This window comes from Meriones unguiculatus, chromosome 9 (assembly GCF_030254825.1).
Source record: "Meriones unguiculatus strain TT.TT164.6M chromosome 9, Bangor_MerUng_6.1, whole genome shotgun sequence".
In the NCBI taxonomy this organism is placed as follows: Eukaryota; Metazoa; Chordata; class Mammalia; order Rodentia; family Muridae; genus Meriones; species Meriones unguiculatus.
In genome coordinates, this window is record NC_083357.1 from 47,899,855 (window position 1) to 47,971,943 (window position 72,089).

Below are 72,089 nucleotides of genomic sequence, written 5' to 3' on the forward strand. Positions count from 1 at the left end.
AGGCTGGGCCCCAGACAGTTAAGTGGCTTTAACATAAACTTTGCCTGCAAGCAGGAGGGGCCATGCAAGATAAAAGCATCATTTGTCTTTTGCTCACTTGCTGTGTGGCTACCCATTGTCTGGTGAGGACCCCTGGCGGGTGGGAGATTTGGCTTGTCCCAGGCAGTCAATGAGCAGTTTTTCTTCTCTTTGGCACAGAGTGGGTATTTACTGGCCACACATTCCAGCACTTTGATGGCTCAGTGAGCTGGACTTGGCCTGTGCTGAGCTAAAGAGATGAAGACTTGGACAGATCTTTTTCTGTCCAGTGGTGTCAGTGACCTAGAGTAAGCAGCCTGTTGACTCCAGGGTCTTCAAGGGGAGGACAGATCATTGGAGTTCACCGATAGAGTAACAAAGGTTTGCTTTATGGTGCAGTGGCCTCTGCTAGCAAAGAATTTTTGTACTCCTAGCTATCACGGGGCTCCTGTCCTCCTTGTCCCTTTTACTGTGGCTGTCCTCAGCTCTGACAGGGTCTGAAGCTTTTATCTTCCAGTTTGGACATCACTTTGAAGCCTCTGTAAGGAATATGTTACAAGTTTAGTGACAGACAAACTCAAGTAGTTGAGCAAGGAGTGAGAGGATGGAGAAAGACATAGATAGACCTGCTAATGGGAAAGTGGAAAAAAATAATCTAATCATCCTTGAGTTAGAGAAAAACATCCTTTGTTCTCCATCTCCCTGAAAAAAGTCCCAGGTATGCAGGGTCACGGCCTGGAGCTTCATCAGGCTCCTCATCTGGGCTATGATTTGCAATAAAGCAAACCTTTCAAATCTTTCAACTTCAGTAGGTGATTTTGGTGCTCAGAGAAGGTGAGCTAGTGTTGCTGTCAGCCAGCAGAGAGGGTCCTGGCAACTTTCCTTTAGAGGAGGACACTGCTCCTAATCAACATTGAAATTTTATTTTACTTCTTTTATTATTAATTCATTCAATTTACGTCTCTGTCATAGGCCCCTCCCTCCTCTTCCCCCAGCCTCACCCTTCCTCCCTCATCCCTGCTCTCCTATTCCTCAGAAAAGGGAGCCCCCTCCCCAGACACCCCAGCTCATCTATTCAGTGAGGACTGAATTTATCTTCCTCCCCCGTGGCCTGGTAGGGAAGTTCCATCAGGGGGAAATGATCAAAAAGCAGGCTACATAGTCTATGTCAGAGATTTCCCCCACTCCCCTAACTAGTGGGCTGACATGAAGCCTAAGATGCCCATCAGACTCATCTTCTTGAGGGTCTCTGCATTGTAGTATGTCTATCCTGTACGATATGACTAAAATCTGCTTATAAGTGAGTATATGCCATGTGTGTCTTTCTGAGTCTGTGTTACCTCACTCAGGATGATCTTTTCTAGTTCCATCCATTTGCCTGCAAATTTCATGATTTCCTTGCTTTTAATAGCTTAGTAGTATTCCACAGTTTACTTATCCATTCTTCTGTTGAGAAACATCTAGTTTCTAGTTTCTGGCTATTACTTATAAATCTGCTATGAACATGGTTGAGCAAATGTCCTTGTTGCATGGTGGAGCATCTTTCGGGTGTATGCCCAGGAGCAGTATAGCTGGGTCTTGAGGTATGGCTATTCCCAGTTTTCTGAGAAAGCACCAGATTGATTTCCTTCAACTCTCTTTATCCAGAGACCAGAAAAATGGCCCAACAGTGCTTCTGTGAATTTTCTTTGTTTAGATTTAAATGCAGCCTCAGAGTGAAGGGCATTCAGTTCTAACTCTCTAAGCAACCTTACATCTTTCATAATGTTGGTAAAAAGGATATTGATATTGATAAACAATCTCTACAATAGAAATAAAATTAAAGTGAAGATATTTAAAAACCTTATCAAATGTGTGGCAACAGGTCAAAGTTTGAAAAGATGGCAGGCTGTCTGACATTTGACTGTGTCTTAAAACTTTTAAGTTGAAAACAAAATAAAATATTTTGCAGAAAAATTTAGTGTGCTGGGTTAGGAGCTTTATTTTTCTTACTTCCTTTATGCTCCTCCTATTCCTGTTCTTTTTGTGCCACAAATTGTAATTAAAATATAAAATGGTATGTGTGTGTGTGTGTGTGTGTGTGTGTATACTGGTATTGGAGGTTGGATCCAGGGCTCATGTTAGGCAAAATCTTGACTTCCCATCTCCATGCTCAGCCCTTCTGATTTCATTTAGAGATAGGATCTTCTTGAGTTGCTAAGGCTGACCTTGAATTTGTGACCCTCCTGCTTTAGAGGCCGGAGTAGTTGGGATTACACTTGTGCCAGCCAATTAGTAATTCTTCTCTATGGAAAATCACAGCCTGACTTGGTGGCATTAATGCTTTTCTCTGTCAGTGAGGGCCATGCATCTTACTTGTGGGCATGGTATATTGATTAAAAACAGCATAAAATGATGCAACTCAGGTATATTCACATTACAGCTTAACATTTGTGTTTTTTTATGGTGCTGAGGCAGAAACCCAGGGTATGCACATGCTGGGCTCATGTTCTATTCTGAGCTGCATCATCAGCCTGAAAATAATTTAGTAGGGAGTCATGTTTAGCAGTTTTTTCCAATACACTGTCAACTGTCCATCCCCGATGAGTAACAGGGCGTGAGTTTACTTGCCTAAACACACCCTCATGTTTCTTTCTGTTTTCATCACTCCTCTTCTGATCTATCATGTGTGGGTCACTGAAAACCACACCAAATGCTAACATTTCCATACACACACATTTATTTTGCTTGTGTGCATATAGAAATATACAGGTCTGTCTACTTGCTCCTTTAGATATGTCATAGGGAATGAAGAGATGGCTCAGTGGTTAAAGGCACTGGATGCTCTTGCGGAGGACTCGGGTTCGGTTCTTAGCACCCACATAGTAGTTCACAATCATCCATAACTCTAGTTTCAGAGGATTGAGTGCCCTCTTTTGACCTCTGCAGGCACAAACATGTGGTGTAGAGGATTTTTTTTTTTAATTTGGATAGCAGATTCGTGTTTGTAATCAGGTTGTCAGTATCTGCCAATCATCCTGTGTTGCCAGCACTGCTTAACAGTGTGAACGGCGCCACTGACCTCCTTATGGCTGCAGACAACAGTGGGTTGAGCTAATCGAAGCATTTGTGTGCATATGAAATTAGCACATTTCACCAAGCTGTAAGATAGAATTTTGATTAAAAAAAAACCCTATATATGGTTAATTTCAAAAGATACAGATCAGCTTTGGTAATGTATGGCTCATTGGTGTAGAGAGATTTATTCTAGCAACATGGCAAGGGATCACATCTAAAGATGCCGGTGCCTGTCCCCCACAACAAGAGAGAGAACAAAGAAAGCCAGAAACGTTCATGGTCCTGGCACTTTCCCATAGCAAGCAGTTTTGAAATGTAGCATCTCTCTTTTCTGTGTTAACCAACAGAAGCTTGCCAGGCTAGAATCCCCTGCTTTGGGTGTTCTGGGAGGGACTGGGAGCTATAAATCACCCACAATCCGGATCTTGGGGCTCTCTGCTGGATACCAGTGCCTTGGTGTCTGTCAGAGTCCAGCTCAAGCTGTGAATAAAGATCCTCATGTGTTTTGCAATGGACTTGACTCCCTGGTGGTCTTTTGGGGGGGGATGTCTTACAAATTGGGCATAACATTTGATGCATTTACTGGGAACCCAAAGATCACTGGGATCCCTTCTTCCCCCAAAGCTGGAGGATCAGAATCCTGGGTAAGTATTCTTATCTCGGTCCAGTTCTGCGTCTTTGTTCTACTATCCCGTGTCTCTGTTCTGTTATTCTGTGTCTTTTTGAGATCTCAAGGAAGCAGGCAGTGAGTGGCCAGGACTCTGGCTGACGGACGAGCCGGGAGGCTGTGGGCATGGGGATCTGGGACATGTCCCAGATCCCAGAAGGTGCAGAGGGCCCAATGTCACTGAAAGGGATGCTGGGCCCCAGGTCTGTTTGCTAGGCCTCTTGCCTGGCGGAATCTGTTGTTTGTGTTTTTCTGTCTGGCTCAAGATGAAGTATAACATGGGACAGACTGCTTCTAACTTGCTGGACTTAACTCTTGCCCATTTCTGGGAGGCTCTAGTCTGGCAATGCTCTGCCACTGCTCGGGTTTCTGGTCTGATAGAGCTCTGCCTGGAGTCAGGTTGATTAGGAGCAGAGCCCACAGAGAGGCATCTGTTCAGGCCAAGCAGCTCTTAAAGGGGCAACAGCAGCATCTCAGGTAAGAAAGCTACAAGCCTCTATGGTCATGAGAATTGGATTCAGCAGGTAGCAAGGTGTTCCTCCCTTGAAATTATAGCTAAAAAAAGTAAAAAAAAAAAAAAGTTTTGTCTGTCTGTTTTGAATATAAGTTTACTATGTTTTGTATGTCTTGATTATTGATTATTGGTTATGTTAAAAATCTATAAAATCACAAAAAGTTAACTTAAACTTGTAACTTAGGGTTAGAGACATTCTGAACAACAAATGGCATGAGCCCACTGAAAAACAAGTCTCCAAAGATAATATAAATTTGGGTAAGATTTTAAATAATTTCTGTTCTGTCTTAAAAAACAGGTTTATAAAAAATAAGGTTTGAAAGTCTGTTTATATGAGATATTAGAGCTGCACCTCTATGCGTTTGCATACAAGAACGTTTCTTGCTGGCAGCCAAACTTTATAACAGCAAAATAATACACTTGATATTGATTTTTAGAGACACCGAATTGTTTACACTGATAAAAACTATGAACAGATAAGAAAGAACTTGGAACAGTTTTTCAACCCTTTAGGAAAGACCTTGGTATTTATTTTATTATTTTTATCAAAGGAAACCAAGCCATACTGCTTAAGCCAATTAAGAAAACTGCAGTGTTTTTTTTTTTTTTTTTTTTTTTTTTACAGTATATTATGTCAGGTTGATAAAGACCCATGAAATAGCTTAGTAAAAAATAATGAGAAGGATTTTTTTGATGGAAGTTTTTATGTTGTCTGAGAAGCAAGAGACTGGGATAATAAAGAGAAGAAAAAGAAAGAAAAGCTTATCTAAAATAAAAATGTCTGGTTAAACCAGAGGAATGGAGCTAGGAAAAGCCTAACTTGAAGGTATATAGAATGTTATGGAAGGTCAGAGTATGTATAAAAAGCCAGAGGGCATATGAAGTGTATTTGCTTTGGTTTCTCATACCTGAAAATATGATTTGTAAAAGAACTGTAAAGTATGTTGAAATTTTGACCATATTAGGTTAATTCTGGTTGGTTTTCTTCATTTAAAAGGCTGGTGATTCTTCAATGCAAAATGCTTGCTTATGCTCTTTAAAGGGGGAAAGAGGACTGCAGGGCTAGGGTTATAATGACGATCAGTTCAAGTCATTGTTAACCACCGTATGAAATACATGCCTGGCTGCCAGTTCCTAAATAAATGAATTAATGCTGTTTCTTTCTGGCCGATAGGTTTGGTATGGCCAAAATAGTCCAAGAAGAGTTCTAAAATTGTTCTATACTGTTCTGTTATATAGTTGGTTCTAAAACTTACTTGACTACAATGTTAGAACTTGGTTACAGGAAACTATAGATGCTCCGTAGTGCTATACTGTAGGAAGCAGCAACATCACTAGCGACACCTATGGCTATGCTTTAAAATTGCCTGCCACAGCCTGTAACAACACATGGCTGGCCACCATGCTGGTTCAGGAATAAAGAGGAGGAAGCCACGGTTTTACCACCATCTTTGTTGAAGGCTGCCAGCTATGTTCAGTCCTCTCTTCATGCTAAGTAAAACTTTTGTCCTTTAAACTTTTGCTACTCAGTCTCAATAACATGATATGGTAGAATCAGCAAGATTTGCCAGCCCACCTATGAACTGTATGATTAAAAGTTTTGCTGTGATTGTTCAATGTTCCTGAATAAACTGCATTGAAAAAAAAAAAGTTTTGCTGTGATTTTAGTTCAGAAATATATTTAAAGTTATGCAAATGACTGCAAGATTGAGCTTTACCTAGTCTCTTGTTTATGTTTTCAAGGTTAAGCCTAGGATGGGTAACTATAAAGTTTGCCTATATAGATCTACTTGAAATAGATGTGGTTCTAAAAAACTTATCTAAGGAACATGTCAGAATTAATGATTATAACATTCTGTTTTACAGGATCAATTTAGACAAAGATTAACTCAGATATGCTGGCCCTCAAGCTTGTCGGAGATCTGATGAAAATGGCATCTAGTGTATGTAGGATTTATTATGACAGAGAGTCCCAAAACCCTGGCAGTAGCTCTCCAAGGTCTCCAAGAAGATTTGGGCACAACAGATGACTTCAGCTCTGGATTGTGGTATGCTAACCACTGGGCAAAACTGCCTCCAATGGCCCACCACTAGGGCCCAGCCTAGGCTGTGGACAAAGCTGTGGAAACCTGGAGAGTCATTGTTTCACAATGCTAAAGGCAAGGTGAGATCAGTCTCTTCTGTTCTTCTTTTTGACATAAATAAGTGTGCCTAATGGCCACACTGCCTCTGTTCATGATGATGTGAGAGCACAGGAGCCAGGGACAACTGCCTAGGTGGTGGACTGACTAGTCATTTCTGTCATTTTGATTGGTACATAGATTGATACATTTATTTAGCTTATAATTTATCCTTCTCAGGTCGCTGATCACATTGATGGCTAAGCTAAGCTAATGGTAGCTTTGTAGCTAAAGAGCAAACAATTAGATCCACTGTTAGTTCATTGGTAAATTCATTAGCTAATTAGAACTACTAGATACTAGATCTCTTATTTAGAAAGGCAAAGAGGCTTGCCTTGCTCACAGACTTCATGTTAGTGGTCTGTGTCTTACCATGAATAGCTAAATAGAAAGATATAAAATTTATATATGGTTTGAGGATAAGAAAATTTAAGTTATGAGGATCTAAAAAACTATTTGAGGATCTAGAAAAATGTTTCAAAGTTGATAAATAAAAATTATGAAGGAAAGCCTCTCTAAGAAAATAGGTGTTTTAAGGTTGATACATGCAAATTGCAAAATGTTTATGGGTCTGAGAAGATGTTTTAAAATGTATTAATGTATGTTGTAATAATATAAAAATAATTTAAAGCATATTAAAAATGGGAAATATTTCATATTTCTGTCTCCCCTCTATGCTATTGTTATGCTCATGTTGTTATAAGACTTCAGCAGTTCAGAGTTATGACATTGATCAGTAGAGTTCTGGTAAGCTTATAGAGCACTGACTGCTTATTATCCAGTCACAAGCTCAAGATTTTAATTTCCCTTTGGTTGTTTTCTGGAGATAGACTTAAAGATGCTTCTAATTATGCTAAAAACATCTGTCTAATATGAATATTTCTGACCCAAAAGCCATAGCTTTTACTAGCCCTTAATGGCATGAGTCTACTTCTGCTGTATTGTAGACACCTGTTACCTGATTTTTCTAAAGTATGGATCTCAATACAATGGTGATACTAGTATACTTCCTTTTGTAAACCAAAATTCATATGAGTTTCAGGAAATCAAAAAAAGTCAGAAGACCTGGCTCTGCCATAGCTCAAATGGACCCCAGATGAGGTTTTCCTTGGTCTTGGGATTTCTTACTTTCCCCATTTACTAGGCAAATTTTAACTTCTATCCTCTAGTCTGAATTTGTCTCAACAGATTTTTACCTGGCTGACAGACTCCATTCAGGGATCAGCTATGGATTACAATTTGAAATCTGGACTTGCTGAAAGCTGAAATAAAAATGTCTACCCGATTTGATGGTTCCTGTCTCATCAGCTGGATTGCTAATTAGATGGTGCCTCTGATGCCTAGCTTTTGACTGGCCTTTCAACCTTCTTGTTCCCCAATATTTCTACCCCAGTGTTAGCCTGAAGAAGTTGAAGAAGAAGAGAAACTCATTGGCCTTTATCCTTCCTAACAGGCTGAAATGCTAAGTCAAAAGGGACTTCCCAACATTAGCTATTATCTTGGGGACTTGCTTAGCTGAAGCATATCTGGTATGGAAGCATTGGCTGTATAAAGCCAGAATTATAACAACTTAAATGCAGATATTGATAAAGATATTCAATGCCTTGATAATTCATTCACCCATTTAGAAAAGAATGTTGATTCCCTGGCAGAAGTAATGTTGCAAAACAGAAGGGGCTTGGATCTCTTGTTTTTACAGCAGGGTGGGCTATGTGCAGCCCTCAAAGAAGACTGTTGTTTTATCACTGACCACTCTGGAATAATCAGAGTCTAGGTTTCAGGAAGCCCCATGATTGGGCCATCAAGGAACTTGTCAGATGGGGGAATAAGAGACCAAAGAATTAAAAACTAGGTTTTGTGATACTGAGCTAAAAAGTTTAAAACATATCAGGTCAGTTGACCTGGCTGCTTCCAGGCAGATCCAGCCAACTGCAGGGAAGAGCTGACCTTGCTGCTCATTAGAGATATTGTTGCCACAAAACCGGCCCAGATGGTCCCCAAGTCGTTCCAACTTGTACCTTTGCTCCTGAAAATAGCACAGATTACCCAAAGCAAGCACCCCTCCTCCTACACACAAGAGAGAACAAAGAAATCCAGAACCGTTTCATGGTCAGTTTTGAAATGTAGCACCCCCCTTTTCTGTATTAACCAACAGAAGCTTACTAGGCTAGAATGCCCTGCTTTGGGTGTGCTGGGAGGGACTGGGACCTATAAATCATCCACAATCCGGAGCTGGGGCTTTCTGCTGGATACCAATACCTTGGTGTCTGCAGGAGTCCAGCTTGAGCTGCGAATAAAGATCCTCATGTGGTTTGCAATGGACTTGACTTCCTGGTAGTCTTTTGGGGGTCTCATGAATTGGGTGTAACAGAAAGTTCAGGGCAGAGTATGCAAGACAGGATATGCTAGCCATGCCCTGTACCAGGTAGGGACTGAAGGATGCTGGGAGATCCTGGGGGCCAGGTCCACTTTGATGTTAAATGGGCCCATCAGCCAATTGTCCTGTGGCTGAATCACAATTCTAATAATAGCTGTTCTAGCAGGTGGGAACAATGAATCAGTTGCTTCAAGTTGCATTTTTGTAATTATTAGTATTCACATTTTTTCCCATGAACCTGTTGGCCTTTTTTAAATCTTTTGGGAAATGTCTACTCAGGCTTATTGTTTACTTTGTATTGGGTTACTTGTTTTTAGCCAGTGAGTTGTCTTGAATTTCTCATATTTACGTATTAACTGCTGAGCAAATACATAGCTTGAAATATGTCCTATTCTGTGGGTAGGTTTGTTTTGTTTTGTGTTAATTCTCTTGATATCTCTTCTCTTTGCTGCATAGTTTTTATCTTGGTGAAATCCCATTGTCTTTTTTTAAACATTCTTTGTTTTTCTTTTACTAAAAATAGATATTTTTTTAACACTCAATATATTTTGATTATGGTTTCTCTTCCCCTACTCTTCCCAGTTCCTGTCTTCCTCCCTTCTGTCCAGATCCATACCCTTTTTGTCTCTTTTTAGAAAACAAACAGGCATCTAAGGAATAATAAAATAAAAACAAATCAGAATATGACAAAACAATCAAACAAGAAAAAGAAACAAAGAAAACCACAAGCAATGCATATAGGCACAGAGAACCACACATGTGTACACACAATGAGCTCAGTTCTGAGTTGACTTGATGTACTGGGGTGGGTTGGTTGGGAGTAGGGGTTCTGAGAAGGGGGGGATAAGGGGAAGAAGGTGGGACCAGGAGGAGAGGAGGGAGGGGGCTATGATTGGTATGTACAGCGAATTTATAAATTAAAAATAAATAAATTAAAAAAAGAATTCCAGATCTGGAAGCCATAATATATACATGAAGGACCTATATGGTAAAAAATTAAAAAATAAAGAAGCCCTGAGTTAACATTATGAGACAAAAAGCCCCTCCAAATACGCTGTTGAGTTTGTTTTGTGTTTGCCAACTACTTCTGGGCATGGGACCAGAAGAGGTTTGTTTCTCAGTGAGATTTCCTTGGAGAAAACTAATTTTTAGTTTGCAAGTGGCTATCAATTGTAGATCGCTTCTGGGTTATGGATGGGGCATGTGTCTGCTTCTTTTAGCTCTAGGACCTCATTTAGTGCAGACACATGCAGGCCCTGTACATGCTGCCTGAGTCTCTGTGAGTTCATACATGTGGCAGCCTGTTGTGTCTAGAAGGCCTTGCTTGCTTCGTGTCCTCCTATGGCTCTTATATTCTATTTTTTTGTATTATTTTATTTTATTAATTGCACTTTATTCACTTTGTATCCCAGCTGTAGCCCCTCCCTTATTCCTTCCCAATCTTACCCTCCCTCCTCTTCTCCTATACCCCTTCCCCAGTCCAATGATAGGGGAGGTCTTCCTCCCTTTCCATCTGATTATAGTCTATCAGGTCTCATCAGGACTGGCTTCTTTGTCTTCCTCTGTGGCCTGGCAGGGCTGCTCCCCCCTCAGGTGGAGTTGATCCAAGAGCCAGCCCATGAGTTCATGTCAGAGATGGTCCCTGGCCCTATTATTGAGGAACCCTTTTGGACATTGAGCTGCCGTGGGCTACTTCTGTGCAGGGGTTCTAAGTTATCTCTATGCATGGTCCTTGTTTGAAGTATATGTCTCAGAAAAGACCCCTATGCCCAGATATTTTGGTTCTATTGCTCCCTTTGTGGAGCTCCTGTTCCCTCCAGGTCTTTCTATCTACCCCTTCTTTCATAAGATTCCCTGCACTCTGCCCAAAGTTTGGCCATGCGTCTAAGCATGTGTTTTGATACACTGCTAGGTGAAGTCTTTCAGAGGCCTTCTGTGATAGACTCCTGTTCTGTTCCCTTTTTTCTCCCTCTTCTGATGTCTATCTCATTTGCCTTTCTGAATGAAGATTGAGCATCTTACCCAGACTCCTCCTTCTTGCTTAGCTTCCTTAGGTGTACAGATTTTACCATGATTACCCTATATTATACATCTAATATCCACTTATAAGTGAGTATATACCATGTGTGTCTTTCTGCTTCTGGGATATCTCACTAAGAATGATCTTTTTCTAGATCCCACCATTTGCTTGTAAATTTCATGATTTCTTTGTTTTTAACTGCTGAGTAGTATTCCATTGTGTAAATGTACCACAATTTCTGTATCCATTCCTCTACTGAGGGGCATCTAGGTTGTTTTCAGCTTCTGGCTATAACAAATGAAGCTGCTACAAACATGGTTGAGCAAATGTCCTTGTTGTATACTTGAGCATCTTTTGGATATATGCCTAGGAGTGGCACAGCTGGGTCTTGAGGTAGCACTATTCCTATTTGAGAAAGCACCAGATTGATTTCCAAAGTGGTTGTACAAGCATACATTCCCACCAGCTATGGAGTAGGGTCCCTCTTTCTCCACATCCTCTCCAGCATGTGTTGTCACTTGAGTTTTTGATCTTAGCCATTCTGATGGGTGTAAGGTGAAATCTCAGGGTTGTTTTGATTTGCATTTCCCTGATGACTAAGGATGTTGAGCATTTCTTTAAGTGTTTCTCTACCATTAGATATTCCTCTATTGAGAATTGTTTGTTTAGCTCTGTTTCCATTTTTAATTGTGTTACTTGATCTGTTGCTGTTTAACTTCTCTGGTTCTTTATATATTCTGGATATTAGCCCTCTGTCATATATAGGGTTGGTGAAGATTCTTTCCCAATCTGTAAGCTGTCGTTTTGTTCTGATGGCAAGTGTCCTTTGCTTTACAGAAGCTTTTCCGTTTCATGAGGTCCCATTTATTAATTGTTGCTCTTAGAGCCTGTGCTGTTGGTGTTCTGTTCAGGAAGTTGTTTCCTGTGCCAATGAGTTCAGGATCTTCCCCACTTTTTCTTCTAAGAGCTTTGTTTAGTGTGTCCTTTTTTATATTGAGGTCTTTGATCCACTTGGATTTTAGTTTTCTGCAGGGTGATAAGTATGGATCTATTTGCATTTTCCTACCTGTGGACATCCAGTTAGTCCAGCACCATTTGTTGAAGATGCTGTCTTTTTTTTTTCACTGTATGGCTTTGGCATCTTTGTAAAAAATCAGGTGTCCATAGTGTGTGGGTTTATTTCAGGGTCTTCTATTTGATTCCATTGATCCACCAGTCAGTTTCTATGCTAATACCATGCAGTTTTTAGTATTGTTGTTCTATAGTACAGCTTGAGATCAGGGATGCAGATACCTCCAGAAGATCTTTTATTGTAGAGAATTGTTTTAGCAATTCTGGGTTCCTTGTTATTCCATATGAAGTTGAAAATTTTTATTTCAAGATCTGTAAAGAATTGTGTTGGTAACTTAATGGGAATTACATTGAATCTGTAGATTGCTTTTGGTAGGATGGCCATTTTTACTATGTTAATCTTGCCAAGCCATAAGCATGGGAGATCTTTCCATATTCTGATATCTTCTTCTTTTTCTTTCTTCAGACACTGAAAGTTTTTTTCATACAAGTCTTTGACTTGTTTGGTTAGAGTTACACCAAGGTACCTTATGTCCTTTGTGGCTATTGTGAAGGGTGTTGTTTCCCTAATTTCTTTCTCAGCCCTTTTGTCTTTTGTATACAGGAGGGCTACTAATTTTTTTGAGTTGATTTTCTATCCAGCCACTTGGTTAAAGGTATTTATCAGCTGTAGGAGTTCCCTGGTAGAATTTTTGGGGTCATTCATGTATACTATCATATCATCTGCAAATAGTGATACTTTGACTTCTTCCTTTCCAATTTGTATCCCCTTGATCTCCTTTAATTAATTGTCTTATTGCTCTAGCAAGGACTTCAAGTACTATGTTAAAGAGGTATGGAGAGAGTGGGCAGCCTTGCCTGGTCCCTGATTTCAGTGGGATTGCTTTAAGTTTCTCTCTGTTCAGTTTGATGTTAACTATAGGCTTTACTATATTTAGGTAAGTGCCTTGTATCCCTGATCTCTCCAAGACTTTAAACATAAAGGAATGTTGGAGTTTATCAAATGCTTTTTCAGCATCTAAGGAGATTATTGTGTGATCTTTTTCTTTCAGTTTGTTTATATGGTGGATTACCTTGATGGATTTCTGTATATTGAAACACCCCTGCATACCTGGGATGAAGCCTACTTGGTCATAGTGGATGATATCTTTAATGTATTCTTGGATTCAGTTTGCGAGTATTTTATTGAGTATTTTCATATCAATGTTCATAACGGAGATTGGCCTGAAATTCTCTTTCTTTTTTGGGTCTTTGTGAGGTTTAGGTATAAAAATGACTGTGGCTTCATAGAATCAGTTTGGTAATGTTTCTTCTGTTTCTATTTTGTGGAATAGTTTGAAGAGTATTGGTGTTAGCTTTTCTTTGAAAGTCTGGCAGAATTCTGTGCTGAAACCATGTGGTTCTGGGCCTTTTTTTTTTTTTTTGGGTGGGTAACTTGATGATCACTTCTATTTCCTTAGGGGATATAGGACTATTTAATTGATTTACCTGTTCTTGATTCAGCTATGGCAAGTTGAATTGATCAATTATCCATTTCATTTAGATTTTAAAATTTTATAGTATATATGCTTTTGAAGTCAAGACCTAATTATTATTTGGATTCCCTCTTTTCATTTCTGATTTTGTTGATTTGGATAGTGTCTTTCTGCCTTTTAGTTAGTTTGGCTAAAAGTTTGTCTATCTTGTTGCTTTTCTCAAAGATCCAGATCTTGGTTTCATTGATTCTTTGAATTGTTTTATTTGTTTCTAATTAATTGATTTCAGCCCTGAGTTTGATTATTTCCAGCCATCTACCCCTCTTTGGTGTAACTGCTTCTTTTTTTCTCTAGGGCTTTCAGGTGAGCCTTTAAGTTGCTTGTATGAGATGTTTCGAATTTCTTCTTGAAAGCACTTAGTGCTATGAATTTTCCTCTTAGCACTGCTTTCATTGTGTCCCATAAGTTTGGATATGTTGTACCTTCATTTCATTGAATTCTAGGAAGCCTTTGATTTCTTTGCTTATTTCTCCCTTGACCCAGTTGTCATTGAGTAGCGAGTTTTTCATTTTCCATGTATGTGTAGGCTTTTTGCTATTTCTGTTGTTGTTGAGGTTCAGCTTTAGTCCATGGTGGTCAGAATAGATACCAGGGATTATTTCAATCTTCTTGTATCTGTTGAGGCTTGCTTTGTGATCAAATAGAGGCTCTATTTTAGAGAAGGTTCTATGAGGTACTGAGAAGAAGGTAAATTTTTGTGTTTGGGTGAAAGGTTCTGTAGATATCTGCTAGGTCCATTTGATTCATGACCTCTGTCGGAGTCATTGTTTCTTTGCTTAAATTCTGTTTTGTTGACCTGTCCTTTGTTGAGAATGGGGTCTTGAAGTCTCCCACTACTAATGTGTGGGGATCTATGTATGTTTTCAATTTAATTAATGTTTCTTTTACAAATGTGGGTGCTCTTGTATTTGGGGTGTAGATGTTCAGAACTGTGATGTCTTCTTGGTGGAATTTTCCTTTGATGAGTATGAAATGACCTTCCCCATCTTTTATGATTAATTTTGGTTGAAAATCTATTTTATTAGATATTAGAATGACTACTCCTGCTTGCTTCTTGGGTCTGTTTGCTTGGAAAGCTGTCTTTCAGCCCTTTACTGTCAGGTAATGTCTATCTTTGTGACTTAGGTGTGTTTCTTGTATGCAATAGATTGTTGAATCTTGTTTACATATGCATTCTGTTAGTCTGAGTCTTTTTATTGGAGAGTTGAGTCCATTGATATTGAGGGAGATTAATGACCAGTGCCTGTTAGATCCTTTGATATTGATGTTGACTGTGGTAGTGTTTTTGTATGCGTGTCTACTTTTAATTTTGCTGTAATGAGGTTATTTATTTCCTGTGTTTTCCTGAAAGCAGTCAGCTTTCCTGGGTTGATTTTTTTCCTTCTATATCTTCTGTAATGCTGGATTTTGTGGATAGGTATTGTTTAAATTTGTTTTTGTCTTTGAATATCTTGTTTTCTCCATCTATGAGGACTGAGAGTTTTGCTGGGTATAGTAGCCAGGGCTGACATCTGTGTTCTCTTAGGGTCTTCATGAAATCAGTCCAGGCCCTCTGGCTTTCATAGTCTCTGTTGAGAAGTCAGGTGTGATTCTGATGTGTTTGCCATTATATGTTACTTGGCCTTTTTTCCTTGGAGCTTTTAGTATTTTTCTTTGTTCTGTATACTTACTGTTTTGATTACTATGTGGCTGGAGGATTTTCTTTTCTGGTCTAATTTGTTAAGTGTTCTGTAGGCCTCTTGTATTCTTCAAGGCCTCTCCTTTAAGTTAGGGAAGTTTTCTTCAATGATTTTGTTGAAAATATTTTCTGGGTCTTGGAAGAGGGAATCTTCTTTTTCCTCTATTTTTATTATTCTTAGGTTTTATCTTTTCATGTTGTCTTGGATTTCTTGGATGGTCTGTGGCAGGATTTAACATTTTCTTTGACAGATACATTGATTTCTCCCATTGTATCTTCCATACCTGAGAATCTTTCTTCCATCTCTTGTAGTCTATTGGTTGTGCTTACCTCTGTAGTTCCTGTTTTCTTCCCTAAGTTCTTTTTCTCCTTGATTTCCTCCATTTGTGTTTTCTTTAATTTTTCAAATTTTATCTTCAGATCTCGAGCTGTTTTGTTGATTTTCTTCACCTGTCTGACTATATTTTCTTCAATTCCTTCAGCTGTTTGTATGAACAATCCTCTGCTCCTTTTATTTCTTTCAGTGTTTTAAGTATTTCCTCTCTAAAGGCTATAAACTGTTTGGCTGCATCTTCCTGTATTTCTTTATGGATGGCCATAATCTGTTTGTTTTTATCTTCCTCTAGGTCTTTAAGCATTTTATTTGTTTCCTCTATTATCCTCTTCATGAGCATAGATTTTAGGTCATCTTCTTGAATTTCAATTATGCTGGAGTTTCCAGGGCTACTTGCCCCTGGATGACTGGGTTCTGGAGATGCCATATTGTTCTGTTTTTTGTTGGTTGAGCTTTTACGCTGGCCTCTACCCATTGGGCTATCTTAGGTGTTGGGTGTTAGTTTCTGGTGCATCTTGGAATCCTCGGGTGGGGAGAATTTTCTTGGCAGGAAAATGATTTTTCCTGAAGGAGGCTTCCTCAGCTTTTTGGGTATGGTCACTGAATGGCCAGTGTTTTTCAGGAATTGCCACAGCTCACCTTTGGCATACAGACCTGAGTGGTAACTGTGGTATTTGTTAGTCAAAAGGGTTCTCCTCTCATCTGGAGAAGTCCTGGAGACAGCTGTCCTGCTTCTGGTTTCTTGCTGTAAACTTAGTGAGCTGCTGATGTACCTGGGCACCCCGCAGCTTGGTCTGTTTAGTTAGGGATGATTGATTGCCCCTTGGAGCAGTATCTGGGGGCTGATCTCAGGGATCCCAGGCTTCTGTAGGTCTGAGGTTGGAGCTCTGTGCCCCAATACCTAAGTGATAATCAGTGGCAGGTGAGCACAGCTCTCGTGCATGCAGTAGGAGTTTACAGTCTGGAGCCTGGGGGGACCCAGAAACTTTTCCAGACCTGGGTGTTCTTAGGTAGGGCCAGATGTTTCCCCCCACTGTGGGATTCCCTCCCAACAGGGAGACCCACTCTTTGGTGTTTTGAGGTTCACAGTTTCGTCTGGGGTGGCGTGTAGAGCACACAGGCGGATGGTGGCTCCACGCTGGCGACTGGGCACCTGCTGGGATCTGGGGAAGTTCCTGAGAACTTTTCCAGGTGTGGTGGGGAGTCAGCTGAGTGCTCTAAGCTCGGATCTGCTGTTTTCCTCTCTGGGGGATTTTCTCCCGAAAGGGAAACCCAGTCTCTGGGGCCCTGGAGCACACGGTTCTGTCTGTGATGGAGAGTTGGGCGTGCAACAAGTCTCTGGGCTGATGGTTGCTTGCCCTGCTCTAGGCTGGCAGCTGTGTACCCGCTGGTCCCCGGGACCTTTTCCAGGGAAAGACTGGGTGACCTGAGGTGAATCCCATTTACTTCCTTCCCTGTGGGGTTTTTTTCTGGTGTTTTGGTGTCCACAGTTCAGCCTGGGAAGGTGATCAGGACACGCAGGCTTATGGCTCTGGTCTGGTGATGGAGTGCCTGCCTGAAACTGGGAACTCTTCCAGGTTTTAATTGGGGGACCTGAGGGTAGACCTGATCTCTTTCCACATCATGGGGTGTCCTCTCACCTGGGAATCACAATTGCTGGTGTTGTAGGGCCCAGAGTTTAGTCTCTTGGTCACTGTGCCAACACTGCTGTCCTTCTCCTCAGACACAGTGTCCTGCCAGGACCTGCCATCTTGGATCCTGTCTCTTACATTCTTTCCATCTATTCTTCCACAGTTTCCTGAGCTTTGAGGGAGGGATTTGACAGAGACATCCTCTTTAGGACTGAGTGTCTCACGGTCTCTCACTCTCTGCATATTGTCTAGCTGCGGGTCTCTCTGCTGTTGCCTTTGTTGTGTCATATCTAGTAAGACATTTGTCACATTAATGTCATGAATATTTTCCCCGTGTTTCTAACAGTTTCATTGTGTTGGGTCTTACATGTAGATCTTTAATTGGAGTTTCTTTTCACTGTGGTGTGAGGTTGGGTTCTATGTCATTCTTCTACATGTGGACAGTCAGTGCCTCTTGTACTTTTCTCTTCCTCAGCAGGTTTTCTTGATGCTGGAGTTCAGAGGAAGCACTTTCATCATGCCATGTAATTTCCTCATTAGAAAACTGCACTTCAGAGACCTTAATATATAACGCCAATGAGCTACTAAATGTCTTACTATTTTGACCTGAACCCTCAAATCTCAAGTCCACATACTTAATAAAAAACAGAAAAGTCAGGTGATGGTTCTTATGCACTTGTAAATAAGAGCTCATTGCTGTTTAAGATAAGACAGGGGTCAATTTTGAGATGAGCCAGAAGATTTATGAGAACTTCCAGAAGAATTTCTCTCTCTCTTTCACTCTCTCTCTCTCTCTCTCTCTCTCTCTCTGTGTGTGTATGCACATGTACATGGTGGGGAACAAAAAGGACTTTTAAAAACAATATATTTTTATATTTGAAATTACAATGACATTATTTTCCCATTTCCATTTCCTTTCTCCATCCCCTCCTATGCACTTCCCCTGTTTTGTTCTCTCTCAAATTCTCAAATTCATGGTCTCTTTCTCTTTAATTATTTTTTTAATACACACATTCGTACGTACACACACACACACACACACACACACACACACACACACACAATCCTAAGTACATAAACACAACCTTCTCAGTCCATATACCATTACCTGTAGTATATTAGCTCAGAACTGACCAGTTGGCACTGGATAACCAGGCTTGTGCCTGGAGAAGACTATTTCTTCTGCTGTGTTTCTCAGTTGTCTGTGCCTTCCATGTTCGTATGTCAACCGCTATTGTCATTCTTCTGGTCTTGGTTAGGACGCTGTGTTGGTGAGACTTCATAGGTGTACCATTCTGACATTTCCAGAAGATATAGTCTCTCAGCATACTTCCCATTCCTCTGACTCTTAGAATTTTTTCACATCCTCTTCTGCAGAAACTCTGAGACTTGGGTGCAAAGAATTTTGTGTTGTAGATCTATCAGTTGTTACTGGACACCACATGATCTTTTTTCTCCCCCTGCATTTTAATCAGCTGAGGTTTTCTCTAGTGTCTCCATCTGTTGCAAATAGAAGTTTGTTTGTCGAGGGGTAATAATTATACTTATTTTTAGGTATAGGAATAGATGTTCATAATGTATATAATGTAGTTATGGATTATGTTGGTTCAGTAAAACGGGCAGTTGTAGGTTTTCTTCCAAGATCCATGACGTCACTTGCCCTGGGTAGTAACTAGCTTTTCAGTGCCAAGCCTGGTTTCCATCTTGTTCAGTAGACCTTGAGACCAATTCAAGAGTTACCACCAAGGTGTGGGTGTCACTATCGCACCCTTAGAGTTATTGCGTCAATGCTAGTCATTGTGATTAACAGGTGTCATAGCAAGATCTGACTATTGGTTGCTTCCCTCCTTTGGAAGCTTACATGGCATCTTCCAACACCATGAAATCTGGTCCTCAAGGAGATGGAATTCAGTCAGATCCAGGTTAGGGGTACTCTAGGTCCTGTGTCCAATACTCATGGTGTCTTCTGAAACAAGGATTTCCCTTTCACCTTTGAGAGACAACCAAGGGCAATATTGATAACTTATAATGTTTTGTGAGTCTCATGGACAATCCAGACCAACAACTCAAAAGTAACTTCTCATGTCTAATGTTGCGATTTTTGCTAGAAAGTCTGTGACTCTTAGGTGGGGAGTGGGCAGAGCATTGACAGCATAGATGAGAAAACTATGTATGTCCAAACGTGTATGTACTACATGTATGCACTTTTAGGTAGATAGATGATGATATACTTTCTTATAAAAAATTTCAGAATCCTTACTGCTATTTTTATCCACTTCCTTCCTCCTTCCATAATTAAAGCCTCCTTCCCTGTTTTCTTTTCATTCCCCCCCTCAAATAACTTCTATTGCCCCTCTCTATTGCTCCCCCATTGTCTCCTTTTATTTCCTCCTTTCTGCAGTCACTTCAGGTTATATGTGCCCATCTGAAGTCAAATCACTATAGTTTTGATCGAGTTGTATTACATGTAGATGCACATATGACAAGGACGTATTTAAGGGTATATTGGAGGCAGCTGGCAAGTCCCAATCCCTTCTGATAGAAACTCAAAAGTTCTACCACCTCTATAGCTTTTATGTCTTAGTGTAGGCAATCAGCCCTGAATCAGCACAGAATGTCTCATGGGAAGGACTATACTATAACTAAGTTATTAGATTCTAAAGTAAAACCATAATGCCTATGAAATCCACCAGTGGAAAACAGAGTCAGTGAAATCAGGATAGAGCTATATGTTCACACTGAGTGAGTTTTACTTTGGAGATTCTTTTGGTTCTTGTTACATCTAAGTTACCACTATACAAAGTTGGGTCAGGTGATCTGTTCTCTCACCTACCTTGAAAAGGATATGAACTATGTAAGTGATAATGAAATTACTTCCAGGTATGAGTCACAGTTACTTTCCTCACACATATGGAACCTGCAAAATTGCCTAGAAAGAGCAATCATAAGAGGTTGGGAAGAGTATGTCGTCTTGGGGAGGTAGAGAAGGGGTGGCTTCCTGTGACTAGTATGCCCATGTGTATGTATGAAATACTACATAGAACCCATTAATATGTACCATGAATAGATATTGCAAATAGATGAACTAAATAAAAATTTTGATGATAGTTTATCTAAGATATATTCTCCCCTCATTGTGAAATCTTTTTTTTTTAAATTTGGCCATTGTAAAATACATGTTGATTGTATAATTACATGTGCACATCTACATTTAGTTTGTTTTTAAACATTTTGTTGATTCTTAGTTTATTTCACATTATGCACTCCAATCCCACTCATCTTCCTGTCCCTTAATATCCACTCTCTGCCCTTGCAACCTCCTTCCTCCCAAAATATAAAATAGGATAGAATAAAAAAATACATAGTCATAGAGGCTATAATGTGTCACTATGTGACACTAGGTGACACATTATAACTTCTATGACAATATATATTTTTGTGACACATTATATCCTTTTGTCCACATCTTTACTTGCAAATGTTTATTGCAAAGAGTGATCTGTTTCCAGGCCTCTGGCTTCTGCTACACTATCTATACTGGATCGTCATGGGAACTATGCTTGGCTATATTGTTGTTGTCCTATGTTATGGGGATTCTACAGCTTTGGATCTACAGGCCTCTAGCCCTTTCATGTGATCCAGCAGATCATAGATAGGGTAAATGCTGGAGTGGCCAACTCTAGACCCTGGATCTGGGCCTGGGAGGTGGCTGAGCTGGTCAGCCCACCGGCTGGCTCTCCTGTGCCTGCAGCACCAGGTGAGCTCTCCAGCACTGCTCTGGCTATCTCTTCAGTGCTGCATCCAGCAAGGGGCAGGGTCAGATCTCTTGCTCTCATGTCCTTTGGGCTGGCTCAATTGCACTTTCACGGCCAGGACCATCTCTCCTGTGTTACCCAGTGAGGTTCAGGGCTGCTCTCCTGAAAGCTGCAGCCAGTGAGGGTCTGGGACAGCTCTCCAGATCTCATGACCTCCAGGCCAGGTCACCTGCCTGCCACAGGTGCAGGCTTGGTGAGGGTGACATGGTGTAGGTAAGATAGAGATGCCCTCCCACCCCCAGCCCCCCACCAAGCCTACACCATGTCACCCTCACAGCAGATGAGGGGGAGGGACAGCATGCCTGTGTTCACACCCTCAGGGCCTGCTCACCCATACCCCTGCCACCAGGGACAGCTCTACTATGCTGTCCAGGTTAGGTGCAGGACATGCTCCCTCAAGGGCTACAGCCATTGAGGGGCAGCTATATTCAGTTCCTACACCAAGGATTTCTCACTTTCTAACAGAACAGGTACTCATTTGTGAAACTTTTACAACAGGTAGTTATAGGACCCCATTTCACCTTCCCGATGTCAAGGATACTGTAAGGAAGTGTGTCTCCTTCCCACATGACCTTTCAACTTCCCATCAGTCTTCCACTCTTTCTGTATCCACACAAGAAGGAAAGGGAAGGGTCTATTCTCCATTACTGGAAATCTCTGGTTAGGAAAGATGTTCCCACCCTGGTGGAGAAGACAGTCTAACCCATGCTTGGATGCTTTCTTTCACTGTCTTAGCTAAGTCATCAAACTGTGAATTTCACTGGGGCTCTCAGCTAAATGGAAGGCTGTGATTATTCAGATACTCAGCCAAGAAGAAACTCCTACAGCAGTGTGATGAATGTAAACATTAGAAAGTCAAAGCCAGCATGATAAAGATTGTAGATAAAGGCTGCATGGCATGTTGCACTTAATTAACTGGCGGCCACGATGAGACTTTGACAATGGAGGCCACTTTGCTGAATCAACTGCCATTCCACGCCGCTATTCTTGGATTCATAGCATCTGTGTTCTGGAAGATTAGAGAACTTTCCTAACGTGCTTTGGATGCTTTCTCCTCATTCACAAAGCACAGCTTTCTGAATGGACAAGGCTCTCTTGTTGCCGTTCCTGTTGGTCGCATCACTTGTTGACCCTTAGTCTTGATCAGGCATCTCTTGACTTTCCCATCACAACAGCCACTTGTTTCTGTCCCTCTATTTGTTCCATTGTGTATTGTCCAGTATCCTTTATGTTCCTTTCAGAGTTTGGGATGGGGGTGAGCAGAGGTGATGCCCGCACACCAGTAAAGACCTTGGGAGGATTAACATAGATTAAATGAATATATTAAAGGAAACCGGATTTCAGCAGACTTGAATGGGAGCTTGTTTCTCTTTGTAATCAACACTTGAGTTGTAACTGATAGGAGACATATTTAAGGAATGTCTTTTAGAAAAGCTTCAACAGCGGAACTGTGTGTTTCCTTTACACACAGGACTCCCTTTGAGGCCTACAGCTGCTCTGAGGCTGGAGGGTCCTTCAAGGAGGTGCAAAGAATATAGTTAAGCCTTTGAGCAGGAAAAAAAAAAAAAAACAACCCTCACTATTGGAAGAATAGTCATTGCTTGGGAATGGGAAGGATGTGTGTTTCTAAAAGATCTAATGCCTGCTTTGGCCATCGATTACACCTTTCCACCTAGAACTAGGCTACTTTGACCATGTAAAAGGGTCTGAGGTACAGACTGATCTTGGTAAAGGCCAGAAAGACCTTGTCTAGGCATAGAATGACACAACTCAATTTGGTTGTTTGTTCAGGAGATGAAGAAATGAGATTTGGTGAGGATATTGAAAATGTTTAATAAAAATTATAAAATACATTACTAGAAAGCAATAGCATGAATAAGGTGAATAAGAAAAGAATACGAATGTGGGCAGTCACATCAGATATAAAATGATATTTAAATGTAATCATTGAGGTGCTGTTGTTTTCAACTCAAAACTAATACGAAGTGTAGTGTGTCCTCTCCCTTGTCAGAGAGAGAGGGAGGAACAGAGGAAGAAGGACGGAGTACGGGAGAGAGGAAATGAGAATGGATCTCTAATAAAAGTAGTGGGAGAATGACTTTTTTGATTGATAGTGTTGGAAGAATCACTAATTGGAGTGTTTGGAGAAGCTCATCCTTGTTCTCATCAGTCATCATTTGCCAAAATGAGAACCACAGAAGAACTTTAGTACTCAATACATTGAAAGGAATTGAGACCGCAGAGGAAAGTACAAATGTGTTCCAACTTGTTTTAGTCCAAAGATCAAGTTATTAAGGCTAAAAAAATTGCTAACTAAATGCTATACCAGCTAATGAAGTACTGTACTATATAGTAGCTTGTTATGAACAATAAAAATTAAATTAAGACACTATGCAAATGACTCAAGGCCAACTCATAAATTTCATATAAATGGCAAATCAGTTCCAAATCTGATAATGTACATATGAACCGGGATAGCCAGAATCCAAAGGCTCTGACCTAGGGCATGGTGAAATACAACTAATTTGAGGTCATGGAAATACTTTGAGGAAACATTTTCTATGAATACATTAGTAGCATGACCCAAAATTTTTATGTTTTTCATTTTCAACTAAACAATTTCTACATCAGAGTTATTGCTAAAGATCTGATAAAGAATCTAAATATAAGAATGGTGATGTAATGATAGATACAATAGTGTGAGCATTGAGGGGCATACATGTGTTTTCAGAGGGACAAATACCTGATAGTGCATTTAAATCAGTCATACATTAGGTGGAACTAATCTGATAAATTACAAAACTGCTAATCTGATTTGGTGGAGCTAATCTGATAAGTTAGAAAACTGTTAATGATACAGCACGTAAACCACACATATATCCCCTGTTCATTATACAATGTGTATCTTTATATAAGGAACATACAAATGAGATGTATTTGTATGTGTACAGAGATTAGAAATAGCACCAAATAAAATTTAATGTCTTTCTTTATCATGTATAATTCTCCATTGCGTTAGTTGTAAACCCCATTAATTTAGTGGATAAATATCCGAGCACTATGTCTCCTGCTGTAATCCTAGCACTCAGGTGGCTAAAGTCTGGTTTGTGACTTCCAGAGCAGGCCAAGCTGCAAAGAAGGATCCTAGCTCTAAACACAGCAGCAGCAAAGCAAAACATACCAGACAGAATCAAGAGCAGGCTGTGCATTTCCAACAAACTCACAAGGACGCGCCCAAGGACACGCCACAGCCCGAGTACTTTGAATGTAACAGCTGTTATTTCTGGATAATAGTACACTGTTTCTAATTCATCAGTTCCCAAGTTGAATTCAGTTTAGTTAGACTTAATTTTAAAGTCAAACCAAAGTTAGGGGAAGGTAAAGAAGCCAACTAGTTTTGATGGAATTTGCAGAGAGAAAACCCAGACTTTATGCAGAGGAGGAATTTGGACGCACTATAAACAAAACAAGAAAAACAACAATCAAAAAACAGCGAGAAAACAAGGAAATAATGCTGGGGGTGAGTTGGGGCGAAGCGTTTGAAGAGATCAACTCAGCAAGGTATTTGTTCAGGTCATAGATGGTCTGACCTCATCTGACAGTATTGAGTCTATGCTTTACTGGGACCATGTGGGCTCAGAAGTGACTCAGAATATGTCTGCTAAAGAAATAAGGAAATGGGGCTGTGTGGGGGGAAAAGGACAAAGATGGCACAGACATGGCCACTTTGTAAGGTATGCTGCCTGTCCCTGACTAGGCAGATGAGCACCAGGAGGCTTGGAAGGAAACACACAGCCATCAGCAGAGAGGATGCAGACTATGTGCTTCCTACTCGCAAAGCTCTGTGCTTTTTGTACAAAGACTAACAAAGTGAGTCCACTGGGTGGCTTTCTGCGCCCTCCCAACTGCGTGCTTAGGGAAGAGCTTGGGAAACACTTGCATTCATGTCTGCCTTTTGCTCTGAAAGCATGTGAAATCAGCAATGATGAATCCTAAGCCCAGGGAGGGGTGGAGGCATGTGTAAGAGGCTCATAGCATGACCCACAAATAATTAAAACTGTGTATAGAGTCTACACTCTGTATGGATTTAGGTCTGTTCAGCGCTGCATTATTTCCATAAAAAGGGCATTGAGCACGGGATGCTCAGCATCAGCAGGGAAGGGAAGGACAAGGCCTCTGCGATGTCTGTAGCATCATCTGAGACACAGGTACAACATTGGTGTTCAATGCTTCCCTGGTATATAGGAAACCAAAACATGTTTAAAGGAGACATTGCAAACAGCATACCGGAAAAGCTCCGAGAAGATTATAACTGATTTCCGAGGGCTAGTCTCAGTGGCGAGGTTACAATGAGGCACGGCTGGCCTTTCCTAAGCAATAGACACGTGTAGGCTGTAACAATTTTCAAGGCCAAGATGAACCAATGACGGGAGCTTTACACTGACACAAAGGTAACCAAACCGGAAAGAAACCTCCCAGCAGGGGCCTCCGTCCATGTATTCCTGCCCTGGCTTAATATTAACAAGACTGAAAAAAAGTAAACAGACAGAATTAAGTGATAGCAAATATTCCTCTGTTTTAGACACACCCCGAGTTCTAGGGGACCCTGAACAACACGTAGCAGACTACAAAGCTACTGCACAAAATGAAAGTTAAATATTTACCCCTTAGTTGGTCAAAAAGGAGGAAATGTTGAATCTTTGTAACCAAAGCTCACATCAGTATGACAATAGGGCAAACCTTTGTTCTTTAAATAAAAACTATAGGATTCAAGGGCCCCAGAAAGCTGGCTCTTTCTTTCCCCAGTGTGCCCACTTTCGTCTCCCACACTCAGTCTTTTTCTGGGTGCTGTCTCTGTCTTCTTCCCACCCACTTCTTTTTAGACCTCCAGCTTTCCTGCTCTGGCATTTCCTTTCTCTCTAAACTCTAATAAACTGTACCTGAATTCTCTTTTGGGTCTGTCTTTAAATTCTTTTTATCAGTAAGATAAAAGCCTGTGTCCCTACAATGACAGATTCAACTTTAAAGATTAACTGTTTTAACAATCACAGAAGCTGCTTGATTTATGACTGGGCTACATTCAGATAAATATAGCATAGGCCGAGCAACTGGAGCCTGCAGAACACTGAGCTCAGTAATCGAGTACATTGCATCATGGGTGTTTCTTTTGGTGATCTGTGGTTAGTGGTGGCAGGACTGACTGGAAACTGTGGGTTTAATTCTGCTTAGCATCCTGAAAGATGATCCATCTTACAGGCATGTCCTGTCTTTGACACTGTGACAGACATTGTCATCTACAAAATTTTTGTTCAAGAACACCACAATCGAGTTTAAAGAAAAAATTTTAAATCTGGTAGTTTTAAGTGATTTATACTGTCATGTTGGGCCTCATTCATTGCCATCCAGAGAGCATGCACCCGGGGGAGTGTTCCTCATGGGGCACCTGACTCAGTGCAGGAAACAAGCAAACCTGAAGTCTGAAAACTACGTCATGTGAGTGTTTCCCACCAGCAGCAGCTAGAACACAGGTGGGCCTAATCACCAAAAAGTAGGCTTTACCATCAAGGTAAACTGAGGGCAGCATGCATTAACATCTGGACCACAGTCTAATCTACTTTCTGAAATGTGATACAAATTTTCTTTAAGTGCTACTGTAACAATTATTTACAAATGCAGAGAAGAAAACTTTCCACAAATCCCATTTTTTTTATTTACAGTGTTAACATATCATTTTAGTCTGTCTGATGTTTACAGTTTCTAATGTTTTATTCTCACCTGTTCTCTCTCTCTCTCTCTCTCTCTCTCTCTCTCTCTCTCTCTCTCTCACACACACACACACACACACACACACACACACACACTACAATACAGTAGTACGCAGAAACCAACAGAATCTAAGAAACAAAGGTTTTCCTAACCAAATCCACTTGTAGCTTTCAGAGAGACAAGACAGCATCCTTCTAGCAGTAAGACTGAGAGGTGTGTGGTCACTTGCCAGGAGGACCATTGGGTTCAAAGTTCATCAGGTTGGAGGCACAAAGAAGAAATGCATCACAGCCCAGAGGGATGACTTAAGCTACTTCAAAACGAGTCCTTCTAAACGGAGGCCAGTGGCTGTCTGAGAGGAGTGTTTCCAGACAGCTCCCTCTTATCCATATAGCATTTTCTGCTACGGAATATTTACTATTGTCCAACAAAGAGGAATAAAGGTCAGCAGGGTGTTCCCAGTTCTAGAATACCCAAATGTAATGGATAGAGTGTTTAAAAATCCATTTCAAGGAATGGTATTTTAATATGCTTTAAGAAGAAAGTAAATACTTTCTTGGAATGGAGAGTTAGATTTACAGCTGGGAAAAACCTCAGCCACGAAGTGTTTCTTTGAAACAGAAGACTCAGATCAACCGTGAAGATTCAACAGTCAGAGGACAGGCATAGGGAAGAAGAGGGAGGAAGGGTAGGATTGGGAGGAGATGAGGGAGCGGGCCACCTCCAGGATACAAAGTGAGTATATTATAATAATAATAATTAAAATAAGAAAATTTAAAAACTGATGAGTAATTTCAGGCTGGGGGAAGGTAAAGTAGATAATGGACTCTTGATAAGTGCTTGGACCTCTCACAAATGTGAGAATCAAACATTACTTTGGAGTAACAGAAAGGCTTTAAAGCCTCGCCAAGGAGTACCCAGAGTTGCTTTCACAAAGGGAGCCCACTGAGGTGTAAAACACAGACAAACCAGCATTTGAAGTCCTGTTAGCCTGCCGGCATCATCAACACACGCTACTGTTCACACCTGCTGAAGAACAGTGCTTATGCTCTCAATAAACCAAAGTGCGTTCTGGACCACTGTGCTTGTTTATCCTTTGGTGGGATGGAGGCTGATGGGGAGAAACCACTGATGGAAATGTCAGAAGGGGCGAGGGTTCTGCCAGTTGTTCTTGACAGAAGGCTGTCATCATAGGCTGCCAGAGCCACAAACATCTCTGGGTGACATAAAAGGTGTACACCCACAACTATCAGGATGAGTTCTTCGTGGATTTCCCCAGAAACTCCAGTACTGGTGGCTTTTCTAGGTCCACATTTTACTGACATAGGGCAGTGTGGGACCTGTACCTCTAAGTGTGTGTGGGCTCAGCAGATTAAACTCACAAACATTGATTCATTTTCTAAGGTTGTAATGAAATGAAATGAAAAATGTAAATCTCTGAAGTAAAGAAAAAGAAAAGTAAAACTGAAAAAAAAGGGGGGGCAGAAGCCAGCTTTTACATACTTGGGACCATCGAGCAAACTGGAATGGCCTCCTTTGTGGTCTCGTTCCTTACCAGGAAGTGGTGGGAGCAGTCTGACACCTAGGTGGAGGAGAGTCAGTGTGATGAAGGAGGCAAAGCCGTTGCCCGTGCTCTGCAGTCCTTGCTGTTGCCATGCTCCGTAATCACTCGGTTTCTCGGGCATGACTGCCTTAGCTCGGTGGCTGGCTGCCCCAGAGGGCTGGAGACTGCGATTCTCAAGCTGAGTGACGTTCATTTTCATCCACCCTGCCTCAACACCAAATAAGCCACAGCGCTAGCCTTTCGACAGCACCTCTCAGCATGAGTTACATTGCAATAGCAGCTTCACAATATTTATCCTTTTTACCAAGTCACTGTATCTCTCAATGTGAACTTGAAATGTTTTTGTCATATTTTCAGACACATTTCCCAATTTAAAAATTGTGTAAAAATACAGTGAAATTTACCATCTCAGTTATATTTTGGTACGATGATTGGAGATAGGAAATGCCTTGGAGATTTTGCTCAGCTATCACTAGAATCCAGCTCTGTAACTATTCTCATCCTGGGAAAGCAGGTATCTGTACATCCCCTGCAACGGCTCCTGAAATCCACCTTCCACTCATCTCTGTGACGTACACTGTTGTGTAGCCCTCCCATGAGTGGCATCATACAAAACTGCCTTTCTGTGACTAGATTCCTTCACATAGCATATGTCCAAACGCCTTGTATTATCAGCACATCCCAGACACTCGCTACTTCCCGAAGTGATCCAGCCTCCCGTCTCTAAACACTGCTTCAGCCTCAGAGTCCCAGGGAGCCGCCCTCACCAGCCAGATGGCCACAGACAATGCCATTTGTGAGTGCTGCTGGCAAAGGGTTTCAGCTATCATGTCCTTTAACACCTTGGATGTGTGTGTGTGTGTGACCACGTGCCTCATGATGGATGGTGTGCCTCAGCTGGTGAGCGATTAAGTTCTGTGCCAGGAAGGAAGACCATGGGCACACTCAGAGCTCTGTAGTTCTCCCACAGTGCTCTTGTCATCCAAAACCTGTGCATAGTACCTTTCTGACCTAACTGAATTGTGCTACAAATGTTCAGTTACACAGAGTGGCTTTAGCAACTCGCCTGGATGCTGTGGGACTGGCAGCAATGCCCTGGCACACCAGGCTGTACTGTCTTCTAGATGCACATTCTTCACGACCAGGTTCCCACCCGCTAAGGATTCTAGGCACTGTGTGGTGTCTCTAGTGGCTGGCTCCTGGGAGTCTGAGCCAGTATATGGTCTGAGTCTACTGTGGATGCGTTTGACTCTCAGTTACTCTCAAGGCCACATACTTTGTGTCTTAAAATAATTCAGCTTTGGGTTTTACTGCTCACAACAATTTTATATTGAGGGATTTTTAAAATATATATATATTTATTTCTTTAAAACATATTGCTGCATTCCAACCTTAGGGGATGGCTGGAAAGCCACTATTTGATTGTTTTCTAAAGATCTTAGGTTTAAAGGGGAAGGTAAGGGATGCAGCCTAAAGACTGAGTGTGAAACACAAGGACTGCAGGTGGCAATTGTGCATTTAAGCGGGACTCAGAATGCATGAGGAGACCCTGACTGTTCTTGACACAGAAAGACCCTAAGGGGCCCGTGGTGTGACACCAGGTGATGACGGGCATGTGAGTTTGCCTCAGCACAGCAACCCTCTTATGTGTCGTGGTATACCCTAAATAAATACAGCAACACTTATTAAAAAGAAGGACATTTAGTTGAAGAAAAGTTCCCCACGTAAAAGAAAAGATCACTGAAGACAATGCTTGTGTGCTGCAATTTAAGCAATGAACTGAAGGAGCAGCAGGAGATAAAAGTGAGATGGGGAGATGACTGATCCAATTCCTAAAGGTTTCTTAGAGTTACTAGTGGCTGGTGATGTGGTGTCTTATATATTCTCGGATTTTGAATTGATATTGTTTGCTTGGAGACACAAGACACCTGGACAAATTTTCATGCATAAAATGTTATTGCCTAAAATAAAGCAGCCCTCAGACCCTTTTGATCCAAATATTACAAGCTGCAAAACAATCCTGCAAAGTTTTCTGTAAGCATTTGTGTTTAAAATTTTAGGTTATTCCACGGCACTCTACCTTAGAGTCCCTTCAGCTTGGAACAAGGTCAAGACTGTACATTCATTCCTTGTAGAATGCTGAGCACTTTTACCACTTCAACATTTGCTGTGAAGCTTTCAACTGCCATGAAGTGTTTTAATAATTGGTAAAAATAGTTTTCTTTGATGAGCTGTAAATTCTCACACTGCCATGTGGTGGGGCTCATGGACAAAGGTTGGCTCATGGCTTTGGCTTTTTGGATGGCTGCAATGTGTGAAATGTCTTCTTTTTGCAGCTTGTTAAGTCTGACAAATTTCCTGTAGAACTCACTACTTACTTTTATATTTCTATTGAAAATTCCTGCATGGCATCATAGTAACTCAGTTCTTAAAGAATTGCAGAGACAAACAATACATTAACAGCTTTTCAACCAAGAAATTATCTCATGAAAAGGCACTTAAGTAACACGGTACCTATATTTCAACCTTAAGGTCTATGCGGTATTTTTTTTTCCCACAAAATCCACCATTAGCAAGACATAATACATGCTGTGGTGGTGCAAACCCTTAATTCGAGGAGGCAGAGACAGGTGGATCTGTGGAAGTTTGAGGTCAGCCTGGATGACAGTGAATTCTGGGCTATCTAGGGCAGCACAGTGACCTTATGGATCCTGTAAGTAAGTAAGTAAATAAATAAATAAATGATATTCTATATTATACGCTTTCATGGCAAAACTATAGTGTAGCTACTCTAAGAATACTTAGATACATTTATTTTACTCACCAAGTTTCCCTCCAAGCCAACAAAAAGTTACTCTAAAACCTGCATGTTTCTAATTTGGAATCAAGCAACATTTGTGACAGGGCTTGTGAAGGCTGTAAACATTGCTAATGATAATCTACATATTATTCCTGGTGATAAGAATGAGACGTACCTGTATGGGTATGACTAGAACACACTCCGTGAGAAGCAGGATCTTAATAAAATAAAGTTAATTCATGTGTACACCTTCCAATCTAGTTTACAGATAACACAAATGTATAAGAAATCGATTAAAATCTTGCCCCAGATGCAAACTGAAGTGCCATGAATTTCCAAGGGTTTGTGTACGGAAAGACTTGGCATTAAATCAGCAACTATCTCAAAATTTCTGCTTTAAAAATAAAATAATAAAATATTAGAACACCCATTGGCTAATTTATTGTAAATCAAAAGCCATACAAAACATTTAGACATATTTAAGAGACATTAGGCCAGGGTGAAGTTTTTGATCCAGTACACCTATAAATATAAACCAAGGCATATTTCCCTTTGATAAAAACTTAAAGTTAAATACAACTGAATGTTTATCACTTAATTATAAACTCATTTAGCTGTAGGTATGAAATGAGCTTGACATATCATATGCTTCCAAAAGGAATTAGCTCCCATTGTATTTTCCAGGTATGTCATGTATTATGGAGAAAGAAATCAGATAGTAGATAAACTCTAAAGAGAAAAGGACTTTCCCTGGAGTTAACTGAGGTGATACTGCCAGGTGTGGTACGGCGCATACAGGGAGACCTCTGCATTTCTAGAGGGGGTTAGCCTGGCTCATTTCAATTCCTGAAACCACATGTACATAGGAGTACTTAGCCCTTAGGGAGTGAAGATTGGTGAAGAAGGATGAATTTACAGAAAACGTTAAGTAGTGAGAGAAAGAAAGTCAATCCACAGGATGTGTAGGTTTAATAGTACACAAATGTTTTCAACTACCGAGTTTAAAGAACCTATGGGTTACTTCCATAGACTGAGACTTTGAAGGCTAAGTTCAAAGTAAAGAGCTGAAGGGAGATAAGTAAAAGAAAGATACAATTTAGCACCAAATGTATTTTAATTACTTATCGTATATGGGAATAGAAAAGTGTGTAGCTAAGTCTGAATAAGAACGGTGTTTAGTTGGTACCTGAAATGTATTTTGGATGCAGGAATGAAATGAAAGAAGTCTGTGTGATTCCCTGCACTGAGTCTTATGGAGGAAGAAGGGGTGGGATTAGAGGAACATGGAGAGGACAGGAGCCCCACAAGGAGACCAACAAAACCAAAAGATCTGACCCCAGGAGGTCTTGCAGAGACTGATGCACCAACAGAGGACCACACATGGAGAGGACCTAGACCCCCTGCTCAGATGTGGCCTATTGGCAGCTCAGTCTCCATGTGGATCTCTGAGTAAGGGGAGCAGGGGCTTCCTCTATCATGAACTCAGTTGACTGTTCTCTGATCACTTGCCCCTGATGATACAGCCTTGCCAGGCCACAGGGGAGGAGGATCCAAGCGGTATCGATGAGACTTAACAAACTATGTGCAGATAGCAATAGTGGAGAACTCCCCCTTTCAGTGGACTTAGGGGAAGGGGATGAGGGAAAGAGGGAGGGAGGATGGGACTGGGGGAGTTGAGGGAAGGGACTTCAATTAGGATATATAAAATGAATAAATTGTGAAGAAAAAAATTTAAAAAGTCTATATAAAAGGGAGGACATTTGAGCTGGGTCTAAAAACCTATTCAGTGGGTGCATTAGATAGCAGGTGAGAGGAAGAAAACTTTACTCAGAAGTAATTCCTATGGCAGTAATCTTATGATACTGGGGCCAATGGAGCCAAATGATTCTGATGTCAGACAGATGTTTTGGGCAAAGTAGAGATAGCTCACATCTCCAGAAGAATTAATAAGCTTCAGCCCAGGACTACAACAGGGGCCCCTGATTAGAATATAGTCCTCCACATTGCCTCTTCTCAGTTGTCTCTACACCACAACAGCAGAGAATGCCTTGTAAGGCTTGCGAAGTCTATTGTGCAGACCTTTCCAGAATAAATTTGCTAACCCTATTCTAGGATTCTGGCTTAGTTTTCTGAGTTATTTTTTTCTTGTTTAACACTGGAAAACAATGAGAGAAAAGTAAGTTACTAATAAAGTGAGTCAAGACTAAATATTTTGAATCCCAATTCTAGAAACATATTCCTATTTGGGGATAAGAACAACCAGAAAAGACAATAAACAAAACATAAAATCAGAAAAAAGAAGAAGAAGAAAACTTGGACGCTTCTAGAGTGGTTAATTTCTAAATTGAGAAAGACCCAAAGGAAAAGGAAGCAAAAAAACTATTATTAGAGTCTTAATAATAGATTGAAATTAAAAGCTCTTAGACCCTGGTAGGAAGGTCACATGTCACGCTAATGGCTTTGTTACTGTTGTTGTTGGGCCTCATCATGGCTGGTAATCTCATCTAGCATACAATGAAAAAACATAAATAATGTTTACTGTGCAATTTCTGTCCTGTTGCTTTATACATTTTACAGTTAAGAAACAAAGGGTTTTTGTAAGTTTGCATGTGAATAGAGATGGAGCTTTGGGAATGAGCTAAGAGTTACAGAACTAAGTGTCTACACAATATGCACAGGAAAAACAAATGAAACCCAGAAAAGAAATGGAATAGCTGGAAGGAGGAAAGCTATGAGTGGCAATGATATTCTCAGCTGGCCAAGCAGAGAGTGACAGGATGATAGAATGAAAGCTGGGGATTTAGCATTTTATACATAGCCAACTGCAAACCAAAAGTGAGGATAATAAAGACATGTTCAGTCATGAGAGTTCTCAAAAAGGTGACCTGCCAAGTAGCATTTTTTCAAAGAATTCTGGAAAACATCTTCGCCAGTATGAAAGTAATGAGAGAGAACATGGTGAGAGGAGAAGAGAAAGAATATAACTTTCATATTTAGACTCGTGTTCCATCCTGAAGAGATCTCAAAATGTATTTGCAAATATTCCAAATTCCAAAAAAAAAAATCTGAAATCTGAAACACTTATGGAGTACACTTTTCAGACAGGGGGCAGTCCCGGATTATTAGGTGCATGGCTGGGTGAGGCTCCAGCCTCCTGCTGAGAATGATTATGTTTTTGGGTTTTGCAAAGGAGCTTCCTGTGTTTAGCATTTTAAAAATGCCCCTGTGGCATCAAGGCTTTGTGGGAGGGTTGTCAACGGAGAGATGCAGTAGAGACAACATCAGATGTCTCTTCTGAGTCATGAGGTAGAGTTCTGAGAGAGAAATAAGACAGCTGTGTCTGATCCAGGTACATCTTCATCGCCATTGTCACTTCTTGTCTATCTCATAAGCATAGGTAATGATGAAATGAGCCAGGCACAGCAACCAAAGGCCACCCACACATCATCACTCATAAAGAGCAGGTTAAAAATTGATTTTATAGAAAGTGTGTGTAATGGCATGTCAGGTTCCAGGAAGGTGAGTGGACAGAAGGAGAGGAAGTCAGTTCTCAAGGACAGAGCCGCAGCTAGATAGGAACGTGGCACAGTGGGTGGCCCTGGGGAGCAATCACTGTCACGCACCCTACAATATCATGGGAAGAGCGTTTTGAGTGTTCCCAATCCAGACGTATAAATATTTGAGGTGATAGACATATTTGTTGTAAAAATGCACCAAAGTGTCATGTTATACCCATGTGCACACACATTATATACATACACAAATATATGTAATTATTATATGCCAACTTAAATATTATTATTATTAACACCACGGGAAGAAAAACTTATGAATGGCACCACTCTGATATCTGTGCTGTTGACTCAGTTCCATATTGCCTCCAGAGGATCACAGCTGCTGGAACCACACTTTTGTAACCCGTTACAGACTTTTGTAACCCATTGCCAACATGCAGTCCAGGTCTGCGTCAGGGTTTTCGAACTGTAGTCAGTTCTTCTGGTGCTCAATCTTTGTGGTCCCCTGGCTGCATTCAGAATTAGGAGACATCTCTGCGGGCATGTCTGTGATGGTGTCTTCAGAGGAGGTTAGCTGAGGAAGGAAGACACCCTGATATGAGCTGGCTCCACCCACCCCGTCCGGAGTCTAAAGGAGAAAAGGAGAAAGCCTGGTGAAAGCTGGCTTTCTGTCACTGCCCTGCTTCCTGAGTTTCCCAGACGTAAATGAGCAGTCTCACACTCTTGCAGGGAAGGCCTGGTGGGGGAACAGTTTTTGGCTGTGGAGGTGATAGTGTGAGGTTGCCTCTTAATTATTTGCATTAGAGCAGCTAAGACGTTTATGTACACATGTTTATAAACTAAAATAAACTTTGCAGGTGCTAGGTTTGTCTTTCAAAGTGAAATTTTGTTAGGAGTGATTCGGAATAGAACTGTCAAATTTCCTGAGATTTCATAACTCATGTAGAAAACTCATGTACATTTACTCATGTAGAAAAGAGCAAATAAAACAAACGAATCTTTGAAAACATTACAGCTTTATGAACTATACAGAATATAAGCGAACTGATCATTACTAACTATATAATCTAATCTTGGGAAATTTTGGTCCTATTTTGGGGTGATTGGCATATAATCTACTGAATTGTAAGCAGAGTGAGAATGGGCCTAGGGCAGAAGCTGTCACTTTGGAATATCCATTGCTCAGCATGGCAGCGCTTGGGAGGCAGAGGCAGGTAGATCTCTGTAAGATTGAGGACAGCACGGTCTAAAGAGCCGTTCCAGGCTAGCCAGGGCTATGCAGTCTGAAGAAAGAGAAGGAGAAGGTGAGGAGGGGGGTGATGAAAAAGGGCAGAAAGGGAAGAAGGGAGCAGAGGAGAACAAGAAATACACATTAAAACAGCTCTTCCGGAATGAAACATTTCACATTTCGGGCAGAAATCTTAGCCTTCAGCCAACGTTCAGCTGTGTTCGACAATTTTAGTTGTCAGCATTGGGGGCACAGGAAGCTATGTACATATGAAGTAGATGTTCAGATACTGTTAACAATTATCCAGGAAAACGTCTCTGATACCAAAGTTGAGAGACAGTGGCCTGGCCATGGCATACGCTCCAGAAGAGCAAACAACCTCATCTGCCATGCAGATCGCCAAGGCAGCATTGACTTTATTTTACCAATCCCAATGCTAAGGCTTGCACCTGTGGCCTTGTGCATACTAAGCAAATATTCTGTCACTGAGCTATGCACTCTGTAAAGGCGGTGTGCATAAGACTTTGGATTATTATCCTGTTTTGATATCTTTTTCTCTGTGTCTGTTTGTTTATGGAGATCTCTTTTACAATAAGATCACGTTTAAATAAAAACAAGCGAATAAGCAGCTCAGGCACCTCATGTGGCTACCAATAGTCGGCTGTGTGTCCATCATCAGCAGACACAAGCATGTTCAAGAGCTCTGACTTGAAGTCTGAATCTTGCAGTCATACTCCACTGGGTCCCGTAGACCCTACCACACAGCCACACTGCAAGTGTCTGAAGTTAATGAGCATGCCTGTGCTCAGTGTGGGTCTTTGTAAGCATTCTGCAGCTGTCAACTCTCCATATGAAGGGAACGAACGTGTGGAAGCAGTGAAGATGCTGTGCACACAGCACCATGTGCGCGTGACACTTCCGTAAGCAAAACTCTGAGAAAGCAGCTTCTTTATAAACCCTGGAGGGGACATCGAAACCCAAGCCTCATCAGAGCCCATAACTAGGTCAGCACAAGAAACAATAGTCAAGGATGGGGAGATGGCGTAGCCGGTCAAGTGCTTGGTGGACAAACATGACGATCTGAGTTCAGCCCCATGCTCCCATGGAGAACCCAAGGTTGGCAGCACGAGCCTGCTGGGAAAGCAGACAGGAGTGCTCTGAAGTCTGGTGGCTCCAGCTGCAGCGAAAGACTGTCTCAAACAGTACAGTGGAGAGTGATGGAGAAGACGTCTGATGTTAAGCTCTGGCCTTCAATACACACACCTCCCCTCCCCCATTTGTGGTGTGTGTGCTCATGTATATGTGTAGGTGAGGGAGTGTGTATGTTTGAGTGCCCATACATATACAAACATATTACTACAAAAATAAGAAAAGGAGACAGCAGTGATTCGGTTCTTTCCTCAGACTTTCCTTTAAATCGTTTGAACCTTTCAGCTATGATAAACCTAACATGAGATACTGACCCCGAAAGGCTGATCCCTGCATAGTGTCCCCATGAGCTTAGGCAGCAGACTAAGCTCTTCATGTAGCGTGACTACCCCTCACAATCACAGACTGTACATGTCAAAAAGCTCTATGAGAGCATGTAGAAAGCTACACTATAAAGAAATAATGCTTAAGGAGAAAGGGTTATGCAGCCTAATTCAGTAATGCATATATAGATTGAAATGTTATCTTGTTCATTAGCTTACACATCTTTATGTATTTTTATTCTGTGTGTGTGAGTAGTTTGCACGCATGCATGTGTACCATGTATGCTCTTGGTGTCTGCAGAGGCCAGAAGTGGGTATTGGATCCCTGGAAACGGAGTTTATGAGCTCACATGCGGTGCTGGGTCCTCTGCAAAAATCAGCACGAGCTCTTAACCTCTGAGTCATCGCTCCAGCCCCCGGTTTGTGTAATTTGTGTTTACTCTGTGAGTGGAAATAAAGTTAGATTGAAAAAAAAAGCAAATCAATAGATTAATTAGTTACAATAAACATTCAGCAGTTCCATTCAGGCTTTTGTTAAATCACATGTTGAAGCCTTTTCCTACCTTGGCTTTCAGATCAACAGGAACCAAGAGCTAGGACACCTGGACTGAGGCAGAGTTCTTCTCACAGGCAAATACAAAGGAACGAAGCGGGGTGTTCAAAACCAAGAAGAGAACCATTTGCCACAGCGTCTGGTAGGCCCACAGACCTAGGGCCCCATGCTCAACCCTGTATGTGAGTGTGTGTGTGTGTGTGTGTGTGTGTGTGTGTGTGTGTGAAGTCCTGGTTCCAAAAGAACCATTCAGGCTTCCTCATACCAAAACAAAACGCAGGACTGAGGCAAATGCTAGTTTACTCCTCTTGAGTCATCCCTTGACTATCACTTCTAGGTCCCTCCATCTGCTGTGGAAGTCCTGGCAGGCAGGTTAAAAGGAGGAGATTTTTGCTACATTAAGTAAGAGTAAAGATATTCTCTGTTCACTCACTGTCTAGACATGGGAAACATCTGGGAAAGGCACCAGAATTTTCACATAAATTCTATTCTACGTGTCTCTGAGGCCCGCTCAGGAAGTGGTTCAACTGCTGGTCTCTGATAAAAGTCTGTGGACGTCCAATGCTTCCCTCGATGTGCTCCCCGGCCTGTGTTCTGGCCCCCACCCTAGAAACAGGAGAGAAACACCACCTGGCCTTGAAGTCAGCCTCGAGGCAAACATGTCCCTCTAACTCTGAACAGAGCGGCGAAGCTAAGCGTCTGGATTTCGTGTGTAAGCACCCTGAGCTCCGAGTCTTGAATGATGCTCCGTCAAGTGGGAAAGCACGTTGTCCGTTCCCGAATGTTGCTTTGATTCTGCTCTGTCTGGAAGAAGATGCCCCGAGCCCTGGCTGGCTAGCTCCTTCTCTCAGCTGATGCGAGTTACAGCGTTTGTTCTCAGTGACGTGGGCCTGCCTGCCTTGTCCTTGGAGAGTTTCCAGCTCACGAAAACTCTCAGAGCAATCACTCTGTTAATGAGTCCTCCTGACAGCCTGGTGTGCTGCATGTGTTACGAGGTTGCCTTTACAGAAGCCAACCTGCATTTAGCCAGATGCCCTGGGAAAGGACAGTTACTGTGCTGCGCATGCGTTTGTACTCTCCCCGTGTGTAGTGTGTAACTGTGATGGCTTCTGAGATGCATGTTCTCTCTCTCTCTGATGCATGTTCTCTCTCTCTCTCTTTTTTTTGGTGTGGATTGTTATCTCCTCCTCTTGAAATGTAATAGCGTGATGCTACAGGGAACCAATGGGAAGGAAGCAACCGCTGACAATCTGCAGGTGTCACACATGCCTGTATGTGGTAGAGTCTAAGGATTCCTTGACAAGGCAGGACTATACATATAAGATGCGTTGATTCTTCTTCAGGCTGCTTATGTATGGATGAAGACCCCAACTCAGAAGAACCTGTGAGACTGTCCAATGAAGAGACTCCCAGCCCAAAGTTAGAAGAGCCTCGCTAAGGTCTGTCTGCGCCAATGCAGCTCACACTGTGCAAAACACCACAGCCACCCTGCCCCTGTTGCCACCGAGGCACCCAGGAGCGGTTCCTCTAGGAGAGAATGAAGATGAGTGGCTGGGGGTGGGTGGGGACTTACAACCATAAAAAAGAGCAAGAGCAAGTGACTTCTGAGGTAGCTTTCCCCAAAAGAGATATAAAATATCTCACCAAAACTATTTGCGGAATAATCCTTCCTTACTAACAGTAAAGAGAGTCAATTATTTCCATTTTATCCAAGATGATGATGATGAGGAGGAGGATTAAAATACAGTGATTTGTAACATTTTGCATGGATTCATAAATGAAAGTTAGGAACAAGAACAACAAAATATCCCCAAATCACAATCCTGCTTTTGATACACTCATTCCAACTGAAGAAGATGGTAATCTTGACTCATCCTCCCAGCAAACTCTCAGTGGTTGGTTAACTACACAGGGATCTAATGATCTATACCCAGTCCAAGGGCAGGTAAGTATTAGCAACTGTGTTACATAGAGATGGCGAAAGACTTGACAATGGGAACTAGGTCACACTTAACAGAGAGAAGCTCCTGTACCCTGTTGAGGGGCAAGGTGACTGCAGGTCATTGTCATGTACTGTGAACTTCTAAAGGCCAGAGAAAAGGATTTTTGAATATTTTATTTTACCATAAATACATGTTTTAAGAATTAAATATAAGCTGGGCTCGATGGCACAGGCCTTTAATCCCAAGATTCAGGGAGGCAGGAGCCTCTGTAAGTTCGAGGCCAGCCTGGTCTACAAAGTGAGTCTAGGACAGCCAAGGCTACACAGAGAGACCCTGCCTTGAAAAACAACAACAATAAAAAATTAAATTTATTTACCCCCATTTAAACATTGCACAAGGTTTTTACGAAAGAAATGATGTAAATGCATAAGGTTGTGTGTTTTTACATATCAGTTACAAGTAAGTTTTAAAAATTCAAAAGAAAAAAACAACAATCACAGGAAGACCTTAAGCATAGGTTGTATTTTAAATTACGGCTACCAGTGCAGCAGATAAGGTATGAAAGGCTGTAGGTACTGAAAAATTATCAGTCATGCATGTAGTCTGTCCTCTGGAGGTGAAGGCAAGTTGGAAGAAAGAAAGACTTGCTGGTCATAGTGGGAAAACTTGGGGAACACACACTGAATTTCTGCAAATCCGTTAGTTTGAGAATTTACCTTTCTGTGGGCTTTCAGGAATAAATCAGTATCCTAATGTGTTGAGGGGGTTTCTGTCTATCTGCTAACCTTGTTTAAAATAGGGTAAACACAGTTAAAATAGAAAGAGTTTGATTAATAACAAAACCCCATCTATGGACTTGAAGCATGATGCATGCTAATCTCTTGTAAGCATGATCAATTGTTATGTCACAGCCATTTCACGTGTCCTCATTTGCTCAGCAAGACAGTTAATAGTTAATGGGGATTATGTCACCCGTGGACACAGACTGAGGTTTCAGCAGCCATGGGTTGATATTGGAAGACATTTCGTTATAAAGATAAGGGAATTACTTCTAGATAATGCCCTCTTCCTACCTGAGGCAACTTCTCTGTGGTCCAGGAGCTAGCTAGCATGCAGGCTGCTGGCCTTCCATAAAGGCTCAGAGCTGGCAGGGCACATGCTTGTACTGTAACTGTCAGGAAGGTAGAATCTTTACACATAAGCCTGCAAAGAAATTAGAACCACTTGCTCTGATAAGCAGATAGTGATCTTTTGTGGCTTTGTGATGCCTTTTTGTGGCTTTTTCAATGATGGGATGAGCCCAGAGCCTCACAAATGGTAGGCCAATGGGTACTTTACCACGAGATCCATTCCCAGCCTTAGCAGTGACTTAGTGATGAGATTCTGTGATGTTGAATAGTTCTGTGCATGCAAATAATGTATGCAGGAAAGACAACTTAAACTCTCAAATTACATGGCTCCAGGTTAAAGGGAGGCAAACATAAGTGATAGAAGAGAAGAAGCCACAGTTAAAAACGTCACCGTTTCATCTCAAACAACAACCTGTGCCTGTTTCTTTATGGATTACTTCCTTCTCAAGTTGGAAAGAATGATCAGAGAGAGGCCACTTACGTCACTCTTAAGCATTAATATACAGAAAGGAAACTGCAAGCCTCGACAGAGAAAGGCTTTAAAAAATTTATATCCCACTAACTGCTTACTTAGAAGGAAAAATATTTTTGAAAATAAAACTTAAAGGCCTGGAGGGATGGCTCAGTGGCTAAGAAGCACTGGCTGCCGGAGCTCCCAACACACACAAGGTGACACTCAGCTGTTTGTAACTCCAGTTCTAGGGGATCTGATGCCTTCTTCTGGCATCCTTTGGAGCCAGGCATGCGTGTGTTGCACAGACATACATGCAGGCAAACTATTCACATACAAAATATAAAATAAAATATAATATAAAATATAATTTAATACTATTATTGGCATGGCATTTCATAGAGTACTCTTGCTGGCTGCATGATATGTTAATATTTTCCCCGAAGGAGCCCAGTTTTGATTTTATTTTTAGCATCTTTCAGCTAATTCATCAAATTAGAGTTTTTAAAGGTCCTTCTATTTAGAGGTTACCCTTTGTGATTCACATCTTCCAGTGAACACCTCACTTCCCGTGCACATGATGGAAGCCGTAGTGTAATGAAGCAAAACCTATTTTTACTTCAATCTAGGTTTCTGTATACTGCCACCGCTAAGTCTTTTCCTGGAAAATGCTGATCACTAGTAAAGTGTAATGATTTAATGGAGTCTCCCAGTGTCCTCTCTTTCCCTTAACAGTCTGTAAAGATTGGGAAAGGCCCTCATTTAGATGAGGAAAGGTTAAAACATTACTGGCACACACAACAAATATACTTACAATCCTCAAAGATAAAGTTGGGTGTAGCCTCTGGGAATGTGTAGCAATTTCTGAGTTGAAAGATTTTCCAGCAGCGGGACGCTCCTTAGACTCCTCAGAGTACACCCCTGAAACTTAGCAGACTCACAAGCCATCTTCCCCTCCAAGATCACATAAGCAGGAAGGACTTCTGGGGAGGAGACTCTCCAACCCACTGACTCATGTGCCTTCCTCACCCTTGCACAGAGAGCTCCAGGACGCAGCTTTTGTGAGTCTGCCAACATCCAGGCTGGGCTGGGCCTTTTGGTGATGTAGGTGCCTTTGGTGGCCCCTCCTTCAGGAAGCAGCCCTCACTTATACTCCTCAGCACACTCACTGGCTTGCCAAGTTGCACTTCGTTAGATCGGTATGTTGGCCTGTTGCTGGTTACTTATCTGAGATGAATAGATGTTTCTGTCACACTTCTTTGGGGCAAGTCTTACATAACATATAGAGAAAATCAAAATTGGCAAATAGAAAGCCAGGCATGGTGAGGTATGTATGTAATCCCAGTACTTGGGAGGCAGAGGCAGGAATATAAGGTCAACCTCAGCTCCAGGAGATCCCATTTCAAAGAAAAGGACATATTTACAGGTGAGTAGGTTGATAAAAATAGAGATATTAACAATAAGGTCAATACTTGTGTTGTTTATACAATAAAATCTTCCATTAATTGAAATGTAGGGTCATAATGAATATAAAAACTTTATTTTGCTCTGATAAATGTCTTCCTGATATATACTACACCAATTTGTATTTATTCCATACTTAAGTCCAGCAAACAGAATTTTAATTTTTTTTAGAAGCACCTGACTTCTCCAATGCCAATGATCAGATTACAGGAAAAGGATGTAACAGCCATATGATGACTATAGTATTGAGCTCAGTGTACATCATAGGTGAAATGGGCTCCAATGCAAGATCAGGGCCATCCTAGGGCTAGGGACCATGGGTAGGACACTCAGGCTAAGATGGCTCAATTTAGGAACATCCTGATGGACTGCCACTGCTTTCATACTCTATGCTTCTCTTTTTATTGAGAAAAGGCAGTTGACCTTATTTTGGACTGTTGGCTTTCCCCTTTCTTGTTGTCAGCCTATCTGTCAATAGTCTTTGTCGTTTGGTTACTAAAGCTCAACTTAGGAATGAGTCTTGGACATGCTAAGCAAACACATCTACCATTGAGCAACACACCAGCCCCGTGTTAACCCCAATTCTGTGGAAATCCATAGAGGGAAAATGGGCCCAGAGAGAATGTGTGATCTTTGGATGATGACACAGAAGTTGTGTTGTGGCCCTTGTTTTCTGAGTGCACAGTTGGGAACTTGAGTTCAGTCAGTGCAACCTGTTAGCAAAAACACCCACTTCCTAGTGCATAGGATGACGTGGTCTCCTGTAGGAAGTCTGTACTCTAAACCAGAACAGAATTAATTGCTCCTTCCCTTGTCATCCCGTCCTCCATTATCTAGTTTTCCTTCTCCCCGTGAGATGGGCAGTGAAGAGATTTCTGTTTGTTTCATGTGCTGGGCATGGCACCATTAGGTTGGCAAGGCTTTTTCCTTCTTAAATTATCTATAGGAAATGTGGAAATCTACTATAAGAATGTTGAGAAATTCCACAGAACACAGCACAGCAACATGGTTCAAGTTAAAAGACAGCTAGAGTGGGGCATTCCTTAGCCAGAGCAGTGTTTTTGCATCTCCTTAATGCCTCTCATAGGCCCCATTCACTCCTGCCAGTCTGACCATCGCTCTCTCCTCAACCTGCACATGGCTTCTCTCTGCATCAGGGACAGTCTCTGGGCCAATAAACAAGTGAAGGGTGAATACAATCTATGTAGTATATTCAAAATCAACTATAGCTCCCCAAATTCTGCCCAGTTTCATAAAGTCATACTGAGTGGTTTCTTTTGATAATGTAATTCATACTCTTTTTTCTTCCTTCTTTAACTCTTTTTAGCCAATTATAGGCAGATAGAAACTGTCCATCCCAATATGATGAGTCTCTCTGACTTTCAGTGGAGCTGGAATGTGTTTGTAGTAGGCCACCGTTCACATGTATCCTTACATTGTGTTTCAGAGCCAAGCACAAAGCAAATGCTTTCTGGATGTCTGCTCTGCTGTTAAACTATTTTAGGAATACAGCACACAGTGATTTATTTTAAATAATGCATGATTTGGTCAAAGGAGCAAAACTAGACCATGATAAAAGTCAAGTATGTAAAATTAGTTGTAAGTATTTTAAAAACTGAAACACACATTTGAACTTTTTTTTTTTTTTTCAGTTGGCAGACATGTAATATCTAATTAGGGTCTTTCCACAACCCACAAAGGAGGGTGACCCAGTCTACTAAAATCTGACTTTTCTAAGATGAAGTGATGTGCAAAAATTCACAGGCTTGTAAGAGTTAGGATTGGCCTTGAGCCCAGGACTGCTGGTTCAGAATGCATACCTGTTTCTATTGACTGTGGCACCATTGCCTTCAAAAGAATTGGAGGCTCTTTTAGGAAAACCTGAGAGAACTAATAGAGCTGGAAATGCAAGCGTAATCAGCTTAGGTTTATTGGAAGTGACACAAAATAAAACCAAAATGTATTAGGCAAAAAATAAAAAGAGAGACTGTCTCAGAGAGAAATCTGTCTGTCATTGGATGTCCCTGTACACTGTGATTCTGAGAGAGAGAGAGAGAGAGAGAGAGAGAGAGAGAGAGAGAGCACTGTTCATGTTGGACATCACTGGGAAATAGAGGCAGAGCGGTTTGGGGGGCAGTGGATTTGGGTTTCTTAGAAATCAAGCAGAACGGGACAGTTTCAGGTGCATGCAGTCACAGTGCTACTTGCATGTAGTGGGCTCTGACAATTGTCTTCACAGAGAACACAGCACCCACTGTGAAGCCCACTGTTGGGGAGTGGGTTGTGAGCTTGAGCCTTTCAGCCACAGCAGGAGCTGTGCAATCTCGGTTGGGCTTACCATGGGCTTGTCTCAGCCTGGCTGCAACCACCAACTCAACAGACATAGGACAGGACTCAGCCCAGACAACCTGTCTAAACCTTTCCTTCAGAGTGCCCTAGAAAAGACCATTTCTGTACGTGCTACCCATCTCCCCTTACTCCACAGTCTCCAGTGGCGCTTACTCTTCTCCTTACATCCTTGGCCCATACATATACATATGAAGGTGTAGTGAAAGGAATACATTCCGATGTTGTAGCGTGCGGTGGGGTGACTAGCTAAGTGTAAGAACCCACGTATCTCAAAATAGCCAGAAAAGAGGATTTTGAGTGTTCCCACTATCGACAAAGAATTGATGTTGGAGGTGATGAATATGCTAACTGCCCTGATTCATGAATTCAAATGAAGCATTGCATTGTTCTTCATAAGAATGTGCAGTTACCATGTTAACTAAAAATCAGACTGAAAGTAAAATTAAATCTAAAAAAGATGATTTCTTATCTTTGGATTTGATGGCTTACTTGCAACTCTATTCTGGGGGAAGGTCTGCCCAGTCACAAAGTTCAAGGACCTCACAGTGGAGCCTGCAGAAACGGGGAGAGCAAATGCCTGAGGATTCCTTTGCCCTCCTGAATTCCAGCAGACCACAGTCAGTGTGCCCCATCGGAGCTGATGAAACCAGCATAGTCTTCACCTTGAGCCAGGTCCAGTTCAGCTTCTGTCAAGTTTATTTCAGCACCTACTAGAACAATACCATTGTCAGGCAGCTGCACAGCCAAATAGAGCTTGGATTCCATGTGCCTCTTACAATTCTACGGGTAATTGGAAGGCACTGAAGCTTTCTCAGAGGTAATTATCTTAGGGTTAGAAATGAAGACTGATGGAGCTACATTTTGTGAGATTTAAAATATGCTATGTTTGTCTAGCATGAGTAAAAAATGAGGAGATAAATCTCAAGCTTAAGTAAAAAGGAAATAAAATACTTGAAAATGCTACTTGGTCCTTGCTCATGTTAAAGACAGTTCGAATTGTAGCTGGGAGGCAGTATTTTTGCCCTCTCCTTGGTAGCAGAGGGCGCAAAGCTGACTTCTCCATTGCATTCTTTTTGTAAGGTTCAGAGAGGAAAGGACTTTTCTTCTCCAGGTTATAAACATGAGGTGTAGACTCATGCTGGGGACTCACATAGACCTGGGTATCAACTCACATCATAGTATCAACTCAATACTATCAGAATGTATTCCTTCCACTAGATCTTCTGATGCTGAAGTCTCTGGGATCCACCACCTATTGAGGTCTGTGTTCTGCAACCAAGTGCTCCAAGTAGGGATGTCAATGTGGGATGCCACCCTTCCTGCTTCAGCCTCTAAGCTGTGTGAAACCTCTGAGGGGTTACTGTTATTATCAGTTCTTACTCAAGAGAGGAGGCATACTGCTGCTTGAAACCTTGCATGTTTAATCTTTCAAGTCTCTTCTGGAATTCTCTCTCTCGTTTCCCCCTCTTCCACCTTTGTCTCTCTCCTTCTTTTCCCTCTTTCTCCTTGCCCTCCCCCGCTTTTGAACTATAGGGTACTGAGTCAGAAGCATGTATCAGGGATTGTGTTTCCTTGCTATGTGTTACTCAATCACCACTCCAAATAAGAGGATGATCCAGCTGACAGTAGCTTGAGACAAAAGGAGTTTCCGGAACATTAAAGAGGAGCCAGGATCACTGGGCAGTGTAGTTCTGTCTTAGTGGCTCTGTCATAGCTTATTCCTGCTGAAGAAGCTGACAGGGCTGGGCACTCGGAGTGCGGCCCTGGGGTCACCACAGGTTCACCAGCGGAGGAGAGGTGCAGCTCTCTTGCGGCAATGGCTGGCCTTTGATAGCTAGTGCCATGTGGGGTCTGCTCTTTCTCAAGGCACAGAGCTATACATTTTGGAGTCCTCACAATGGAATGAGAGCCCAAACCTAAGAGAGCCATTTACTTTTCTGTCACTGAAAACCCGGGGTGGAGAGAGGGAGAGAGAAGGGCTGGGGCGAGGGCCTCAGTGCAGAGCAGACAGGGGTGACCACGCTTTGCCCTTGCAGTGATGAAAACTGTTCAAGGAGCCGCTTCAGCTCGGCGGGTGGAGGTGGTCTGTTTCGTGTCTTGGTCATTCTAAGATGGTATTTGGCCATACCGGGCAAGGACCCCATCACTTCAAGACTCTCTGCTTTGCTGAGCTGGACCCACTTCTGGTTTAGACAAAGGGTGTCTGGAGTGCTGTTCCTGGTAAGCAAATGTAAATGCAGAAGCTCAGCTTTCCTTTGAAGAGCAGGGCGGTGAGGAGGTTCTCTAAAAGCCTTTACCTGTCCCGGGTAGAGACACGAGGCAGCTGTTTGCAACTGGAAGGATCCTGGACTCAATACTGCTGCCACCCGGAAGTCTTCCGTGAGCCCGACAGGACTTTTCAGCTTTGGAAAACGTCCCCAGGCATGGCGATCTGCTGGCACCCTGGCTGTGGCTGTGCGTGGAGACTGCCTCAGGATGCACTCCCGGAAGCAGGTGGTGAAGTGGAGTTGGAGCTGCACTCTGCTCTGGGGAGTTCCAGCTAGAGGCCTCAAAGCAGCCCTTTCCACAGCCTGGGGCCTGCTGTAAATCTTCCCCAGGAGCCAGCCACACAGGAGAGTGCGGACCCGAGTCCACCCTTTTCTCAGACCTTATCCCAGGTCCCTCCCAAGGGACAAGGGTCCCTGTGCTGAGCTGTTTAACTAAGTCAAAAGTTGCCCCTCTTTAGAAAATTTCAAAATTTCAAATTGCACAAGTCTAAGCACAAGGGAGATTTAGCATAAGTCGGGTCCTCATTGGATGCCACAAGAAACTGTAAGCCATGAGCTGTTCTTCAGGCTGAGGGCATGGGCCTTGGAGCCCCTAATTCATCCACACAAAGGATAACTCTGTCAACAGATCTGCCGAGGCCCCCCTGACACACACACACACACATACACTCACATACAGAAATACATTCATACACAGACACACACACACACACAGAGACACATACACATGCACATAGACAGACACACTCAGAGACACACAAGACACAGACACACAGAGACACATTCACACACACACACAGAGACACACACACAGTCACAGACACAGAGACATACACAGACACAACACATACACCGACATATACTCACATATACAGACAGACATACACACATAGATACAGAGACATACACACATATTCACACCCACACACACACAGACATGAACACCCATACTCACAGGCACACACACACACACACACACACACACACACACACACACATGTAAAGACACAAGCATTTGCCGAATACACAGAAAACACTCTTAGCTGAAGGAGAAAACTCAGACGTTTACTTCCCTGGCTCGCAGGGAGGTGACAGTTCCCTCCAGGAGCTCTTTCTTGACCTTGCTCCTCACACTGACGTTGGGGGTGCTGGGAACACGTGTGGGAAATAATTTTGAAGTGAGTCAAAGTCAGGAGGCTCTATCGTTTTCGATTCCTGGAATTGTTCAGTAGGTGGGAAGCTGAGCCCTACACAGGATCTGGCTGGTCTCTGAGCTGCTGTCAGCCTGCTCTTTCCCCAGCCAGATGGTCCCTTGTACCTTAATGTGGCTCCCCACCCTGTTGTCAACGACTGAATAATATGGACTATTCTTTTGAATGAGCCATTTCCAGTGGGTGTGGGTCCCCTGGAGACTGTTTTGCACGACTCCCAAGTTTAGACATTGGTTACTTCATACTGACAGCTCATGGTGTTTTGCAGTTGGATTCATTTTGTCAACTCATTTCTACCTCACTGCCTCCTTATTCTGTAGAAATAAGCAGAGGGAAACATGCTGCTTTATACAACCAAATGTAGAAGATGCTTTGTCCTAAGTTCAGCTCTATCCCATAACTGGTAGGGTTACACAAGAGCTGCAGGCTAATTCTGGCCTACAGAAAATACCTTATCTCAGTCACAGCGATTCGGTGAGCATGGAAGCATTCGGACCCTCCTCTATAGTAGATTAGGTCTGCAGGACAGGTGCGAGAGAGGAGAGCTGGAGCCAGGCTCCTTCTGTGCCGTTGTTAGTGTTTCTCGGCACTGTGGTGTCTGTGTGAGCTGCTGAACCGACACTGATGTGAACCACAGGCCACAGCTTTCCAGGCCTGCCTGCTTGAGGCAAATGCGCTCTGTACTGACTGGGGCACCAGCTGCAAACTTTAGTGGTCATGCCTTCCACACAGAGGGGTGGTTTCCCACACTCAGATTCTGAAAAGCCTTCTTTTTCCTTCCTGCTGTTTAGGATGGCTGTCTTAGGGAGTCTTGTTTGTAGAGGTAGAAGGCATGGGAGAGATGGCGAGAGGTGAACAATTAACTCACTCATCAACTCCATCAGATGGATGTGTCCACACCCTTTAGGGAAGACTTTGAAAATCTGCATCAGGAAGCAGTTATGAACTTCGGGGTTCTCTAGGTGAAGAATTTCCAGTGTGCAGGGGAGTGTCACTTCCCACCACTCTCTCTATGTGCCCTCTATTGTGGCCACAGAGGCGGTGACCTTTGGACACTTCCACATGATGTATTCCTGAGTTAGGGCCTTCCACGTCATTTTTCTGCCTTACAAGATAAAAGGGAGCCGTCTGTGGCCATTTTCTATTTAAACAGAGTGGTCTTAGATATAAGATAAACAAATGTTCCTAGTGAGTGGAAGCATTTATTTAAGTGCCTGGAGCAATTCTGAACCATCTGAGTTAATATTTCTTTTACCTCTTAAGTAGAAACTGTCAGATAGATGGTAGTGACAGAAAAGCTTATTTAATTTGTCTTTACACTTGAAACATTAATTTGAAATGATTTAAAAAGCTGTTTTATATAAATGTTAGTTTTCAATTAATAAAATGTACTAATGTAAAATGTAATGTCAAATATTCAGGACACATGATTTTCTAACATGGACGTACTACTGAATATCAACAATTAGTCAATTTCTTATTTTTATTTAAAATTCTGCTTACAATCTTAAGACAGTGCCAAATGAACTGGGCTTTTTGATGATTTTTTAAAAATATAGATGGTTTGGATTTATGAAGAACATAAGAATACCTAAACAGTCTCTTAATTTTATTCAGAAATTTATTCTCAACGTCATCTCTATATTATGTTCAAGCCACAGGGAAGCAGGACCTCTGGGGCTTATTGGGCCTTGCTGTATATGGAGGATGAGTTTCTGAGTGCCACACCCCAATACTGAAACCGAGGATGCTCCAGTTCCTATTATAAGATGATGCAGTGTTTGCACATAACCTCTGTGTGTCCTTGCATATTTACTTACTCTTTCATGGAGGGAGGCTTGCAGAGCTCACCCAGAGATCTCAGAGAGCTGTGAGAACCACAGCTTACAGAAGCAGCAAAGGTTGCTGGGGAGTGGGGGGAGAAGGTGCTCTCTCCAGGGAGCTGACTGAAAGTTGGGTAGGGAGCTTCAGGAACACAGCTTCCATGAGTGGGTCACTCACGCTGCCTTGGGCTTTTCGATAGTACTTTGAGAGAGCCTGTCCATCCTCAGGAAACCCAGCAGCTCACTGTGAGCACGGGCAGTAAGCATCATTTCTTTGGATGAAATAGTTTCTTCAGCTTGTTATCTGTGCTATCCGGAGGGACCAGGTGTTTGTTTCCCCAAGAAAGTCCCAGCCCAGTACTCACACAGTGTTATTGCCAGGTAAGTAGCCATTGAATTAGCTTAGGAACAATGACAAGGAGGAGGTCTGCACAGTTTTGTTAAGACACAGCGCTCATCTCTTAAGGTCATTCTCATCTGTAGATAGTTAGGTCTACACAGGTCAAGTCTACAGATCTCGGAGGACCAACAGGATGGTGTGTGAGGGTCATTCCCATTTACTTGTTCATTTGCTGTTGAATTATGAATGTTGTTGGGTTGGTATATGACACTGGGGTGTAAGGACTAGAGAGGCTATTTGCTCCTTGTGTATTTTAGGGAAGAGTTGTCCATGCGAAGACAAACAGAAGGGAACTCAGAAAGACATAACATCCATGCAATCATGTGCACAGGGGTGCGCTCAGATGGTTCGGGGACAGGGAACAGATCCGTGAGGGGGTCAGGACACAGCAGGCTGTGTACCAGTTCTGGGCGTGTTTCAGTGAGGGGCTACAATTCAGCTGTGAAGGAGAAGTGAGTCGTCGTCCTGCAGAGGTGTGCTCATACTCCGTGCTTATGTGATACAGCCGATGAGAGGGAAAGCCAAGCGAACTGTCACAGGAAGAAACTCAGTGCTCCTCTCCTGGGTGTTCTCACCTGTCACTGAGCAGGGCAGGGCAGACAAGGGCTAGATTGCACTGAGCAGTTTTGTCATGCAAATCCAGTATACTTTTATTCTAATGAAATCCATTTCAGAAGACGACAAATTCATATTTTCATTTTTCTAGAAATTAATGTATCATTTACACGTGCACTTCAGAGAGTTCTTAAGTTGATGGCTTAATCTCCTGGCTTCTTCACAGGTGCTTATGTGAACATGCTCATCCCCATGCTCTGAGCTGGCTGGTTTCTTGTTAGGACCCCTGGTGACAGGTGCATAAGTGGTGAACACCTGGCTTTGGGACAGACCAACATTTACAGTGATCAGATTCTGAAACTTCACTTTCTTGCTCTTTCAGCTGGGAGCTTAGAATTTCCCCCATGCACAGTACCTGGAGTCTCACCAGTGGGCTTGGTGTTGGGGACCTGCTTAGGGTTCCACAGTCAGGCCTGTGATTGCTGGAGACGTTGTGGCTGTCGACAGCTCTTTGGTGGGTGATCTGTTAGAGAGTTGTGCTTGTTTTTGCTGATGTGATTGGCTGATTTTCAAGTGTACTGTAAACATATGATGAATGACTGGACCATGTAACATTCAGAGTTGTGAGAGTGTGGGGGAGTTAAAATGACTTTATGTTTAACTTAGCTAATCAATGTAACGGGACATAGTTATTTACCATTAAGAAGATTCTGGTCATGTAAGTGAAAACAAGTATTGGAGGCAGGTAGAACCCCAGAGACTTGAGGGTATAGCTAAATCTTTTCCAAGGATTTAGCTTTTCATTTCCTTAGGCTTTTGAAGATTCCATGTCTGGTTATTGATTGACTGCTGTACTTGTATGTCTGAAGAAACAAATCACTCTAGTCTGTAGTACTGGCACTGACGAGGCTGACGCTGAGGCTGACGCTGAGGCTGGTGGCAGCCTGCTCCGTGAGCTGCACCGTGAGCTGCTATCTCCAAACAAAGTCATCCAAGTAAATAAATGCCCAGGTAAAGCCTTGCATGCTGGGCTGCAAAGGCTATGTCGCGAACAGCAGCAATGAATGCAGACACTAACATACACCTGCCTATGAGCAAGGAGCAGCAATGCTCAGTTATGCTGTGTGCGAGCTCTCACTTTGTGTTCATTTATTTATTTATTTTTGTATCAGACAAACCTGTTTCAAAATTATTGACAACCACAGATAACACACACACATGCACACGCTGCTTGGATAAATTGATAATGACTTCAAAGTTTTCAGACAATACAATAAAATTTTTTTCTGAAATTTAAATTTAATTTTCATCATAACTTACTGCATCATTCTTTTCACATTCTTATAGGTTTTGAGGCTTAATGTAGTCTAACTCTGAAAATGCTTTAAATCTGGACAATGTCTGTCTCAAGATCTACTGGGTCATCGTCCTCTCCCTCTGGTCCATGCACATCCACACCTGTATGTGCACATGCATGCATGCACACACACAGTAATATACACCTGCATGTATGTTTCATCAAGATCTATACGACACAGTGTCATGGAATGTCTGGCTTTCACTGTCTCCTTGGTGCAGCCTCCCAGAGCATACACTTATGATAAGGTAACCCTGGTTGTTCTTAAAACAGAAAAGCTCCTCAAATATCACTACAGTCCCCCCTCCCACCACCTTTCAGAATCGATAGGCATCCTGCTACAGGAGATGGACACAGCCAGACGCCCCTGGCCCCGGGCCCTGACAGTAGTCCCTGGAACTAGTCCAGCTCATCCCACACAGCCTGCTTCTCCCCATCTCCCCTCGGCTCCATTTCTCTTTCCACCTCACCAGCTCCTTGCATCCTTTGGCTTTTTCCCTTTGGAATTCAAAGCTCAAACTGTCAAATCTAATCCTCACATCTGCCTACTGTGTATACGAAAAGGAAGGAAATGCCACTGGGGTCTGACCGTTTGGTTTCCTACTATGATCCCATGTCTCGCAAAACCTGCAGATTTGTGTACAGTGCAACAGAAATTCAAACCATAATGTTTACGACGCATCATGTCAAGTCCATGGTGCCTGGGTGAAACACTCTCTCAGAAAAGGTGTTCCTATTTAATAAACATGCTACACATTGTTGCTCAGCAGAAGGCTTTTAGGCATGCTTGATACAGAAAGGTCAAATATTATTTGGGTTGAACTACTTTGAGTGACAAAGAATAGAAAGACCAGAGAACCAATCACACCCTCCTGTCTAAAAAGATAACTGAGGAGGTGCTTCTGGGGCACTGTTTTGGATATTATTTTAAGTGTGGTTCTTTGTCCTTTGTATGAATCAAGGGACAGTTTCTTCAGAGGGCTCATGTGTCGAGAGAATGAATTTGCTCTTGGCTGGAAGATGTAAGAACTGAAGTCTCCTGTTGGAAACTTTTGTTCCACATGGTCGTATTTTTTGTGCCTCTTCTAATAACCTACATGAACTAAAAGTCTTATTTCATGAAGAATGCTTTTTATGCCCATCTAAATTAACATCTTACATTAAAGATGGGAGGAAAAACCAGATATTCCTGTCTCTCGGTCCTTTTGCAACTATCTTCACAGACTGCAAAACTCACCTGAGATGGAGATTGGAGGGGAAGGGTGGGCTTGCTCACAGAACTGTAATCTAGTTTGCAATGATCTGCCCGTAGGAGTCTACTGACTTTTACTCTTTATAACGTAAAGGCATCACATAGGCTCCAGGCTGCAGCCCAGACCACAGCATCTACCATGAGGGCTTCAGGCACGCACACACTTGCTCTTCAGATAAAATACAAAGCTTAGTGCTTCCAAGCGATCATCTCTTACAGGCCCACGAGGAAGCAGTGGTTTCAGACTCTGTCTCTAGTCCTTTGAGTAAATAATTTACTTAAACTGAAAAAAAGTTTTTAATGTCACCTATGCTGAAGTTCCCCATGCTTAGTTTCACGGGACAAAGGCCTCTCAAATCGGTTTTTTCCCTAATGGGTACACTCTGCTCTCTAGTTCTCGGGACAGCACGCCCGCCCACAGGTGGAGGCGAAGGATTCTTAGATTCCGTGATGCTGTGTGATGAGCTGGAAGCCATGCAAGCACAAGTCTGCATCTCCTCTCATGGCAGACGTTTACACAGGACCACGGACAAGCGCATGCAGACTCACACTCCCACAGGAGAAGGCTGCTTCTAAGAGGTATGGCCATCACCCCCAGCAGGCCTCGCAAACCTCTTTCTGGAAATAGCTACTTTAGCAAACATTTTAGCTGGCATGGCTGTAAGGTCTCAGTCAAAAGTAATTAGTTCTGCAAAGGACTGAGCCACAGAGACCATGGGAAAACAAAACAAAACAAAACAAAACATGCTTCTTCTGTCCTAAAAAGACTTCAAAGACCCGCACCTGTGCAATACACCAAGTTTTGGTCTGGGATATTCATGAGGGGCACATTGATATGAAATAAAAATAGCTTTGTTTTGTTTCGTTACTACTACCATTGTTTGCTATGCGTTGATTATGAAATGCTCCCTCCGAGCTCATGTGCTTGAATACTTGGTTTCCCACTGGTGGCTGCAGAACTTCTAGGAAGTGAGGCCTAAGTGGGAAGGTGGGTAATTGACATTCATACCTCATTCCTTCTTCCTGCCTTCTCTCTGCTTTCTGTTCCACTGAAGAGAGCAAGCAGCCGCTGCAAGCACTCTCCACACAGAGCTGTGGCCCCCTTGGCTTCCTTCCCCAGCAGGATGCATTTCCTCAAACTGTGAGCCAGATAGCCCATTCCTCCCTCAAGTTGCTCTAATCAGGTAATTTGGTCCCAGAAGTAGGAAAAGTAACTATGCCTCTCACTTTTCTAAATAGCTATTTTAAAACAGCCAGTTAGACTTCAGTCTACACAGTTACTTAATAATCCTGATGTCTTATTATTATTGCTATTGTTTTACAGCCGAGCTGGAACAAGTGCAGTGGCATCTGCTGAGAAAGGCTAAGGTTAGTGTGTCAATGATGATGAGCTTTAACGGCAATTTGTTGTTTAGTGAGAATTTAATTTTTATTTTAAAATTAGATTTTAAATCTTACCTAAGCACAAAGCCTGGATTTCTAGTGAAAGGACCATGAAGTGGTAAAATATTATGAACACAAGGAAATCTGCCAGAGCTGGCATAAAGAAGAAAGACTCTACAGACAGGAGACAGGAGGCAGGGGCAGCTCTTGACTGCGTGGTGAGTCAGAGAAAGAGTTCGGGACCATTCCTTCACCCCCGAGTTTGAGGTACTTGTGAGTGAGGGAATCACCAGTTTCAAAAGAGACGTGAAACAGTGAGTGGGGGTCCAGGACAAGGAATGCTCCACCAAACACGGCCACCCACAGCAGGAGCAACGCGTCTGAGGCATAGCTAACATTCCGTGTCCACATTCATGCTTCCGCGTTTGTGCTGTCGCCCTGCTCACTCTGTAGCTTGTGACTCCCTTGATAAAGGATCAGGAGAAAGGGGATGGCAAACACCACAGGGTGAGGAGCTGGAGAGTCCTTCTGCCATACATCCCTAACTGAGGAGGAGTGCCTGAGCAAGGTGATTGGGTTCTGATGGCTGGGCTGTGACTTGTATGCACAGATGACTAGGTGACCCACGTGGAGGAATGCTTGGAAATGGAGATACTGCTACTCCAGCTGGACCAGCTCTCGTCCTGGGATGAATTCGGAGCAAGCTCTGGGCTTTGTGAAACAGGGCTCAGGGGTGGGGCTTCAGCGGCAGATAGAGACACAGTTATTTCTAGAAATCAAAAGCAACAGTGTACATGGTGTGGGGGTATGTGAGGAGAGGGAAGGAGGGTTGGGGGGATTGCCTTGCTAAACCAGTTGTGCCCACAAATCCAAATTCCAAATATCTTAATTCCAAAGAGGATTAGAGAATTGAAACCCAATCCTATGGTATTTGCTCAGATGTGTCTCAAAAGGACAGAGATTCTTTTTTTTTTTTTTTTTTTGAAAATGTGAAAGAGCAATTGAGGAACGTGGGAGTCATGCCATGCAGGGGCGCCATGACCTTGGAACACAATCCCCAGTGCCCAATCTCAAATGTTGACTCTCCCCTCCCCCAATTAATTAGTCAAGATTTGAATCTCAAAAATATAGTTTGACCAAAGTCATTTAAAACTTTTAAAATGACATTGTGGACATTTTAAGTGAAGAATTTATTTATTAATGAAATATAAAAACATGACAAAATAAAACATGGGAGGCTTTAAAGAATAAAAATAACAGCAACGAATACTTTTGCACAAACTACCAAGTACACAGGCAAGAGTTGCACACAGGGAACCTGGGAGCACATGAACTGGGTTCAGAAAGAATCAGGCTCCAACATGCAATGTGTAAACAGAAAAGGATTAAACAAAACCATGCCAGAGACCAGCATTAGCAGATGAAAATGTTAAAAGTCCTACTGTAGGGGTTGGAGAGACAGTTCAGTGGTTAAGAGCACTTGTTGTACTTACAGAGGATCAGGGTTCAATTCCCAGCTCTGACACGTGGTTCACAGCCGCTCATAATTCCGGTTTTGGGGAAACTGATGCCCCCTTCTGACTCCCGAGGCACCAGGCATGCAAGCAGCACAGGTGCAAACATGACAGCAAAACAATCACACGTAAGATAAACTGAATAAATCTAAAACAATGTTTAAAAGTCTTAGTTTACTTAAATATTGATCATCAAAATACTCACATCCCACATGAAAATGAGATGGAATAAGAAGGCAGGAGAAAAGCAGGAACATGGTGAAGTCCTTGTGGTTGTGGGAAAGGTTGCAGACGCTGAGTCCCTTATATTATGCTAGGAAGTAAATGTGTTCCGCTTTTCATCTAAAATTAGCAAATCGACTGTCTGAGCACAATAAAGCTGTCCATCAATTCGTAAAAATATCAAGAACTGCAAAGCAAAAGCAAGTATAATATGATTGTTTTAAAAGGAGAAAATCTGGGCCACACTGCACTTGAAAACACACGACGAAATACCCAGAGATCAACAAAACAAACACATCCATATTTGGCTCAAGCAAAAGGAAAAAAAATCCACCCAAAAGAAACCTTAAGCTGCCAACTTTTGCAGAAATGGATCTATATTCTAGTTGTACCTGATTCCACTGTTCAGTGACAAGGCTCAGAGACTTTTAGAGGTGACACTGCCTCAACAAAGCATCAAAGGACAGAGTATTAAGGGGAAACAGCAGAATGACAGTGTGCACATTTCAGGAGGAGAACAGAGCAATTTCAGATGAGGAGTGGAGAGCACAGCAGTGTCTGCAGTGGAACAGAGGGGACAAAGAGCAGGAGTGTGGCATCCCCGTAGCACAGAGAACATACTGGGGTCTCCAGCTCCAAGGGGAAAGAAATGGCATGATGTGTGCAGGGAGTGCCAGGAAAGTAACTGTGATCATAGCCAGCAGAGAGGAGCCTTTGAAATGAGAATGAAGATAGATAACCTTCGGCATTTAGACTACAGACAAATCTTATAACATCAACAAAATAATATGGTAGAATAGTTGATAGTCACATCATCAAAATCACTATTTGTTATTTAGAAATATATTTAACAAAAATCATTTAAGAACGCTTAGGAAAAAAAAACTTTATGAAGTTCATCAGACAGAAAACCAGAATAAAGTTAAAATGTAAAAACAGATTAACTGTGCTTGGAAAAATGTACAAATTCAGCAAAATTACAATCAAATTATTAATTGGCGTGTAAAACTGGACCAGCTAAGCATTCATTTACATGGAAAAGTTTAAAACGTTCTAAGGCCTAAGAGGAAAATGATAAAAGCAGAGAGAGAGAGAGAGAGAGAGAGAGAGAGAGAGAGAGAGAGAGGGGACTGAAGGTACTTCACCAGATTCAAGGTAACATTTATGAAGCCCAAATCACAGAAAGGAATTCAGTTGGCATTTTCCAAGGATAGAGACTTATTTCAGACTCTACAAAATGAACTCTCCTGGTCAAAGTTCAAATGTAAAGGTCACAGTTTGAAATGTTTAAGTGAAAATATAGGCAATCATTTTGACCTGGAACTACAGAGGACTATTTTTGTAAATGAGATTTATTTCATTAAAATAAAATATGAAAATAAAACACTAAGGAGGAAAAGAAGAATAATTTTATGGGAATGAGCTTTGTAAAGTGTGTTCAACCAATGACAGTTAAACAAAGTGCAATGATAGATTTTTGGAGTAAGGTTTGGCTACACAGAAATTACAGGTTGGGTCAAGTATTTCCATCTAAAACTCTGGGACAAGAATTAGTCTTAACTTTGGATTTATTTTTGATTTCATAATATTTACATAGGCGTAATCAAGGGTGAAGCTTGTGCAACTCTATTTTCCTTTGCTGTATCAAAACACCTGAGCCCAGGCAGCTTGTAAAGAAAAGAGGTTTTATGCTCACAAGTTTCGTGAGTTCAAGAGCACTTTGCCTGCTTTTATTCTGTATCTGTGATGTAACAATGGTAGGCGACAGAGTACCTTGGAAAGAAGAGGTCGCTGGCCAAGATGGGAAACCGGAGTGGAGAGTGAGTTAATCTCACTGTGTCCCTCGGCAGTTGACGTTGGTTCTTTTCAGGGGCAGCATTGTCAGACACAGTTACTCTGCTACCACCTCACTGATGAGCAAACTTCCAATACACGGGACATTGTCAAACCAAGCCCCAAACATAGCAGGTCGGCAGTGTCCAGACCCAAGATGAAATGCATTGACCTTGCATTTGCGCCACATGCTCGTGGCCTGAATGTAATTTTACTTTGTTTTTAGTGGACCGAAGTTTTGACTGTAATTCACCATGTGAGGTGAGATGTGGAATTTTCCACTTGTTGGTGTCAAGAGGGTTTCAGATTTTGGAGTTTAGGATTAGGGAAACTGGCATATACAATACTTTATACATATAATTGGAAAAGAAAGTATAGATACAATGTAACTACACAAGCAGGAGATAATAAGAACAGGAAGAAAGGAGTTCTAATGCCATAAATATGTGGGTCATCTTAAGTAATAGCTACAGAAATGGAAACTGAAGCTTGACTTGAGGCCACGCTTACCCACCAGATTGCCTGTCCGAGTCCCAAGCCTGGCACAGAGCTGAGCCACACTCCTCATCATTGTTTGTGGGCTAGGAATTGGTCCAAGTCCTGTGAAAGCAATTTCATTCTGAAACGATGTTGAAAATGTTCAAGTGCACTCCAGCGTGATTCGGCTTGAGGAAGTTCCTACAGGGGGAGGCGGTGAGAGCACTGCGAAGAGGCAGCAGCCGCATCTTCACCCACAGGAGCTGGGAACCCCAGAGCGCCCAAGATGAAAGCATGTGTCTTCGTTTACATGTTGTGATGCAGTGGGGGAGACAGGGGTGAAATAGAGCTTCTGTTTTTCACTGATAAGAAAAAACAAAGAAACAAACAAACAAAAGTCACAGGCAAATACCGGGCCTAGTTGAAAAAATGTGTATAAAGGTTTTGTGGTTTGTCTTTTATGTCTAACCTCATATGTGGCTTCATGTTTTCCTGAATATCTATACCTATACTTAACTGTTTCATCTATATCTATCTATCTATCTATCTATCTATCTATCTATCTATCTATCTATCTGAGACAAGGTCTCTCTTTGTCAGTGCTTCTCATCCTTCCTAATGCTGCAACCCTTTAATTCAGTTCCTCATGTTGTAGTGAGCCTTAATCATAAAACCATTTTTGTTGCTACTCATAACTGTAGTTTTGCTACTGCTACAAAACATACTGTAAATATATGTGTTTCCTGAAGGCCTTAAGTGATTCCGGTGAAAAGGTCAGTCCACCCAAGAGGGGTTGAGACCCACATATTGAGAACCACTGCTCTGTGTAGCCCAGGCTGGCCTTGAAGTCGCTGAGATCTGCTGATTCCTCTGAGTGCTGGAGTTAAAGGTGGCATGCAGGTCCTGGGATGGACAGAGAGCTAAGAACCAGAATAGTGGTGTCCTGAGAGGCAGAGGGTAGTCTGCTACTGTGGTGGGGAGGAGATGAGCTTAGAAGGAGTTCATCTTTTAGATGCTAAAAGAAATAAATCAAGAATGACAGGCAGGGGCCTGGTCTGTTGGCTGACTTAGGGCCAGAGAGTTTTTGGGGGAACCATTTGGATATTTCTACTCTCTGGGTGAATAGTAAAGCAAGAGGGAGGGTCAGAGGCATCTGAATGAGTGATATCTTCCCTAAAGGACAGGATGGGAGGAAGTGAGGACTGGGGTTGGGAACACAATCACAGGCTCGAAGCTGCTATTTCTTCCTGATATACTGCTCCAGGCTTTGTGTGACTGTTCTCTGCTGTGTGACACTATTTTTCATCCCCTGCAGGCAACCAACAACAGGCCCAAACAACCATCCTATTACTAAGCTACTGAAGTCCAGCCTGGTGGTGAAGTAGTGAGTTTATTGGGGTGACTTACAGGAGTCTGAGTAAGGCGGTCCTTACAGGAGCATGAGTGACTCAAAGGCAGTGTCATCACTGGAAGCTCACCCCAGGATGAATGACAGCTCAAGAAAGCTAGAACCCTGGAGCTCAGCAGTGCAACCAGCTGGCAGCTTGGAGAGCTCCCCTCCCCTCCCCTGTGACAGGGCCTTCCAGAGCCTTCCCCAGCCTCCCTTTAGGACTTCCAGACTTTTACTTTTCCTGTGTCTTAACTCAGAGGAAATTGTCACACAGTAATCTAAATGTGTTCTGGGAAGAACTGCAGCCAAATTGATCTGAAATATGGGTTTTCTACATGAAAGGGGAAGGGATACACCCCAAACCAGGTCAGGCTGGATCAGCCCTTTTATTCTCCATACCTGGATATGTTGGGGATGCACCTGAATAGAAACTATTTAAATTTGATCGTTACCAGAATAATGTAGGATAATAGTGTAAGCAGAGAACTTAGACTATTTTCCAGACAGGAATAGGTGGAGTCCCAGTGTAGAGGGAAGTCCAGCAGGCCCCAGGTTACATACGAAGCACACAGTTTGGAGAGGGATGTGTGTGCATGTTCTTGCAGGGGAAGGAACTAGGCTGCCAAGTACATTATTTCAAGAGGAGTTGTGTGCATAACCCATATCAAATGGAGCTTCTAGTGGGAACAGATTTCTTTCATTTCCTGGTCAAAGTTCAACAGGTTTTTTTTCGGGGGGGGGGGCTGGGGAGGACTTTTTAATTTATTTGCTTTTGCATTTTGTTTCCTCATTCCTCAGTAATGTTTCGTTGAGTATACAAATAAATAAGGTTTGCTTTGACATTTTCATACATGCTCAGTGTCCTTTTTATTTGTCCACCATGGTCCTCTTCCATCTCTCATGCTCTTTTTATTTCATTTTTGTTGTTGCTCTAGTTCCTGTTGTTTTAAGGCTCTTGTGTGAATCTGAGATCTCTCTGTGAAATGCAGTTGATTTCGTAGAGGTGCAAGCACAGGCCAACTCCATATGCTCAGCTCCATGCACTGGGTAGAAGGGTCTTAGAACATTAATAGGAGCATGGCTTTGGAGAAAAAACAGACAGAAAAGAACTCCAGTGTGAGGTGTAGCAGCTAATTCATTTCAGGAAGGCACCAAGAGTTGAGGGAACACAAAAGCCTCCTCTGTCCCCCCTTAAGGCTCTCAAGCATTTCTAGGCAACACAGGGCAGAGAGCTCAGCAGAGCCACAAGAGCCAGGGCTTTTACAAGACCCACAGCTCCTGTATCCCCATTTTCCAATTGCCTGGTGGCTGATGGTGAGTTCCGCTCTGCAGTGTGTGTGTTCTGATGGCCTTCTGTTTGCACTGTGCTGAGGACAAGGAGTGTTCTGTTCCCTTATAGCTGGGTCTTCCGGAAGCATGCCTTTGCTTCCAGTCCATCGTTTTTTCACTTGACTGTTCTTTAAAGCTACGCAGTGTTTGGCAGCTTCATGAAATTCAAAGGTTGACTGTACATTGGGACTTCCCAAAGCTTTGTTAACACAGTCCCAAGATTCTCTGAAGATAAGCAATAGCCTTTTTCTGCTCTCTTTCTTTTTCTTTTTCTTTTTCTCCTTTCTTTCTTTCTTTCTTTCTTTCTTTCTTTCTTTCTTTCTTTCTTTCTTTCTTTCTTTCTTTCTTCCTTCCTTCCTTCCTTCCTTCCTTCCTTCCTTCCTTCCTTCCTCTCTCTCTCTCTCTCTCTCTCTTTCTTTCTTAGTGACATTGACTCTTACAGGTTCCTGTTTACCAGTGTGGAGCCGTGTACATGGTTCTCTAAAATTCTCCTGTGAATTTCTAACCAGACCCTGGCTGCTTGGCTTTCTGAATGCTTCATTCAGTTCTTGGGTCTGTTACTAACAAATAAATAAACCTTACTGTCACAGACCAACAGAGTTACTGTTAGGTTCTAACAGAGCAAAGAGGAGATTCTGTGTTTTGTTTTCATCTCTCAGTGTTGCTCCTTTACTAGAGCCAGCAGGTCTGACTCCTGATATCTGTTTTGTGCTTGTTCCTCTTGTGTGAAAGCAGTATGACTCTTTTGGAAAAAAAATCAACTCACACACAGAAGATAGATCCAGCCGAATTAATATAAGTTTAAGTGAGGTGAAAAGATTAGATGCATTGAAAAGTACTTGACAAGGAATCAAAAGTTTTTTTTTTTCCCTTAGAGAAACTGGAATTGATGCTGCAAATCCCCTCTGCTTCTGAAATATGACCCACTCTGTTAATCACACACATGTCTGTATCTTGTTGATGGAACCTGCTCATTCTCTCTAAGTCAGCTCTTTGGTGTCTCTTGTGAGAGTCAGTAATTACAAAGCATAGAAAATGCCTTATTTGGAGGGGGGTTTTCACGGGAAGAGAGTAGGAAGTCCAGGTGTGGCAAGCAGGCCTGACTTCATGAGACCCGTTTCTTGCCACAGATTCAGGGGCCCTCTGGAGAGCAAGAGCAGCTCAGGCCTGTGGTGGGGTTCCCGTAATTAGTAATTCAAACTGAGCAGCTCAGTTCGTTATAGTGTATTAGTGAAACAATACAGCCATTAAGTTTAAAGCTTAAAAACTCCTCCCGTGCACTCCCAGGGAAGAATGCGCCATATCCCTTTCCTGGGTGTTTTCATAAGGACAAGTTATGACTAATCTTGCCCAGGAAATTTACCTCCTTCAGAAAACCTAGCTTCTTCCTGCTGTGCAGTGGATCAGATTGCTGACAACAACCATTGCTCAAGATAGAAAATATTTTCATTATAAAACCTGCAAGAGACATTCAGATGTACAAACTTGTTTGTATACCCATTATTGTGCCTCGACATAGCTACAAGTCTGTGCCAGGCTTGGCCTCAGTCTCCGAGCTGCAGCCACTCTGAGCAGCTTTAAAACTAGTTTCCAACAAAAGCTGTCTGTGCTGTCTTCTGAAAAGAAACCTGTAGAAATTACACCAATCAATAAAGAGAGGTGCCCCAAATTATGCAGCAAAGTGCATTAGAGAGAAACTGGAGAAGTTTTACACATCAGTCTGATTAAACATGAATTTCTAGTTCATTAGTAGTGATTAATTTCGAGAAAAATATTTTTGAAATAGGTTCAGGTAGATAGGTTTATTTATTTTGTCCAGCTCTCATGACTGCCTGGGACAATCATGACAAGGATCAGTCCATTCATTCATTTAATCCTTTAGGCATGCTGTAATCATTCATTCTCATGGGTCTTAGTGACTTCAGGGAAGGGAGAGAAAATGAAGAAAGCAGTAGCAAGCAGACAAAACAAAACAAAACAAAAACAAAAACAAACAAACAAACAAAAACACCCTATAAGGGAACAAGAGAATGCCTTCAGGGTTCTCTCTGTCTCTATCTCTTTCTGCCCCCTCCTCTCTCTCTCAGAAACAGCAGGGAAGGTAGTGTCCATAGGAAGAGGTGGAAGAGATTTAACCCAGTTAAGCATACCTAGGAGGTAGAACTCAGAAGAGCACAAAAGTAGATGGTTGTGTATTGCTTGAGGTTGATGCATTCATAGGTCATGCATAGGCGTCTGTGTTTGTAGTGGCTTGGTGCAGATCCAAAGATATTTATGTGAACAGGATGTCGTGGTGAGAAAAGCCAGAAGCCCAGTGTACTGCTGGTGCCACCCATCCCTACTGTCAATCCACAGAGCAATTCTCATCCATTTCTTCTGTAAAGCCTGCCAATGTCATATACATTTTTGCTTATCAATTCCATAACCAATAATTGGACATACCATGTTCATAAAGAATCATAAATAACAATAACTGAAAGAAAAACTCTTTAAAGAACATGGTTTCTGAGAAATTCAATTTAGCTACTTTCCTTTCAGTTTTCTGATTTTGGGTATTTGTTAAAACCATGTCGGAAGCTAGTCTATAATTTTATAGCTTATAGTTCCCCTTTGTGTTTTCTCTCAGTGGTTCCCCTTTTTCTCCACTGTGACATCCCCATCTCACATCCCCAGTGATGCCCACAGTAGAATCCCAGCCAGGCTCCTACAGGTTTATGCTTAACTTGGTTTATTTCTGCCATTGCTGACTCTCTTGATACATCTGGGACTTTGCCTTGCTTTTGGTTAAGGTTTCCTTTTGATGTTTACCCATCTTAAACATTGCTTAAGATGAGACTCTAAATTACCAAATAATTTTTCTTATTGACGGAAGGGGTCAGAAAGAAGCACATGTTTGTAGCAGCTTTATTTGTAATAGCCAGAAACTGGAAACAATCCAGATATCCCTCAACGGACGAATGGATACAGAAATTGTGGTACATTTATATAATGGAATACTACTCCGAAAATTCTGATAGCCTCTCTTGCCCTCTGTTAAGTTCAGTCAGCTTTATCCTGCAGTGTTCACATTGGAGCCTTTTTTTTTTTTTGGTAGCAATTGTTCTGGTTTATATCTGAATTAGTGATGTTTTCTTCAAGCCCCTCAAAGTCACAGGTACTAAGTCTGAGGATTTCCTTAGAAACAAATCACAGATCTTGGAGTTGGAGAGATGGCTTAGCAGTTACAAGAACTTGCTGCCCCTACAGAAGACCCAGGTTCAGTTCCCAGCACCCACAGCACCCAATTCATAGCCAACTCACAGTTAACTACAGTTGCAGTGGATCTGATGCCCTCTTCTGGCCTCCTCAGGTACTGCATGAAGGTGCTGCACTTACTGCAGGCAAAACACTAGGACATACACATTAGAGAAGACAAATAGATAGAAAGAAATTGCATATCTTGCCTGAGAGAAAAGGACAATCTGCTCTTACAAACCAGTACTTGTTTTCAACAGGGCCTTTGGCGAGGGGTTTCAGTCTGAGTGGGGGTGGGAATTCTCAAAGCAGCTGTCGCTACTGAACTCGCCTCCTGAGGAAAAAGGATGGATTGCCCAGCTAACTGTATTCTCCACGGTATAGCTACAGATGTTATTCTCATCCATAGCCAACTAATCACCCTAAATTTTACCGAGCTAATTGTCTCCATGGATATCCTCTGCAGTCACAGTCATCATGGACATGCCTTGGTCAGCTTCTGCACAATCTTCTGGCTCAGGCTGTCGTTGCCAGAAAACCTCAATGGCAGAGGAACCAGTCCCCTGTGATTCCATAGAATCCCATGACCTTTAAGGAGAATGACTTCTTTTACAGCACAGGTCAACGGAAAATGACTTTAGCGATATTTATGTTTTTATAAAATGGAAAAACTTCTGGTGTTATCCCCATTTCACTGATCAGAAACACTGAGGCTTATACTTACAGGTCATAAATAAGCCTCATATAAAACATCATCCACAAGATGACTTAGGCACTGGAAAGAGCTGAGCCTGACACTTCAGTTCTATTTAATTAGAGATATTATATCTCGTAGTAAATCTATCAGTTCCGGGTGCCCAAGCCATTAAAATGTGCATGTGGCATTGCATTTGCGAAATGAGAAAGAGGGGATCTGATAATAAAAATGAGTTAGCACATGCCACCTTATAACTATGACAGGGAGTATATGATGCAAAAGGAGGTATCTGATGCAAGGGGTAAATCAGCAGAGACGGGGGAGGGGCAGCTGGCGAGTGTACACATGAACGCATGGGTATGTGCTGATGGACTTGGAGACCTTGAGGAGTGGGAGGACACTAAGCTGGAGGTGGCAGTGGAGGCAGCTGCCGCAGTGGCGTTATTCGGATAAAGCAACGTGAGCCTGACTGTGAACCCGGGAGAGGGCAGCGGGATGGCTCATTGGAGAAAGGCTCTTGCCAGGCAGGGACCTGAGTTTCAGCCCGTGTAAAGCAGGCAGGAGGGAAACGGACTCTGCATGGGTGCTGTAGCATGCATGCCCTCCCCCCCTAATAAACTAATTAAATACTATTTTAAATGTGAGGCTTTGGAAGTAGTTTTCCTAATCCTTTGAGCTTTCTTTCCAGCCATAACTTGTGACTTTCCTAAACTGAAAAGGAAACAAGAGAAGAGGGGAGGGGAGGGGAGAAAAAAAAGAGGTTGAGTTTTTTTTTTTTTTTTTTTTTTTTGTCTTACCCATTTTTTCTTTCAGCTGTGGGTAATACGTGTCATTCCAGACATACCAAGAGCCATGCATTAGTGACAGGCTAGCATTTACTCAAGCCTCACTTTTTATGGAATTTAAGCTGCTCCTAGTAGGAGTTACTTGTGAAATGAGCTGATATTTTCAGCTCTCTATGTAGCTTTCGAGGTATGAGTATTCTTTCTTCCACAAATCCTGGCCTGCCATTTAGCTGGATCATTTGGGGCACAGGACAATGGAAAGACAGCCCTTGTTTTCTCAGAGAAGAGACAGAGTGTTAAAAGACTCGTGGCAAAGTCTGGTACAAGTATAATTCTGTATTGGGAAGATGAAGGGGGGGGGGGAGTCCAGACAGGCTCCTGTGTGACCTCCTGCTCTTTGTCTGGACCACAAAGTTCCTGTGTCCCTTGCCACCCAATCATGGCCATTACCCCTTTCCTAACTCCTAAAGCAGAAAGGCTAGCTTTGGGTCTCCACTGAGCTACTGCCTTTGGGATACAGGCTCCACTTTCCACCTGCTCACAGCCTGCGATGCCAAATTGATTCCTTGGATTATCGTTTTGCGCTCCTAAACTTGTTCCTTACCCCATCCGTCTTTCCAGGTATCTGTCATTCCCGCTGCTGCTCAAGCCCCAAGTCCCCACTAGTGCCCCCACAAACGCATGGTCTGCCAGTGCCCCAGACAGCTGCTTCCCACTGACTCCACCAGCATGGTTGTTACCTGGGCCCTGCCACTTAGCTAAAACACCTTCATAGAGTCTTTAAAAGTCCCTCTGTTTCTACTACGCCTCTGAAACTCAGTTTTCTATACACCGGCAAGAAGGATATCTTAAAATGCAAAGCGAGTTATGGTTTTTCCACACAAGCCCAGACAGGGGTTTCCCCATGCATTTTACTTAAATGGTCTTCGGAGCATGACAGCCTGGCTGTCCACGCTTGAGGTTCATGAGACTTGGAACAGTCTAGACTCTCATTCACCGCTCCTAACCACTCATACATGTGCAGAAGCGGTAAATGGTTTCCCCACTCCCAACCCCAATCACCTAGTTGGTAAACATTACATACAATCTTGATGATGACATTGGAGCTCTTGAACGCTCTGTTCTTTTTACTATTTCACCGTACAATGGAAAGTGAGCAAATAGCCATAATAACCTTTTTTTTTAAAAATTCTTTTTACTTGTGTGCAGGGGTCCATGGCCACAGGCAGGTGTGTACCAGTCAGTGCACACACCTGTGTAGGCCAAAGAGAGGTTCCAGCTTCCCTGGTATTACAGTTGTGAGAGCTGATGTGGATGCTAGAAGAACAGCAAGTGCTCTTAACGGCTGAGCCATCTCTCCAGCCCTTACACCAACCCTTGATCCTTAAAAAACAGCAACAGTTACGCATACTAATTTAAATTTTGATGAGAATATTGTTCCAAGTGCTTGGAATCACTGGGCCTACTCTGCACGGATTAGAACACCAAGAAGAAACGGTTACATCACATTCTCCTCGACTATGACCTCATAGAGAAAGACTCCGGCGTCTCCCCATCTTCACCAAGAATTGGTTGCAACACCCGCAGAGGCAAAGGGGGCTTGGGAGGAGGTTTGGCATAAACCCCTGGCTGCAGAAATTTCTCTTTATTCTCAAAATACCCTGCTGTTTCTGCGCATATCTGTCAGTATCTTCTCCTTTTTGTCGTCAGTGTCAGCATACTGCTCTCTGCCTTGTTGGAGGAATTTACCAGAGAAACTCCGGGCCTGTACCTGCAGTGGGATTGTAGAATCCTCAGAGCGTGTTCCCTGACAAAAGGAAAAAAAAAAAAAAAAGGCCGGACTCTAGAGGGCTGGAGCGGACCCCTTACAGTGGTTAGGGCATCTCATGGAGTGAAGTTTCCAAGCTTGAGCACCCTGAAGTTGCCAATGGTGTCCCAGCCTCAGGGTTCAGGTGGGGTGACCCCACACCCAGTCAGTCCCAGGTGGTGACACGGGGTCCAGGCTTCAAGCTCCCAGGCCACGTTTCTGAAGGAGGTTGATTTCTTGGGTCAAATCCACTCTGCATCTTCTGTTTTGGAACGGGGTTCCCTTGGCAATGGCAGCATCTCCTCGGGCAGAGCTTGGTTGCTGACAGTGGGCCAGGTTCTTCGAGGCTGCCTCCTGTTGAAGGAGCAGGCTGATGAGAGGCCTCCCAGCTTTGCCCCTGGCCTAATTCTTACCCTAGATACAATTAGCAGGAAGATGAAAAGTGTCTTCATGGACACCTCCCCTTTGAGTTAGGAGGGTGTAAGGAGGTGAGGAAAGCTTGTTTTGATAGTGCTGAAAAAGAAGCCAGTTGCTTTCAGCTTGCCCAAATTATATCACTTTTTTTTTTCTTGAAACAGGCCCTTTTATGCTAATACAGACACTTAAACAGAATCTAGGAAAATGCCAAACATCTGGTCGAGAATAAAAGTTCCGGCAAAAATAGAGGTTTTTCAAACAGCTGCATGTTTGATCTAAAATAAATCAAGTAGCTGGTATTATTGTTTTTGAGCTGTATTTTTGAGGCTTAAGTTGGATTCTCTGTACTAACTGGTAAGATTAGAACCTTTAAGAAAAATGACTAACTGAAAATTAGGATGTGGCTCTCACAAATGTATTGTCAGTGACTTTGGGTGATAAGAGACATTGAGGAGGCTTGAAGAAATGCCTGTCCAGTTGGGAAGAACTTGTCCTCCTGGCATGAGAGAGCTGTGGGAGCCAGGGCCTGTGGGGAGGCTCTCTCTGCAGGCCCCTAAGCCCCTGACAGGTGCGGGATTACCGGGGCTTGCTCTCTTATTGGAACCCTTGGCATTGCTTGACTTTATCGCATTTAATCACTGAGGAAACAGCACCCTACAAAAGGAGCCTGAGGGAGTGTGGGGTGTGGAGGGGGCACAAGTGAGCAGAGGGTGCTGTTGTCTCAGGGACAGCTTCAGTCTTTGTTGAGTGTATTAATTAATATGGGGGGTCGGGGGGAGGCCGCACTGCATTTGTCAAAATGGTTTATTGTAAACACGTCGGCTGCCTTGCTGAGTGATTTACAGCCATAGCAAGCCCCGCGCCTGCCCCGTGACTAATATCTCAGGCAGGATGTGTGATTAGATCATAAAATTTTATTGTATGGTTATTTATTTATATTTCTAGAAACGAAGGCAGACAATGGAACTGAGTTGTATCCAGATTTGAGGAGTATCAAAGGAAAAAAAAAAGATGTCATTTATCCCTGTGGTGTTTGACCTAGAACAACAGACGGGATGGCTTGCCGCACTGAAATGTGAAGAAACATGACCTCATGTTCTGCTCACTCTGCTGCATAGTTCACGTTCTCTGCTCTGAGGATATGGATCCAAAGTGGACACAGACACATGAGCTAATTGAGAATGCACTTTAGTATGATAGGTAAAGTGTTCTTCCTTGGCTGGAGCAGCAACAGAAAAGCCAGCATTGCAGGTTCTGGAAGATGTTGGAAGCCCTTTAACCTTTCTGTTTCCCATCTCACAGTGCGCTGTGAGCAGCCCCCCAGCTTCTGGCAAATGATTTATGTCTTTAAGTAGCTGTATTTTCTTACAGATACTCATCTCTCTGTAACCAAATAAACAGCTGCTTCTTTGGCCTTTGGATTTTTATTGGCATCCTGTTTTTCTATTAGCTATTGGAGGACAGTCTCTTTGCCATTCAAGGACATTAGCAGTACAGAGCAATGAGACGCGGCTTGGAGGTACTAGCAGCCACAGGGCCTCTGCATGGGGGCCTGCAGGGAGGGTCCCCAGTCATTCTCACCAATCGCTTTCATCAACAGCCCTGGTTGCTTGGAGAGTTTCCCACTCTGCCCTGAAAGGAAAAGGTTGCAATAGTCTTGCAACCAGTCTGGCTGGGACAGGGTCTTGACCTAAGGCTGGGGGTAGCCTCCTCTCTGAAGGGCTGCCAAGTGCTCTGGGGTTGTGGTTGGGGTTGTGGAGAGGTGTATTTCAGGAGGCCTTGCCCTGTGTTGCCACCTTATTGTAACAAGTCCATGAATTCGTATTCAGAAGTTGTTTACTTGCTGAGATAAGCCTGGCTGGTTTCTGTTCACCAGAACCTGCAACTCTTAGCTTTGGAAAACGTGGCTTCAGTTTCCCTGTGCTTGGATGCCCCAGTATGATTGACCTGTTAGGGCATAAGAATGGGGAGTCCTGCTCAGATTTTCCGATTCTAGGCAAGGAAAACAGTTTGTGACAGTTCCTAAAGGTTGGGAATTTTTCCCCATGTGTGGCAGGAATTGTGGGAGTGGGAAGTTCACAGCTCCACCCACATGAAGAGCCTGCTACTGTGACCTCAGACAGCTCCGGAGTGGTCGTAAGAAGTGGATGCCCACGGTTCCCTGTCTCCGTCTGGAAGATTCTTTCCTTCTGGTCTTACTTCCTACTCCTGACTTGGTTTTCACATTGTTGCCATATGCTGGGGCTTAAATGTGAACGCAGTATGTTGCATGTCACAGACTTCATTAAGTTTCCATGAAATTCCTGCAGTGAAAATGAAATACTTGAAATCTGAAGTCATGGTCACAAAAGTGAGCAGGTGAAAAATAAGCCGTTTAGCCTAGTTTATGAGACAAAATACATATCAACATGAAATTCTTGGAGGAGGTACTGCACAGCAAAGTTCTGATATCATGTGTGTATAGGAACCAAAGGTATCGAAAGAGGAAGAAAAAAATTTTACTGTAGTGCTGGAAAGTCATAGTTTTCATAAGATGAAGGACGCCCAGTTTCAAAAGATGGTGTCTCCTGGTTCTTCTAGAGTGTTACCTCTAAAATACTGAAATCTCCAGTGAGAATCAAATAGTCCATGAGCTTGAACATCCAGGATGGCGAAGATCAACAGTCAAATACAACAACTTTTTTCTCACTGTAAGCAGGGGTGAGAAAGCTAGCTAACTACTCTTTCTGTGGACGGGCCTGTGGGGATAGGCTTTGCTTTGATGAATTTGGGCTGTGTCTGAGTGGAGGCAGCTAAGGGCGTTTGTTAGGTTTCACACTGTTACTGTGTGGTGCTCTTGTGGAATAAAGTGATGCACACATTAATTAAGCCATGGCAAGGTTCCTAGTGCAAGTGGTATAAACTGCCGACTAAGTGGCTTGGCAATTGATTGATTCGTCCCATGTGCGTGAGCAAAGCCTCATGCTGCTGGAAGAACAACAGTGTAGATGGGAACCACTGAGTC